Source organism: Lolium rigidum, chromosome 6, assembly GCF_022539505.1.
Source record: "Lolium rigidum isolate FL_2022 chromosome 6, APGP_CSIRO_Lrig_0.1, whole genome shotgun sequence".
In the NCBI taxonomy this organism is placed as follows: Eukaryota; Viridiplantae; Streptophyta; class Magnoliopsida; order Poales; family Poaceae; genus Lolium; species Lolium rigidum.
The window spans coordinates 44,992,233-45,049,896 of NC_061513.1; the positions used below are offsets into that span (position 1 = coordinate 44,992,233).

General features: G+C 44.6%; 2 protein-coding genes across 2 annotated transcripts; both read right to left on the reverse strand.

The window, feature by feature from the left end:
- Positions 1-29,062: 29,062 nt before the first annotated feature.
- On the reverse strand, positions 29,063-29,748 carry LOC124659127 (heart- and neural crest derivatives-expressed protein 1-like). Its single transcript, XM_047197063.1, has 2 exons — positions 29,355-29,748; positions 29,063-29,250 (listed from the first exon to the last, which is right to left on the reverse strand). The coding sequence occupies exons 1-2, from the start codon at positions 29,746-29,748 to the stop codon at positions 29,216-29,218; spliced, it is 429 nt and encodes a 142-aa protein (XP_047053019.1). The 3' UTR covers positions 29,063-29,215.
- Positions 29,749-36,135: 6,387 nt separating this feature from the next.
- Positions 36,136-38,191, reverse strand: LOC124660469 (glycine-rich RNA-binding protein 2, mitochondrial-like). Its single transcript, XM_047198284.1, has 5 exons — positions 38,124-38,191; positions 37,347-37,488; positions 37,148-37,216; positions 36,856-36,962; positions 36,136-36,561 (listed from the first exon to the last, which is right to left on the reverse strand). Exons 2-5 carry the CDS (start codon positions 37,471-37,473, stop codon positions 36,370-36,372), a joined length of 495 nt encoding a protein of 164 aa, XP_047054240.1. The 5' UTR covers positions 37,474-37,488; positions 38,124-38,191; the 3' UTR covers positions 36,136-36,369.
- Positions 38,192-57,664: the final 19,473 nt, after the last annotated feature.

Consider the following 57,664-nt stretch of genomic DNA (forward strand, 5'->3'; position numbering starts at 1 on the left):
TGGTAGGACAAAGATGTTGTGCAAGTTTCTCATTGCGAGCACGTACGACTATATATGGAAAACATGCCTACATGATTAATGATCTTGATGTTCTGTCTTAATGTTTTGATTCCTATCAATTGCCCAGCTGTAATTTGTTCACCCAACACTTGTTACTTGTTATTGGAGAGTTACCACTAGTGTAGATAGCTGGGAACCCCGGACCATCTTTCATCATCATATACTCGTTCTCTATGTCATTGGAAGTAGTATCAACTATTTTCTGGTGACATTGCTCTCATATTACTGTTACTGCTGCTGTGTTACTGTTACTACTGCTCTCATATTACTGCTGCTTTCACATCACCCCTGTTACTAGTGCTTTTCCAGGTGCAGCTGAATTGACAACTCAGTTGTTAAGGCTTATAAGTATTCTTTACCTCCCCTTGTGTCGAATCAATAAATTTGGGTTTTACTTCCCTCGAAGACTTGCTGATCCCCTATACTTGTGGGTTATCAAGACTGTTTTCACGGCGCCGTTGCCGGGGAGGCATAGCTCTACTCATAAGTTCACTCGGGGAGTACACTCTACCTCTCTCTCTGTTTTATTTTGTTTTACTTTGTTTTGCTTACTTTACTTTTGTCTAGTTTATTTGTGCTTAGTTTATTTACTGTCTTGTTTTATTTTTCTTAGTTTACTTTTGTCTAGTTTCTTTTTGTCTTGTTTTACTTTTCTCGTATACCCAAAAATCCATAAAAATTTGAAAAACCTAAAAATTAAAAACTGCTTGTTATGGGAGAACCCATAACCTACTTGGAGCTTATAGAATATTATAATAATTATAGAGAATCAAGAGCGGGAAAAGTGATGAGTGCTTGTGATAGAAAAATTGAATACAATTGTTAAAATCTTGCTTAAACGCCATGATATAAACTGTTGCTCTCAACAGGACACTAAACATCTTAAATTTCAATGTGGCTTTAGTGAGGAATTTTTAATTAAGAACTATAATCGGAATAGCTATATTCATTTTGGGTTTGAAGAGGTAGAACAATTTGTCATATTTATGGGAGCCTCTGAGATAGAATCCTTCATGGTTAAAAATTATGAAACTTGTGTTGTTTGTAAGGACCTTAAAGATTATGTCTCTTCTATCCTTAATTTTTCCAATGAAAGTTACACTGATAATCCTTATATCATTGATTATAAAGAGAGACTCATTAATGCACAAGAATGCACTCACAATTTGCGGGGACTCGTGGAAGAAGAAATTGATGAACCTGAAAGCTCATTGGATGAAAAAGAGGAGGAAATTGATGAACCCGAAAGCTCATTGGATGAAAAAGAAGAGGAGAGTGATGAATAAAAGGAGGAAGAATGGATTAGCTACCCATGCCAACCTTCTAATGAGAGTAACTCTTTATCTCTTACACTATTTGATTGTCCTCCATGCTTACCGAAAGAGGTTGAATGTTATGTTCCTGTGGATTCTCTTGAAATATTCCCTATGAGTAAAACTTGTGAGAATAATTATGCTACTGTTATTTATGATAATCCATGCTACTTTGATAAATCTTATGATAATGCTTTGTTTGTGCCCGATGTCGAAATGCATGGTACTAAAGAATTTTGCGTAGCAAATGTTTATGATAAAGCTCTTGATGATGGTCCTATGTTACTTGATAATATTAATTGTACTACTAATTAAAATGGGATTGGAGAGGTCTTGACATTATCTATGAGTCCCATATCTCTTGAGATTGATCAACCATCTTGTTATATTATTGATAAAAGTGTGTTTGAAAGTTTTAATCGCACTATTTTTGAGCTTGATAAAAATTATGTGTTTGTGGATCATGAAAAGCATGCTATATGTGATAGTTATATTATTGAGTTTGTTCATGAAAGCTACTGAAAATTATTATGAGAGAGGAAAATATAGTTGTAGAAATTTTCATGGTGCTAAAACACCTCTCTATATGCTTAAAATTTTGAAGTTACTCTTGTTTTATCTTCTTATGCTTATCACTTTGTTCTTCATGAATTTATTTGTGTACAAAATTCCTATGCATAGGAAGTGGGTTAGACTTAAATGTGTTTTGAATTTGCTTTTTGATGCTCTCTTTTGCTTCAACTCTTATTTCTTGCGAGTGCATCATTAAAGCTACTCGAGCCCATCTTAATGGCTATAAAGAAAGAACTTCTTGGGAGATAACCCATGTGTTTATTTTGCTACTGTTTTGTTGTGTCTTGGAAGTTGTTACTACTGTAGCAACCTCTTCTTATCTTTATTTTATTGCAATGTTGTGCCAAGTGAAGCCTCTAATCGAAGGTTGATACTAGATTTGGATTTCTGCGAGAAACAGATTTCTATCTGTCACGAATCTGGGCTGTTTTCTCTGTAGGTAACTCAGAAAATTATGCCAATTTACGTGCGTGTTCCTCAGATATGTACGCAACTTTTATTAGTTTTGAGTTTTCTGATTTGAGCAACGGAAGTACCTCTTTAAAATTCGTCTTTACTGGCTGTTCTGTTTTGGCAGATTCTGCCTCTGTTTTTTTGCATTGTCTCTTGCGGACTTTAAGTGAGGCTTTCTAGACGTGGAGAGCTGTAGCTAATGTTTTATTGAGTTCTTGCAATGTGTCACTACAGGGCCAAGGTGGATTAAAGTTTTTGAGTACTAACCCCTCTAATGAAGTTTATGAGAAGTTTGGTGTGAAGGAAGTTTTCAAGGGTCAAGAGAGGAGGATGATATATGATCAAGAAGAGTGAAAAGTCTAAGCTTGGGGATGCCCCGTGGTTCATCCCTGCATATTTCAAGAAGACTCAAGCGTCTAAGCTTGGGGATGCCCAAGGCATCCCCTTCTTCATCAACTTATCAGGTTTCTTCTATTGAAACTATATTTTTATTCGGTCACATCTTATGTTCTTTACTTGGAGCGTCTGTGTGCTTTTATTTTTGTTTTTGTTTGAATAAGATCGGATCCTAGAAATCCTTGTGTGGGAGAGATACACGCTCCGCTTTTTCATATGAACACTTGTGTTCTTCGTTTTACTTTTAATGTTCAATGATAAAAGTTGGAAGCTACATCACTTATGGTTATTTGGTTGGAAACGAGAAAATGCCTCATATTGTCTTGAATAATTTGACACTTGGCAATTGTTTTGAGCTCTCGAGTAGATCATGATTAAGTTTTTTCATGTAGTTTAAACCTATTAGTGGAGAACTACTGTAGAGCTTGTTGAAATTGGTTTGCATGATTGGTCTCTCTTAAGGTCTAGATATTTTCTGGTAAAAGTGTTTGAGCAACAAGGAAGACAGTGTAGAGTATTATAATGCTTGCAATATGTTCTTATGTAAGTTTTGATGTACCGGTTCATACTTGTGTTTGCTTCAAATAACCTTGCTAGCCCAAAGCCTTGTACTGAGAGGGAATGCTTCTCGTGCATCCAAAACCTTGAGCCAACCACTATGCCATTTGTGTCCACCATACCTACCTACTACATGGTATTTCTCCGCCATTCCAAAGTAAATTGCTTGAGTGCTACCTTTAAACAATTCAAAATTTATCACCTCTGATTTGTGTCAATGTTTAATAGCTCATGAGGAAGTATGTGGTGTTTATCTTTCAATCTTGTTGGGCAACTTTCACCAATGGACTGCTGGCTTCATCCGCTTATCCAATAACTTTGCAAAAAGAGATGGCAATGGGATTCCCAGTCCCAAATTAATTAACAAAAATAGACACTCCTCCATGGTATGTGATTGTTGGACGGCACCCGAAGGATTCGGTTAGCCATGGCTTGAGAAAGCAAAGGTGGGGAGGAGTGTCATCATAATAAAACTAAAATAAAAAGGCACTCCTTCATGGTATGAGATTGTTGGCAGGCACCCGAGGATTCGATTAGCCATGGTTTGTGAAAGAAAGGTTGGAAGGAGTGCCACACAAAAATAAAAATAAAATGGGCGCCGCTCTTTGAAGGTTTGTCTGGCAAGGGGGTTAGAGTGCCCACTACCATTCGTTGACAACAACAAACACCTCTCAAAACTTTACTTTTATGCTCTCTTTATGTTTTCAAAACCAAAGCTCTAGCACAAATATAGCAATCAATGCTTCCTCTCGCGAAGGGCCATTCTTTTACTTTATGTTGAGTCGGTTTACCTACTTCCTTCCATCTTAGAAGCAAACACTTGTGTCAACTCGTGCATTGATTCTTACATACTTGCTTATTTGCACTTATTATATTACTTTATGTTGACAATTATCCATGAGATATGCATGTTGAAAGTTGAAAGCAACTGCTGAAACTTAAATCTTCCTTTGTGTTGCTTCGATGCCTTCACTTTGAATCTATTGCTTTATGAGTTAACTCTTGTGCAAGGCTTTTGATGCTTGTCTTAAAGTACTCTTCATGAAAAGTTTTGCTATATGTTATCTATTTGTTAGCAACTATAGATCATTGCCTTGAGTCACTTCATTCATCTCATATGCTTTGTAATAGTATGATCAAGGTTATGTAAGTAGCATGTCACTACAGAAATTATTCCTTTTATCGTTTACCTACTCGAGGACGAGTAGGAACTAAGCTTGGGGATGCTGATACGTCTCCAATGTATCCATAATTTCTGATGTTCCATGCTTGTTTTATGATAATACTTACATGTTTTGCTTGCACTTTATGATGATTTTATGCGTTTTCCGGAACTAACCTATTAACAAGATGCCACAGTGCCAGTTCCTGTTTTCTGCTGTTTTTGGTTCCGGAAAGGCTGTTCGGGCAATATTCTCGGAATTCGACGAAACGAAGACCAAACATCATAATTCACCGAGATGGACCAGGACACCGAAGGGGAGTCGGAGGGAGGCCCGGGGCCCCCACACCATAGGGCCGCGCGGGCCAGCCCCTGGCCGCGCCGGCCTATGGGGAGGGCACCCTGTTGCCCCTCCTGCGCCGCCTCTTCGCCTATATAAGCCCTTTCGACCTAAAAACTCGAGACCTTTTGACGAAACTCCAGAAAGACTCCAGGGGCGCCGCCGCCATCGCGAAACTCCAATTCGGGGGACAGAAGTCTCTGTTCCGGCACCCTGCCGGGACGGGGAAGTGCCCCGGAAGCCATCTCCATCGACGCCATCGCCTCCATCATGCTCCGTGAGTAGTTCCCCCATGGACTACGGGTTCTAGCAGTAGCTAGTTGGTACTCTCTATCCCATGAACTTCAATACAATGGTCTCATGAGCTGCCTTACATGATTGAGATCCATCTGATGTAATCGGTGTTGTGTTTGTTGGGATCCGATGGATGATACATTATGATTAGTCTATCTATAAAGTTTGTGAAGTTATTGTTGCTGCAATCTTGTTATGCTTAATGCTTGTCACTAGGGCCCGAGTGGCATGATCTTAGATTTAAGCTCTATACTTATTGCTTAGATTGTATCTACAAGTTGTATGCACATGTCGTTGTCCGGAACCAAAGGCCCCGAAGTGACAGAAATCGGGACCACCGGAGGGGATGGTGGTGATGTGAAGATCACATGTTTTCACGGAGTGTTAATGCTTTGCTTCGGTACTCTATTAAAAGGAGTACCTTAATATCCAGTAGATTCCCTAGAGGCCCGGCTGCCACCGGCTGGTAGGACAAAAGATGTTGTGCAAGTTTCTCATTGCGAGCACGTACGACTATATATGGAAAACATGCCTACATGATTAATGATCTTGATGTTCTGTCTTAATGCTTTGATTCCTATCAATTGCCCAACTGTAGTTTGTTCACCCAACACTTGTTACTTGTTATTGGAGAGTTACCACTAGTGTAGATAGCTGGGAACCCCGGTCCATCTTTCATCATCATATACTCGTTCTCTATGTCATTGGAAGTAGTATCAACTATTTTCTGGTGCCATTGCTCTCATATTATCTATTATCGCTGCTGTGTTACTCGTCACTACCGCTCTCATATTACTGCTGCTTTCACATCACCCCTGTTACTAGTGCTTTTCCAGGTGCAACTGAATTGACAACTCAGTTGTTAAGGCTTATAAGTATTCTTTACCTCCCCTTGTGTCGAATCAATAAATTTGGGTTTTACTTCCCTCGAAGACTGTTGCGATCCCCTATACTTGTGGGTTATCAGACCCATTGAGAAATGGGTACCTAAATCCAAGAATTGATCTCATGTAGGACTATGCCGCCGGAGGTTCAAAATGGGTACTTGATAGTGGATGTACAAGTCATATGACCGGCGGCAAGAACCTCGTCAAGGAGTTGAGGCCTAACATAAATGATATCACCATCTCCTTTGGCGATAATTCTATATCCGAGGTATTGGGTTTTGGCAAGGTTGTGGTTGCACACAACATTACTCTTGTGGATGTCTTGCTTGTCAAAACCCTTGGTTACAATTTGCTTTCCGTTTCCGCCCTTGGCAAGATGGGTTTCGCTGTCTTTATTGATAATGATATTGTGGTCCTCTTGTGGAGCAAGACTCGAAAAGTCGCTTTCGTTGGGTATCGCGAACACAACTTGTATGTGGTGGACTTTTCGGGGACCACCACGACAAGTGCGGTGTGCCTATTCGGAAAGGCGGACGTGGGTTGGTTGTGGCATCGCCGCCTAGCCCATGTCAACATGAGAACTTTGCAAAGTCTTCACAGGGGGAACCATATTGTGGGACTAATGGAAAATGTGTCTTTTGCCAAAGATCGTGTTTGTAGGGCTTGTGTTGAAGGCAAAATGCATGACTCTCCGCATCCAAGCAAGACTATCATCTCTTCCAAGAGGATCTTGGAGCTCCTTCATGTGGATCTCTTTGGGCCCGTTACTCATGCAAGTCTTGGTGCGAAGAAACATTGCTTGGTGATTGTTGATGACTACTCAAGATACACTTGGGTCTACTTCCTCAAGACGAAGGATGAGACTCAACAAATATTCATTGACTTTGCTACCGAGGTGCAACGCCAACACAACCTCCTCATTATGGCAATAAGTGACAACGGCTCCGAGTTCAAGAACTATACACTCAATGATTTTCTTAGTGATGAGGGGATTCGACATCAATATTCCGCTGCTTACACCCCTCAACAAAATGGTGTAGCGGAGAGGAAGAACCGGACTCTTATGGATATGGCAAGATCTATGATGGCGGAGTATAAATCCCGCTATAACTTTTGGGCGGAAGCCATCTCCACCGCTTGCCACTCCTCTAACCGAGCTCTATCTCCGCAAGGGCTTGAACAAGACTCCATATGAAATACTCACCGGGAACAAGCCTAATATCTCATACTTCAAGGTGTTCGGGTGTAAGTGTTTCTACAAAATCAAAGGAGTTCGTTTGTCTAAATTTGCTCCTAAAGCTTTGGAGGGTATATTTGTTGGTTACGGTGCCGAATCTCACACTTATAGAATCTTTGATGTATCCTCCGGGATTATCATTGAATCTTGTAGTGTGAAGTTCGAAGAAAATGATGGCTCCCAAGTGGGGCGAGTTGATGTTTGTGCAGGTGATAAAATACCTCAAGATGCCATAGTAAGAATGGGTGTGGGATTTTTTCGCCCCATTGAGGGACACGGTGTGGCGTCTCGGGAAGAACTATGCTCTACCACGGTGGAGCCCTCATCTTCTCAACATCAACAAACCCTACATAGTGAAGCAAATGATGCACCAACCCAAGAACAAGAACAAGACCCTCCCTCTTGTGTGCAAGATCAAGGACAAGATCAAGGTCAAGATCAACCAAGCATTCATGATGGCTCCAATAAGGATCCAATCAACTCTTGCCCTTCTCCGAATATTGTTCAAGATCAAGCACATGAGAATGAGTAACCCCAAGCAAATGAGGAAGCTCAAGTTGAAGGTCAAGACGGGGACCCAAATGATCAAGTTGATCAAGTGACACCTCCAAGGCCAAGAAAGACCAAGGAGGAGATCGAGGCCCGTCGTCTAGCAAGAAGAGATAGGAACCTCGAACTTCGCGGACACACTCATGACAAGGTTCTTGGTGATGTAAGGGCAAAGGTTTCCACAAGAAGGCAATTGGCTAACTTTAGCCATCATCATGCTTATATCTCCTTAGTGGAACCCAAGAAAGTATTTGAAGCCCTTGAAGATTCGGATTGGTTGGAAGCTATGCATGAAGAACTCAACAACTTCAAGCGCAACAAAGTGTGGACCTTAGTAAAGAAGCCAAAGGAGTGCCGCAATGTTATAGGCACTAAATGGATTTTCAAGAACAAGCAAGATGAGTTTGGAAATGTTGTGAGGAACAAGGCAAGATTGGTGGCTCAAGGGTTCTCTCAAGTTGAGGGAATTGGCTTTGGATAAACCTATGCTCCCGTGGCTCGCCTTGAGTCCATATGTATCCTTCTTGCTTATGCTTCGCATCATAACTTTAAGTTACAACAAATGGATGTGAAAAGTGCATTTCTTAATGGTCCGTTGCATGAAGAGGTTTATGTTAAGCAACCCCCGGGGTTCGAGGATCTCAACTTTCCTAACCATGTCTACAAGCTTGATAAAGCACTTTATGGTCTCAAACAAGCTCCTAGAGCTTGGTACAAGCACCTTAAGAAATTGTTGGTAGACCGTGGGTTTGATGTTGGGCTAATTGACCCCACTCTTTTTACTAAGAGGGTCAATGGGGAGCTTTTCGTTTGCCAATTATATGTTGATGATATTATATTTGGCTCGACTAACAAAGCTTTCAATGATGAATTCTCAAAGCTTATGACCGATAGGTTTGAGATGTCTATGATGGGAGAGATGAAGTTCTTCCTTGGTTTTGAGATCAAGCAATTGAGGGAAGTGTAGGGATTCGTTGCATAGAAAACAAAAATTTTCCTACCGCGAACACACAATCCAAGCCAAGATGCAATCTAGAAGACGGTAGCAACGAGGGGATTATCGAGTCTCACCCTTGAAGAGATTCCAAAGCCTACAAGATGAGGCTCTTGTTGCTGCGGTAGACGTTCACTTGCCGCTTGCAAAAGCGCGTAGAAGATCTTGATCACGGCGCCACGAACGGGCGGCACCTCCGTACTCGGTCACACGGTCGGTTGTTGATGAAGACGACGTCCACCTCCCCGTTCCGGCGGGCAGCGGAAGTAGTAGCTCCTCTTGAATCCGACAGCACGACGGCGTGGTGTCGGTGGTGGTGGAGAAACCCGGCGGAGCTTCGCTAAGCGTGCGGGATGTGGTGGAGGAGAGAGGGCCGCTAGGGTTTGGGAGAGGGGGCGCCGGCCACTAGGGGGTGCGGCCACCTTGTGGTCTTGGGGTGGCCGGCCCCCTCCCCTTGGCCCCTCATTATATAGGTGGAAGCCCCAAGTGTTGGACTACAAGTCTCCGAATAAGACCCGAACCCAACACCTTCCATGTGATAGGGAAACCTACCCAAGGTGGGAATCCCACTTGGGGTGGGATTCCCCCTTCCATGTGGGGGTGGCCGGCCCCTTAGGGAGTCCACTTGGGACTCCTCCCCCTTAGGGTTGGCCGGCCATGGGAGGTGGACTCCCTCCGGACTCCGCCTTCCTTAGTGGTTTCTTCCGGACTTTTCTAGAACCTTCTAGAACCTTCCATAGAACCTTCCGGATCATTTTAAATCTTATAAAATGACTTCCTATATATGAATCTTATTCTCCGGACCATTCCGGAACTCCTCGTGATGTCCAGGATCTCATCCGGGACTCCGAACAAATATTCGAACTCCATTCCATATTCAAGTTCTACCATTTCAACATCCAACTTTAAGTGTGTCACCCTACGGTTCGCGAACTATGCGGACATGGTTGAGTACTCACTCCGACCAATAACCAATAGCGGGATCTGGAGATCCATAATGGCTCCCACATATTCATCGATGACTTTAGTGATCGAATGAACCATTCACATACGATACCAATTCCCTTTTTCACGCGATATTTTACTTGTCCAAGGTTTGATCATCGGTATCACTCTATACCTTGTTCAACCTCGTCTCCTGACAAGTACTCTTTACTCGTACCGTGGTATGTGGTCTCTTATGAACTTATTCATATGCTTGCAAGACATTAGACGACATTCCATCGAGAGGGCCCAGAGTATATCTATCCGTCATCGGGATGGACAAATCCCACTGTTGATCCATATGCCTCAACTCATACTTTCCGGATACTTAATCCCACCTTTATAACCACCCATTTACGCAGTGGTGTTTGATGTAATCAAATTACCTTTCCGGTATAAGTGATTTATATGATCTCATGGTCATAAGGACTAGGTAATTATGTATCAAAAGCTTATAGCAAATAACTTAATGACGTGATCTTATGCTACGCTTAATTGGGTGTGTCCATTACATCATTCATATAATGACATAACCTTGTTATTAATAACATCCAATGTTCATGATCATGAAACCATGATCATCTATTAATCAACAAGCTAGTTATACAAGAGGCTTACTAGGGACTCCTTGTTGTTCACATAACACACATGTATCAATGTTTCGGTTAATACAATTATAGCATGGTATGTAAACATTATCATAAACACAAAGATATATTATAATAACCATTTTATTATTTCCTCTTGGGCATATCTCCAACAGGAAGGAACCTTCATCAATCAAGCAAAATATCTCCAAGACATGCTCAAGAGGTTCAAGATGACCGAGATGAAGGGTGTGGCCACTCCTATGGTCACCAAATGTCATCTTGCACTAGATCCCAATGGTAAAGAGGTGGATCAAAAGGTATATCGCTCCATGATTGGATCCTTGCTTTACCTTTGTGCATCTAGACCGGACATAGTGTTGAGTGTTGGTGTGTGTGCAAGGTATCAAGCTTCTCCTAAGGAGAGCCACATGATGGCTCTCAAAAGAATCTTTCGATATTTGGTTGATACCCCAAGATATGGGGTATTTGGTACCCCAAAGGCTCAAGTTTTATTCTCAATGGTTATACCGATGCGGATTGGGCGGGTGACAAGGATGATAGGAAATCAACTTCCGGGGCTTGCCAATTCCTTGGTAGGTCCTTGATGTGTTGGTCTTCTAAGAAGCAAAATTGTATATCTCTCTTCACCGCCGAAGCCGAATATGTTGCCGCCGCAAGTGGATGCACTCAATTGTTATGGATGAGGCAAACTTTAAAGGAATACGGTGTCATTTGTGACGAAGTGCCTCTATTGTGTGACAATGAAAGTGCCATCAAGATTGCCTATAATCCGGTGCAACATTCAAGAACGAAGCATATTGAGATCCGGAATCAATTCATTAGGGATCATGTTGCCCGTGGTGATATTGAGCTTATCTATGTTCCTACCAAAGATCAACTTGCCGATATATTCACGAAGCCTCTTGATGAAGCAAGGTTCTCTTATTTGAGGAATGAGCTAAATATCATTGATTCAAGGAGTATAGCTTGACCATCTTGCAAACAAACATTTGTCTCAAAACTTTATTTGGTTTAGATGTGGGCATGGAAATAGGGGGAGTGCGGTTTAAATTATTGAGCTATCCCTCCCCCATAATGCCAACATTAAGAAATCATTCTCTTTATATCATATGTTGATATGTGAGCTTCAATGATGAGTAGTGGCTTGGACCCAAGATATATCTTCGCGGTGCCTTGCCCCAACACTCATATATGGTGGCCTAGGCCACCACACTCTTCTTTGTGAAGAGTTGGAGTTATTTGGATCTTATCGCTTTTTATTTGACAACTCCATGTTCTTATGGGAAATCACTCTAGTTTGGCCTTATTTGCTCATATCTTGCAAACTTGAGTGATCATGTACCATTTACAGTTTGAACCATCTAAACCTAAGCCTACACTCTCCTATAAGCCACTTCCATCTTGCTCATTTGTCATGACTTGGTAAAAACTTGGAGTTTGAGGAGTTTCGGTCGGATGATCTAGGTCGCCCAATCTTATTGGTAAATGTGCTTCTTATATGTGACGTGATACATTATTGCATCACATATGGGTCTATGCAAATAACCAACTAAAGATAGGCAGGATTTCCGGTGCTCGGAATTTCCGAAAACCGGATAATCCGGCCCCGTGGCGCCCGGAAAATCCGGCCCGGCCGGATTATCCGCCCTTACTTAGGGCCGGATTATCCGGCCTCGGCGCACCCTGAAAGGGTTGAGGACGAGGCCGCGGGGGGGGGCAAACGGTTCACACCACCCCCCACGCGCCTCTCTCTCCTCTCTCTCCTCTCAAGGTCGCCGGAGCTCTTCCTCCTCGCCGGAGCCGCCCCGTCCACTCCCTCCCGGAGTTTTTGGGTGGATCGGGTGCTCCTCCTCCCTAGCTAGCTTCTCCTCCAAGCGGCTTTCGCAATGGATGCGGGTATGACTCACAATCCCTAACCCTAGGTGTTGTGATTTGTATGTGCTATTTTCTTGGTGGATTTGGTGTCTAGTTGTTCCAAATCGTTTGTAGTATACTCCTCTTGAATGCTATGAGGCCGATCTGGTCATAGACAAGTTTTGATTGGAAGAACCGCAAGATTCAGCAGGCCGGATTATCCGGCCCACGCAAAGACCGGATTATCCGGCCCGGCCGGATTATCCGCCCCTGTGGGACACCGGATTATCCGGCCCGGAGCTTCATCGCCGCTGCAGCTTCCGTTTTAATCTATCATGTCTAGACTTGTACCGACTTACGTATGTTTCTAGAGTACATTATCGTATCATACATGACTTATGAGCATTATCTTCTCTTTGCTATCCATCTTTGCTATTCACAGGTCGTACTTCTCGGGGTGCTCGGAGACGCCCAAGGGCTGACCGGTCAAGTGATGAGTTCGCATCCAACGCTCCTCGCAAGTCAACCTCATCTAGGCACAAGAACAAGGCTTCAAGGGAAAACTACAAGACCATGGATCCTGTCTCTTATTCTGCTATCCGCATGAAGAACTGGTATGAAGACCTCCCAAGGGATGAAGAGACAGAGGGCAGAAAATACTGGTGCATGGAGCAGGAGTTCATCTACAAGGATATCTATGAGCCCATGAAGAAAGTGCGACCCATGCAAGCTATCGATGTGGATCTTCTGGCTGTTAACAATCATTTTGAGGATGCCATCTGGGTGACTGGTAAGATGGGCCTGCAGGATCTCATGAAGATTCAATGTGACTATAGTCCATAGTTGGTGAAGCAGTTCTTTGCTACTTTGGCTATCCAGAAAGATGAGGACCGCACTATGGAATGGATGTCTGGCTCCACTCACTGTAGGGCCACCTTGCGCCGTTTTGCTGGTATTCTTGGAGTTCCTGCAGAAGGAGGTCGTCGTCTCCATGGACCTTAGAGGGCAGATAAGAATGCACTGTTTGATCTCTATACATCTGCTGGAAAAGTGGGAGAGACCAAGGGGCTGCTTACCATCTATGGTCAGTTACTCAGGTTCTTTCGGTCCACCATCGCTCCTAGTGGTGGTAAAAATGATGCAATCCGGGGAACTCTTGTGGATCTCATGTACCTCAGCTTTCGATGTGCTCGTGATGAGAATGAGGAACGCAACTACACTATTGATGTCATGGACTTCATCTTCCATGAGATTCGTGATGCCATGATCTCTCGGACCACTATACCTTACGCACCATATATCCAGCTCCTCATCAACAACACTGCGGCGTGAGTGGTGAAGACTTGAGTGGGTACCCTTTGATGAAGCACTCTGTCAAGAAGGCTTACAAGCTTAAGCCTGTCTCCTCTACCGTACCTCCACCCGACTCCTTCATGGGTGATGCTCGTTCTAGTGGATTTGCTCCTCGCCGCCATCCCGACCTCCCCGCTATGAAGAAACAAGTGAACAGGCTCAGCTTGGTTTCAGCGTTACATCCTTTGCATGAACATTGAGATCCATAAGGAGAACTATGCGGCCAGCCGAGAGCGTTCGAGATTAAGCATACTCGAGCAGTTATTCCGCACAAGCTCGGTGGTGAGCAAGGACCCCCTCCTCAGCCTCCGGCTCACCCAGGTTACAGTGGGTGGCATTCTCGCACGTGTTCCGTGGAGTGATCTTGATGATTGCATTCAAAGGTCCAGCCTCACTCGCCGCTCTCCGGATGCCCCTGACACTGATGAGGAAGAAGAAGAAGAAGCGGCGTACGAGTCCGATGATGAAGATGCCTCCGAGTGATCCCCATGGGGCGAGTAGCATCGCGCTTGTCCCCTTTTTGGCGTCTCGATGCCAAAGGGGGAGAAGTGTTCTATTAGGAACTCTCTCGGGGATTTGCATGGTTTGGGCACAAGCATATGCGTTTATCATTCCTTTATTGCTTGTGCTCCCTCTTATTTGAACTATTTGCTTTGGTTGTGTTCCGTTTAAGACTATGTGCTATGTGGTGTGAGACATTGTTATGGTTTTTGGATTTCTATATGTTGAGATCAAGGCTATTATATTATGTGTGATGACTATATCTCCGTATCATATATCTACACATGGGTATGATTTCTAGCATCCTATCTCAACTTCATATATGTTTATGTCTCTTGTTAGAGCTCATGATGGATACCTTCTTGTGTTGAGGCACCTCGCTCCTATGTGTTGTGTATTTGTATTCAAATGCAAATTACTTATATGCACAGATGTAGGGGGAGTGCCTCTATGTTTTGCCATCATGCTTGTCTCTATAGCGATTCTCTTGCAAATCCGTATATTTTCATCAAACACCAAAAAGGGGGAGATTGAAAGAACATCTCTCATATTATGTTTTGAGTGTTTGATGTCAATGTATGTGATACACTAATGTTTGTTTAAGTGGTACAGGGATTATATAGATATATGTGTATGTGTGTTGGATGTGGTCAGAGCTGTCAAAAAGAATCAGCAAAAAGTTCATCAGGCCGGATAATCCGGGCCTGATATATCCAAAATATCCGGCCCCCAGTTTTTCGGCTAAGGACTTGAGGAAAAGCAGCTCAGTATAGGGGCCGGACAATTGCCCGGATATTGTCCCGGTTTTGTCCCAGGGCCGGATTATCCGGGCCGGACATTTCAGGAATATCCGGCCCCTCGAAAACGGCTAAGGACCTGAAGAAAAGCAACTCTGGATAGGGGCCGGACAATTGCCCGGACATTGTCCTGGTTTTGTACCAGGAGGCCGGATTATCCGGGGGGGCGGATTATCCGGCCCTAACTTGGGCCGGATTATCCGGCCCCCGAAGGCTCAACGGCTGGATTTTGGGGAGGGGTATTTATACCCCTCTTCTTCTTCCTTCCCCCTTTGCTCAATCATTGCACAAGAAATCTGCCAAGCTTCACCTCCATTAGAGCCACCTCAAGAAACACAAGATTTGCAAGATCTCCTTCCCCCCCCCCCCCAACCAAATCTCTTGATCTTTGGAGATTCGAAGGAGAAGCCACCGATCTACATCCTCACCGAAGCGTTTTTCATTTCCCCCTCATTTGTTTGAGGGATCTCATGCTAGTGTTCCTATTTGGTTCCCTAGTTGATTTGTGTTGATGTGTTGTTGTTGATTGTTGTATTGTTACAGCATTTGGGAGCCTCCAATTCAGTTGTGGATGTGTGCCCCAAGAACCTTGTAAAGGCCCGGTTTCCGCCTCGAGGAAATCCCTTAGTGGAAGTGGGCTAGGCCTTCGTGGCGTTGCTCACGGGAGATCCGAGTGAAGCCTTCGTGGCTGTTGGTTTGGCTTTCGTAGCAACCACACTCCTCCAAATGTAGACGTACCTTCTTGCAAAGGAAGGGAACTACGGGAATCATCTATGTGTCATCGCGTGCTCCACTCTCGGTTACCTCTATCCTATTCTATCTCTTATATTGTGTAGCTGTATCGTGCTTAGTTGCTTATCTTGTCATATAGGTAAATTCACTTAGTTGCATATCTAGAGAATTTACCTTTGTGTCAAGCCTAAATTGAAAAAGAACTAAAAATTGCTTAGCACCTATTCACCCCCCCCCCCTCTAGGTGCGGCATACGATCCTTTCAGCCACCACCTCCACCCGGATGAGGACGAGGAGGTAGCCGACCCCAGCGTTGAGGCCGAGCAGCTGGACCGGGAGGCGGCGGAGGCGGAGGCGGCAGCGCGCGCAGAAGGGCGCCTCGCGGCGACCAGGGCGGAGATCGCCAACGCCATGGTCGTTCTCGCCGACGCCAGGGCGGAGCTCACGGGGGCCATGGCGGCCCTGATGTCTACGGGAGCTTCTATTCTTGTAGACAGTGTTGGGCCTCCAAGAGCAGAGGTTTGTAGAACAGCAGCAAGTTTCCCTTAAGTGGATCACCCAAGGTTTATCGAATCTCGTGGAGGAAGAGGTCAAAGATATCCCTCTCATGCAACCCCGCAACCACAAAGCAAGAAGTCTATTGTGTCCCCAACACACCTAATAGGTGCACTAGTTCGACGAAGAGATAGTGAAATACGAGTGGTATGAATAAGTAGTAGCAACGGCACCAGAAAAGTGCTTTGCCCAGGACAAGAAACAAGCAGTAGTAACGCAGCAAGTAGTAACGCAAAGAAACAAGAAACAAGCAACGATAGCAATATTTAGGAACAAGGCCTAGGGATTAGACTTTCACTAGTGGACACTCTCAACATTGATCACATAACGTAACGTATAAATGCATACTCTACACTCTTGTTGGATGATGAACACATTGCGTAGGATTACACGAACCCTCAATGCCGGAGTTAACAAGCTCCACAATAATGCTCATATTTTAGTAACCTTTAGTGTAAGATAGATCAAAAGACTAAACCAAGTACTAACATAGCATGCACACTCGTCACCTTCATGCATATGTAGGAGGAATAGATCACATCAATATTATCATAGCAATAGTTAACTTCGCAATCTACAAGAGATCATGATCATAGCATAAACCAAGTACTAACACGGTGCACACATCGTCACCTTTGCACACGTGCGGGAGGAATAAAACTACTTTAATAACATTGCTAGAGTAGCACATAGATAAATTGTGATACAAACACATTGCAATCATAAAGAGATATAAATAAGCACCTCACTATGCCATTCAACAGATGAATAAGTATTCTGTGAAATATAGCCTAAGAGACCCACACGGTGCACACACCGTCACCTTTACACTCGTGGGACAAGGAGTCTCCTGGAGATCACATAAGTAAAACTCACTTGACTAGCATAGTGACATCTAGATTACAAGCATCATCATATGAATCTCAATCATGTAAGGCAGCTCATGAGATTATTGTATTGAAGTACATAGGAGAGAGATGAACCACATAGCTACCGGTACAGCCCCGAGCCTCGATGGAGAACTACTCCCTCCTCATGGGAGCAAGCAGCGGTGATGAAGATGGCGGTGGAGATGGCAGCGGTGTCGATGGAGAAGCCTTCCGGGCACTTCCCCGCTCCGGCAGGTGCCGGAACAGAGACTCCCGTCCCCTGCATCTTGGCTTCGCGATGGCGGCGGCTCCGCAAGGTTTTTCGTATCGTGGTTCTTCGCCTCGGGGTTTTCGCGACGGAGGCTTTATATAGGCGAAGAGGCGGCGCAGAGGGTCGAAGGGGTGGCCACACCATATGGCGGCGCGGCCGGGGCCCGGGCCGCGCCGGCCTATGGTCCGGGGGCCCGCATGCCCCCTCGGTCCTTCCCGGTGTTCCGGATGCTTCCGGTGAAAATAGGAACCCGGGTCTTCGTTTCGTCCAATTCCGAGAATATTTCGTTACTAGGATTTCTGAAACCAAAAACAGCAGAAAACAGAACCGGCACTTCGGCATCTTGTTAATAGGTTAGTTCCGTAAAATGCACGAATATGACATAAAGTGTGCATAAAACATGTAGGTATCATCAATAATATGGCATAGAACATAAGAAATTATCGATACGTCGGAGACGTATCAAGCATCCCTAAGCTTAGTTCTGCTCGTCCCGAGCAGGTAAAACGATAACAAAGATAATTTCTGAAGTGATATGCCATCATAACCTTGATCATACTATTTGTAAACATATGTAGTGGATGCAGCGATCAAAACAATGGTAATGTCATGAGTAAACAAGTGAATCATAAAGCAAAGACTTTTCATGAACAGTACTTCAAGACAAGTATTAATAAGTCTTGCATAAGAGTTAACTCATAAAGCAATAAATCAAAGTAAAGGCATTGAAGCAACACAAAGGAAGATTAAGTTTCAGCGGTTGCTTTCAACTTGTAACATGTATATCTCATGGATAATTGTCAACATAGAGTAATATAACAAGTACAATATGCAAGTATGTAGGAATCAATGCACGGTTCACACAAGTGTTTGCTTCTTGAGGTGGAGAGAGATAGGTGAACTGACTCAACATAAAAAGTAAAAGAAAGGTCCTTCAAAGAGGAAAAGCATCGATTGCTATATTTGTGCTAGAGCTTTGGTTTTTGAAAACATAAAGAGAGCATAAAAGTAAAGTTTTGAGAGGTGTTTGTTGTTGTCAACGAATGGTAGTGGGCACTCTAACTACCTCATCAACCAGACTTTCAAGAGCGGCTCCCATGAAGGACGTTATCTCTACCAAGCAAGGTAGATCATCCCTCTTCTCTTTTGTTTACACATGTACTTTAGTTTAGTTTTTCTTTATTTATGGATGACACTCCTCCCAACCTTTTGCTTACACAAGCCATGGCTAACCGAATCCTCGGGTGCCTTCCAACAATCACATACCATGAAGGAGTGTCTATTTGCAAAATTAAGTTGCTTACCGATGAATCGGAGCAAAACATGTGAAGAGAATTATTAATGCAAGTTAATTAACCTGGGCCGGGAACCCCATTGCCAGCTCTTTTTGCAAAATTATTGGATAAGCGGATGTGCCACTAGTCCATTGTGAAAGTCCGTCGAAGTAAATGACAAGATCGAAAGATAAAACACCACATACTTCCTCATGAGCTATAAAACATTGACACAAATCAGAGGTGATAAATTTTGAATTATTTAAAGGTAGCACTCAAGCAATTTACTTTGGAATGGCGGAGAAATACCATGTAGTAGGTAGGTATGGTGGACACAAATGGCATAGTTATTGGCTCAAGGATTTTGGATGCATGAGAAGTATTCCCTCTCGATACAAGGTTTAGGCTAGCAAGGTTATTTGAAACAAACACAAGGATGAACCGGTGCAGCAAAACTCACATAAAAGACATATTGTAAACATTATAAGACTCTGCACCGTCTTCCTTGTTGTTCAAACTCAATACTAGAAATTATCTAGACTTTAGAGAGACCAATTATGCAAACCAAATTTTAGCATGCTCTATGTATTTCTTCATTAATAGGTACAAAGTATATGATGCAAGAGCTTAAACATGAGCACAACAATTGCCAAGTATCACATTATCCAAGACATCATACCAATTACTACATGTAGCATTTTCCGTATCCAACCATATAAAAATGAACGAAGCAGTTTTAACCTTCGCCATGAACACTAAAAGATAAAGCGAAGAACACATGTGTTCATATGAACCAGCGGAGCGTGTCTCTCTCCCACACAAGCATGAATTTATTCAGAGAATGAAAATAACAAAACGAAAATAAAAGCACACGGACGCTCCAAGTAAAGTACATAAGATGTGACCGAATAAAAATATAGTTTCAAGAGAAGGAACCCGATAATTTGTCGATGAAGAAGGGGATGCCTTGGGCATCCCCAAGCTTAGATGCTTGAGTCTTCTTGAAATATGCAGGGGTGAACCACCGGGGCATCCCCAAGCTTAGAGCTTTCACTCTTCTTGATCATAGTATATCATCCTCCTCTCTTGACCCTTGAAAACTTCCTCCACACCAAACTCGAAACAACTCATTAGAGGGTTAGTGGACAATAAAAATTAACATGTTCAGAGGTGACACAATCATTCTTAACACTTCTGGACATTGCATAAAGCTACTGGACATTAATGGATCAAAGAAATTCATCCAACATAGCAAAAGAGGCAATGCGAAATAAAAGGCAGAATCTGTCAAAACAGAACAGTCCGTAAAGATGGATTTTATTAGGCCACCAGACTTGCTCAAATGAAAATGCTCAAATTGAATGAAAGTTGCGTACATATCTGAGGATCATGCACGTAAATTGGCTTAATTTTCTGAGCTACCTACAGGGAGGTAGACCCAGATTCGTGACAGCAAAGAAATCTGGAACTGCGCAGTAATCCAAATCTAGTACTTACTTTACTATCAAAGACTTTACTTGGCACAACAAAACTCAAAAGTAAGATAAGGAGAGGTTGCTACAGTAGTAAACAACTTCCAAGACACAAATATAAAACAAAGTACTGTAGCAAAATAACACATGGGTTATCTCCCAAGAAGTTCTTTCTTTTTAGCCATTAAGATGGGCTCAGCAGCTTTAATGATGCACTCGCAAAAGATAGTATGTGAAGCAAAAGAGAGCATCAAGAGGCAAATTCAAAACATATTTAAGTCTAACATGCTTCCTATGCATAGGAATCTTGTAAATAAACAAGTTCATGAAGAGCAAAGTAACAAGCATAGGAAGATAAAACAAGTATAGCTTCAAAAATTTCAGCACATAGAGAGGTGTTTTAGTAACATGAAGATTTCTACAACCATATTTTCCTCTCTCATAATAACTTTCAGTAGTATCATGAGCAAACTCAACAATATAACTATCACATAAAGCATTCTTATCATGAGTCTCATGCATAAAATTAGTACTACTCCCAACATAAGCATAGTTATTCTTATTAATTGTAGTAGGAGCAAATTCAACAAAGTAGCTATCATTATTATTCTCATCATCAAATATAGGAGGCATATTGTAATCATAATCAAATTTATCCTCCATAGTAGGTTGTACCAAAAGACCACTATTATAATCATCATAAATAGGAGGCAAAGTATCATCAAAGAAAATTTTCTCCTCAATGCTTGGGGGACTAAAAAGATCATGAAAACCAGCTTCCCCAAGCTTAGAACTTTCTACATTATTATCAACAATGGTGTTCAAAGCGTTCATACTAATATTACTACCAGCATGCAAATAAGATTCCATAGGTTTTTTAATTTTCGCATCAAACAATCCAAGTTTTAAATCAGGAAATTGAATAAGAAGCTCATTGTTGTCCATTATGCCCAACTAGTGTAAACAAGAAACAAAAAGATGCAATTGCAGGATCTAAAGGAAATAGCTTCGAGCACACACACGACGGCGCCAGAAAAGTACTCTTACCTGGGACCGGAGTATGAGAGCCTTTTACCTTTCCTCCCCGGCAACGGCGCCAGAAAAGTGGCTAGTTGCCGGGGTTGCCGTGTGTGAGTGCCGTTTACCTTTCCTCCCGGCAACGGCGCCGGAAAAGTGCTTGATGTCTACGGGAGCTTCTATTCTTGTAGACAGTGTTGGGCCTCCAAGAGCAGAGGTTTGTAGAACAGCAAGCAAGTTTCCCTTAAGTGGATCACCCAAGGTTTATCGAATCTCGGGGAGGAAGAGGTCAAAGATATCCCTCTCATGCAACCCCGCAACCACAAAGCAAGAAGTCTCTTGTGTCCCCAACACACCTAATAGGTGCACTAGTTCGGCGAAGAGATAGTGAAATACAGGTGGTATGAATAAGTAGTAGCAACGGCACCAGAAAAGTGCTTTGCCCAGGACAAGAAACAAGCAGTAGTAACGCAGCAAGTAGTAACGCAAGAAAACAAGTAAACAAGCAGCGATAGCGATATTTAGGAACAAGGCCTAGGGATTAGACTTTCACTAGTGGACACTCTCAACATTGATCACATAACAGTAACAGTATAAATGCATACTCTACACTCTTGTTGGATGATGAACACATTGCGTAGGATTACACGAACCCTCAATGCCGGAGTTAACAAGCTCCACAATAATGCTCATATTTTAGTAACCTTTAGTGTAAGATAGATCAAAAGACTAAACCAAGTACTAACATAGCATGCACACTGTCACCTTCATGCATATGTAGGAGGAATAGATCACATCAATATTATCATAGCAATAGTTAACTTCGCAATCTACAAGAGATCATGATCATAGCATAAACCAAGTACTAACACGGTGCACACATCTGTCACCTTTGCACACGTGCAGGAGGAATAAAACTACTTTAATAACATTGCTAGAGTAGCACATAGATAAATTGTGATACAAACACATTGCAATCATAAAGAGATATAAATAAGCACCTCACTATGCCATTCAACAAGTGAATAAGTATTCTGTGAAATATAGCCTAAGAGACCCACACGGTGCACACACTGTCACCTTTACACTCGTGGGACAAGGAGTCTCCGGAGATCACATAAGTAAAACTCACTTGACTAGCATAGTGACATCTAGATTACAAGCATCATCATATGAATATCAATCATGTAAGGCAGCTCATGAGATTATTGTATTGAAGTACATAGGAGAGAGATGAACCACATAGCTACCGGTACAGCCCCGAGCCTCGATGGAGAACTACTCCCTCCTCACGGGAGCAGCAGCGGTGATGAAGATGGCGGTGGAGATGGCAGCGGTGTCGATGGAGAAGCCTTCCGGGGCACTTCCCCGCTCCGGCAGGTGCCGGAACAGAGACTCCTGTCCCCCGCATCTTGGCTTCGCGATGGCGGCGGCTCTGGAAGGTTTTTCGTATCGTGGTTCTTCGCCTCGTGGTTTTCGCGACGGAGGCTTTATATAGGCGAAGAGGCGGCGCAGAGGGTCGAAGGGGTGGCCACACCATATGGCGGCGCGGCCAGGGCCCGGGCCGCGCCGGCCTATGGTCCGGGGCCCGATGCCCCCCTCCGGTCCTTCCCGGGTGTTCTGGATGCTTCCGGTGAAAATAGGAACCCGGGTCTTCGTTTCGTCCAATTCCGAGAATATTTCGTTACTAGGATTTCTGAAACCAAAAACAGCAGAAAACGTGAACCGGCACTTCGGCATCTTGTTAATAGGTTAGTTCCAGAAAATGCACGAATATGACATAAAGTGTGCATAAAACATGTAGGTATCATGCATAATATGGCATAGAACATAAGAAATTATCGATACGTCGGAGACGTATCAGGCCCCTCCAGCGGACGCCGTCATCCATGACATCGCGGACGACGCCCCCCCCCCCCCGTGCCCGGCCGCTTCGAGTGCGCCGGCGACCAGTTCATTCTGGTCGCGTCCTTTGAGTCCCTGGCTGGGGACGCCCATCGCCGTCAGGCTTGGTTGGCGGAGGAGGAAGCTCACAGCTATGTGATCGCCATGGCTGGGGGGTTAATGTGCTCCGACCTGGACTCGCTCCAGCGTAGGGGCCCTTCTCCCGCGCGGGTCGAGCAGGAGAACCGGGAGCTAGCGGCCGCCATCACCGTCAGGGACGAAGCGGTGGAAGAGGCGGCTAGGGACAGGGCCCGCTTCCTCGCCCAGCTGGCGGGGTTGCATGCGGCGGCCCAGGCGAAGGAGGAAGCGGCGGCGGCGGCCCAGGCGGCGGCGGAGGCGGAGGCCAGCTCTATCGCCAGGGCAGTTGTGTGGGACTCCAACCTGGCCGAGGCCCTCGAAAGCTGCAGCCGCCAGGAGGAGATGTCCGTTCGCCACCGTGCGCGGCGCGCGGAGTGTGCGAAGCGCTCCCGCTTCGACGACGGCGCCGGCCCTTCCGACGGCCAGTAGTAGGCCGCGCGGCGGCGAGTAGGTACGGCCGTCGTAGTTTTAGGTTAACTCGACTAACCATCTCTGTAAAGATGGTCCTTTTGGCTAATCAATAGTAATGAACAAATATTATGGTTACCTAGTCACTACCGACGGGGCCCGGATGCAACGAACGCGGACACTTTCCGCGACCGCACATTGTCCGCGGAGACGCAAACCTGGCGCATATTTGGGTCAGGTTTGCGTCGCCGCGGATGGCCCGGTCACTATGCGTCGCCAAGCTGGAGGAGGGCCCATACGCATTTTCGGTCAGAGCGGTCGCAAATGGACGCTGAGCGTCCGTTTGCGTCGCGCCGCTGGAGATGCCCTTATATTAATATCCAAACAGTGCAGGTGTACATTATAACAGAGGATCCCAAAAGAAAGAGAAAATAAAACATGAGTCCCTAGTATATGTGGAGGAGACCTCACTGAAAGATGTAGAAAGCAATCAGGTCCCTCACTATCTCCTTTGCCAAGCCAGAGGTCAGCTGCACCGCCGTCGAGCACCACCGCGAGGAGAAAACCACTTGCTACATTGTCGACGTTGGGCGCGGCCGCTGACCTAAAAGAAGGCCTCCGAGGAGGTTCAAAGGATGACGGAGCTCACCGGCGTTAACAAACAACATGCAGCCGTCAAGATGATGCTCGCCGAAAATGCTTCCAAGCTTCGGAAAGCCCAGATACAGGAATTCTCACAAGCTCCTTCAATGTCGAGTGACCCGCCATCCATCACAACACTCCTGCCACAGGTGGGAAAAGGTAGGCAGAGATGGTCGAAGTTGTGAGGATTCGGCATAAATTGGTCGTGGAAGTCAACACCGTCAACGCCATCTTCATCTTCCTCCTCGCCGCCACTGCTGGCCAGGTCGATGTTGAGGATGTCGAGGACGCTGCTTTGCGGCCAACAGTTCTTATTGCGGAGGGCCTCGGCAAGAGGAGCAAACGAATTTCATCAGCATCAGCAAGTGCATGATCTTAACCATGAAGGACATCAAAAGCACTAGTTCAACATCTTCAAAAGGAGCATTTCATCAGCAATAACTAGCTAACAATGTAGCACCAGTTAATGAAGCAACACGTGGTGACACATCGGTGGAGGGGTTTGTTGCACATAAGCCCAAGAGGCAATAATAAATTGGTTATTATTATATCTTTGTGTTTATGATAAATGTTTGCATCCCATGTTATGATTGTATTAACAGGAAACATTAATACTTGTGCGTTTGTAAACATAACAGAGTCCCTAGTAAGCCTCTTGTTAAACTAGCTTGTTGATTAATAGATGATCATGGTTTCCTGATCATGAACATTGGATGTTATTAATAACAAGATCATATCATTAGAAGAATGATGTGATGGATACACACCCATAGTAAGCATAGCATAAGATCAAGTCATTAAGTTCGTTTTGCTACAAGCTTTCAGATAAATAGTAACCTAATCCTTCGACCATGAGATCATGTTAATCACCAGCACCGAATGGATGCTTTGATGACATCAAACGCCACTTCGTAATTGGATGGTTATAAAGGTGGCATTGGGTATTCTGAAAATATGATTTGAAGCGCATGGATCAAGAGTGGGATTTGTACATCCAAATGACGGATAGATATACTCTAGGCCCTCTCGGTGGAATGACATCCAATTAGCTTGCAAACATGTGACTAGGTCACAAGCGATGACATATCACTGTGCGATAAAAGAGAGCTTATCAGTAACGAGGTTGAACTAGGTATGGAGATGTCGATGATCGAACCTCGGATAAGTGAAGTATCGCGCGACAAAGGGAATCGGTAGTGTATGTTAATGGTTCTTTCGATCACGAAGTCATCGTTGAATATGTGTGAGCCATTATGGATCTCCAGGTCCCGCTATTGGTTATTGATCAGAGAGGTGTCTCGATCATGTCTGCATAGTTCGCGAACCGTAGGGTGGCACACTTAAGGTTCGATGTTGTTTAAGTAGATATGGAATATGAGTTGGAGACCGAATGTTGTTCAGAGTCTCGGATGGTTTCAAGGACGTCACGAGGAGGTCCGGAGAATAAGATTCATATAATGAAAGTCATCTCCCGAGGTTCGGGAAAAGTTTCGGTGTTTTGACCGGAGTTTCTAAAAGATTCTAGCGGGCCGCCGTGGACCCACCACCCTAGGAGGGGCCACATGGGCTAAGGGAATGCTGCGGGGGCCTCATGGGCTAGCTGCACCAGGCCCAAGAAGCCCAGCAGGCTAGCCCCCTAGAGATAAGATTGAATCCAGAAGGGATAAGATCAAATCCCTAAAAATTAGGGTGGGAGACTTGGGGGAAGATTTCTTCCCCCTCCCAGCCAGCACTAGGAGGAGGTGGGCCAAGGGGGCAACCCTAGCCGCACCCTCCCTCTATAAATAGAGGTGAGGGGGTGGACATTCACTTGCCCCTCCCCAACCCTAGCCACCACCTCTCCTCCCTCCTCCGTCTTCATGCGCTGGCTTAGGCGAAGCCCTGCAGGAATTTTTCTCCACCACCAACACCACGCTGTCGTGCTGCTGGGATTTCGAGGGGGTCTAATACCTCCGCAACATGTTGGAACGGGGAGAGGGACGTCTTCATCGACTCCGTACGTGTGATCGAGTACACAAGTGTTGCCGGATCGCAGCACCGGAAGGAGCTTCTTCATTAACCACGAGATTGGATCTCGTTAAGTCTTTGAATCTTAGAGGGTTAGTTTCTCATCTATCTCGTTGCTCATATCTCATAGATTAGATCTTGGCTTTTCCATAGATTGGATCTTGGTTTTATTCGTTCTTGCGGTAGAATTTTTTTGTTTTCTATGCTACGAACCCTTCAGTGGTATCAGAGTCGTACCTATACGTAGATCTGTTGCACGAGTAGAACAAAATGCCTAAAGCAATACAATAATCACTAAATGTGTGTGAAACTGGATTCAGCTGCATTATCCATTCTTATTATTTTAATCCTGTCTTTGGGGTGATTTCCTCTTATTTTGATAATTTGAGCGGTTAATTATTCAATGGCATGATTACATGTAGATAATAAACATGCATGTGACCATCTAGTAGATGCATCAATTAGCACCATAAAGTACCTAAATGGTCCAGATAAAGGTTGTATTGGACCACATATATCTCCTTGAATTCTTTCTAGAAAATTAAGTGACACATTTTTAACTTTGAGGTGGGATAGCTTATGATCAACATAATTGCCTATATTTTTTCTCATCATACCAAGGTGATTGTGCCTAGTCTTGAATTTATCAAGATTTTGAAGAACTATTTTGTGCGCAACATAAGATGCGGGTTTGATGTATGTATAGTATAATCCGGATGAAAATGAGGGGAATTTTCAAGAGTTTGTTCCTCATATCCGTTGTTTTTTTTTTTGCTAAAAGCAAATCTTTTTTATCCATTCGGTCACCAAGTCCACTCAGTTTTTGGAATGAAGCTCGTTGATCACGTGTATAGGTGAGCACGCGATTGCCTAGTCAACACGTGTCTATCCATCTTACAGTTTTAAGAACGAAATCATTTGATCAGATATCTTTGAACTTATGAGAGTGCATGTAGATTCAGGATACAAGAGTGCATTTTTTATTACAATAGTACTCCCTCCATCCGAGGAAGTTGTCTGATATTTGTTAAAATTTAGATATATCTAGACTAGGAGGAGAGAGTAGTAGCCATAGGGAGTGTGAATGTGGATCTTCCTAAACCAATTATTGATTTTTTACCACCCATTATAGTCATAACATCTTTATTTCTCTTAGTAAGAGTTTGGAAGTATTTTGTTTCCCTTAAAATTATGTTAGTAGTAGCACTATCCACTAAACACAATTCTTCTTCCATCTAATTGTTTTCTACAAATTTTCTTTTTCTATCTTCTCTCCTTGGCATATTTGCTTATGACTAGAGTGAGAAGAAACAGAGAGATTGAAAGTCAACGAGTGATATCATTGATTGTAATCGTAGGTATTTATAGTCCCTGAACAGTCGGATGTACAATGTGTTTACAGTGTTTGTGTCTCTTTGAAAAAGGACACGATAGTTCGCTTTGCACAACGATTGGACAAAACTCAAATATTCTAACTGCTACTTGAACATACTAGGGAATTTACTAACTGCTTTATTAGCCTAAAACCAACTCTAATTGATTCCTAACAATTATAAGAAAAGGGTTTGAACGAAAATTTGCTCATTTAGTATATAGTGTATGCGTTTATGTGATATAAATAATATGAGCAACACATTCTCATCGGCCAGATCGTTGTATAGGACTGGCCCCCGGTCGGCAACACATTCTCATCCTCAGCCCACAAAAGCATTGTTGCCACAAATGGTCCACAGCGCGCACTCGCTCGCCAGACGAGGCAAGTCCAGCTAAAAATTCTAGTGTCAGTCCAGCTAAAAAATATAAAAAGCACGTTGTGAATTTTTCCACAAGAACCGCTAGATGTAGCCGGGATAAATTTTATTTTCGGACTGGCAAGATCTTTGCCTTTTCATCGATCAACAGAAGAATGTCCAGGGCCAATATTTTGCATAAGCACATCATCTCCTCGGAGGAACGTCCAAGATGCCACGCGCCATCAGAGGACCAGAGACACCTATTCTTCACCTATCCGGCCTCAGCAGCAGTTTGCAGCCAAACTCCACATCGATCCAAACCCTCATAGTCTCTCTCGGATATCTGGGCCACAACACTGCCTAATAACCTCCCACGATCGGTTTGGAACTCTGTTGCTCTTGTCATCCTTTGGAAAATCTTGGATGCTCGCAATGCAAAGGTTTTCAGAGACATAGACCAATCTCAGGCAACAACAATTAGGAACGTTGTCTCTGATTTCACTCTATGGTCCTACCGTTTTAAGCAAATGGAAATGAAGGTGGACGCCAACCTGTGGCGTGACCACCTATCTCATACCAGGTGGGGATCCTCCCACCCCCCCCCCCCTCCCCCCGCGCGCGAAAGAGAGCGCAGGACATGAAGTACAACGATTACATGGACTCATGGAGAACCAGGATGAAAATGGTTGTGTGCAAAAAAACAGCATGAAACTGAACTCAGTCTGTGCTTAGTTCTATCCGTATAACTTTTGTGTATCTAAAGCATGTTAATTCTCCTGCAAAAGATCTTACCACTAGTCTCCAGTCTCTTGTTTTGCTGGTCGCTGACTGGCGGGACGTTTAGAACCTGGAGACATCCTGATTCCTGGTTCCTGTTAAGCGACTTAGCTTGTTACTAGCTGTTGGCTTGCTGATTTGCGTACTACTATATTTTGCCATTTTGGTGAACTTGCCATTACTTGGTTTTGTTGCCGTTGCAGAGCTTGTGGTGATGGCAGAGTATCGATCAATGAAAAGAACTTGTTCAGTAACAGTTGCCGAGAAGTACGTGTCTGCTTGAATGAATTAGCAGAGCGCAGTACAGCAATAACAAAACGAGATCCCTCCACCATAGCAATGATGATCGGTGAAGTTCTTAAGTGTTGTAAATTGCTGCTACTACACGCTGGATAAAAAAGCATTGGGAATACTGTAATTCTTCTGGTAAAAAAGTATGAAGTGCTATAAGCTGTGGTAAAGCCAGCCCCTGTGCGGCCTCCTTGTCCATTGTTTGAGCCAATGACACTGACGCGCCTGGCTACTTCTTCCGATCCTTCTTCTTCTGCTGCTTGGCTGCAGAAGTTCACCATTAGTCAAGATTGAGCTTTGGGCAGACGATGTGGAAGAAGCCATCGCTGATTGGGGAAATTGGTGTGGAGAGAAAGAGATTTATTTACCCAGCTTCCTCTTGGCGTCGGCCTTGGCGAAGAACTCCGCCCACTCGTCCGTCAGCACGAACACCGGCTCCTCATCCTCCTCCTCTTCCCCTTCCAGATAAACGTCTTCTTGTCCCACCTGCAGGGCCGGCTCCTCCGACTCCCTCGCCGCCTCTACCTGCGGTCCGGCCATTGGTCCTCCTTCCGGGTGCCAAGGCGCCGCGCTCGGCGGGTAGGGGAACAGCGACTGCGGGTACTGCTGCTGGAAGTGGGCACAAGAGGCGGCGGCGGGAAGGAGGTGGGCGGTGTGGTGGCAGAGTTGGATGTGGATGTGGTGGTGGTGGCCGGGATCGAGACGGAGGTGGAGCCGGTGGTGGTGGTGCTGGTGGTGTGAAGGCTGCGGCGGCGGATCCATGGTCTCGAGCCTGAGTGTTTGTGACGGCGACGCTGCTGCCGAGGATTTGTAGGGTTCAGGACTCATTAACCGGGTACTCCCTGTTCCCTGATAATAAGACAAGGGTTTGAAAGACATATTGTACGAGTTTAGCAAACACTTCAATTTTTATTTTAAAGTCTTAAAATATCCGAAACAAAATTCTGGAAGGAGCCAATGATGTATGCTACAATGGTGTTAAATCTCAATGCGAATTAATTTGTATTCTAGGCTACACGAAATTAACAAAATCTGAAAAAAAAAATTATAGTCTTAAAATGTGCATTATTCACTACAAAAAATATCAGAATTTGTTATTTTTGTGTAGTCTAAAATATAAAATAGTTTGTATTGAGATTTTATACATCATTAGCTATATGTAGAATTTTGATTCAGTTTTTTTTAAATCTTTGAAATATGAATTCTGAGTGTTTGCAAATAAAGGGCTACATGTAGCTCGGCCTCCGTTTGAAGTTTCCACGAGTTTGTCAGCGGTGTGTAAATGTGTCGTATCTAGAGTGTTCGCTCGTGTGGCTCTGTTCTTCGGGTGTCCGTGTCTTCTGCTAGGTTTGGCCGTTGGTGAGAGTGTGTGGACGGTGATTGGGTGGGCGTGCCCTGTTGTTTATGTTTTCGTCCGATTTTCTCTTAAAATTTGGGCAGTTTCTTCTTCATAAATAAGGCAAAGCTTATTAATTAGCTCTATTTCAAAAAAAAACCATATAAGCATTTTTAAATATTAAATCCAATGACATGCCTGATTTTTATGTACTGTAAATAAAGTGCGTATTAAGAGAGTTATTGAGGTGGATTGCTTGGAGCTTGTCAAACATCTACAAGCTGAAGACATGGATCGTTCTATCCATATGGCCATGATTGAGGAGATAAAAACCTTGCTGAAGTCTCCACAAACTTATATTATTCATGTTAAGAGTTGTCAGCATAGTAGTAGCTATTTTATGACAAATTTTGCTAGAACAAACACTAGTACGGCAGTGTGGTTTTTCTCGGGTCCGGAGGGTTTAGCAGACACTTGTGAAAACATTGTAATTCCTGATGCCTTTTGAGTAATGCAAGTGTTTATCGCAAAAAGAAAACAGAGTAGCTGTTGATCGGACCTTGTCTTACAAGTCCTAATATGCCTTGCATTATGAAACAAAGAGAATACCAAGATTAGCTGTATAATATGCGACACTCTATGAAGTGATATTTTCACAAGAAAATGGTAAATAAGGGCACCCATGGTGTTCCTGTTGGTGCCTCCCGTTTCTCATTCTCCATTTTCTGAAGCTATTGTGGCGAATTGCAACCATGGTGCCTAGGTGCATTGAGAAAGCCTCAGTTAAGAGAAGATGACGGAGTTCATGTACAAATGAAGACATCGATCAATTGGACCATACAGGCATGTTCAGTTAATTTTCATTTCAGTGTCTTCTTCTAAGATAGAAATTCAGCTACGTGGCAAACAGAAACATTTTTTCTTCTAGGGGTAGTAACAGAAGCTACTTCTCCTTTTCCATTTCAAATATGAAATACCCTCCAATTGTTTCATCCAACATTAAACTCAGCTATACAGGTGGAGTACGCGGTTAGCAACCCAAAGGGGATGTGCTTGATGAAAACAACTAGAACATACCTATATTTGGAAACTTAAACTTGGCCAAGACATTTCCCTTATTCTTCTAGTTCAGGGCATACAGATTTTGCATCCCAAAAAAGAAAAACTAGAGATATTACATTTACTACCAGGTATATTGGAGAAATGTATGCAGTTCCTTGTCCCTAGGCATCGACAATCCCTGATTTAACAACGGTTGTTGCACCTCAACAAGCTTAGGGCAGTCAGATATGTCAACATGCTGTATGGATGAAAGAGCAGCTTCTGATCCTCCAATGGATGCTAACTCGGAACAGTGACGAAGAACCAGGCATCTTACGCTTGTGCTGATGCAGTTCAGTGCAACGACCTCCACGTTGTGACAGCCTTCCAATTGCACAAGGATTAGAGAGGCAAGGTTCTCTAAGCAGGCCGGTCGAAATGACTTGTCAAGTTCGCCGCAGTAGCAAATGGAAAGTCGTTGGAGTGAAGGAGGCAAAACAATTGCTTCGCTTGGGCACACCAACTTCCTGCAGGAATGGATCTTGAGATCTTGTAAACAAACAAAACCCTCAAAACTAGAGACTGGCATCGACAGTAGACTTGTACACCACACAATCTCGATCGATTTGATGAATGGCAGATACTGCGGGCGCAAGAAGTGGTCAAGATTTGTCAGCTTACGACAGCTAAAAAGTCTCAAGCTAGCTAGGCTTGGAAGTGGGGAATGGCCACGATTGCTGCTTGCCTCCGTGGCAACACCGTCGGCAAGAGCTGTGAGTTCTTCGATGCCAACCTCCCATAGCACCAGCTGATCAAGGGAGGGAAAGCGGATCAACAAATACCTGAGTGAGCGACACCGTGAAAGATGCAGATTTCTCACATTTGGTAGGCTTTCAGGTTTAAACCAGCTTGGCGCAACATCGCCCCCAAAGCATTCGACTCTAAGTCGCTCAATTCTTGAAGGAGGATGCAGGCCTTCAAAAACTTCGCTTTCAACCATCCTCCAGCCGCATGTCTGCACTCGCCACTCCAGTACCAACTCCTCGAGGTATTGCTTGTCAACAAGGCTAGCCTCCGTAGCTTCTGCAATACTCTGAACTCTACCAATATTTCTGATAGATAGCATCCCACTGAGCTGGTTCATGCCCTTCAGCTCACCGATTTTGCGGCCACTCACCTTTCCGACCCTAAAATAGCTCAAGTTCCTCAGACAAGACAGACTCCCAATTCCACTTATCTTAGATAACTCATGGGAGGACTTCACTGGCAGTGCCAGACGGCGCAAGTTGACTAGCTTTGTTACTCCCTCATGAATTGTTTGCAACCTTGTACGACTGGCATCAACTACTTGTAGGTTGTAAAGGCACCAGAACTTTTCAGGGAATTCTTGAATGCTACTATGAGATATATCAAGGTAGCGAAGACGATTCAGGACACAAAGGCTCTCAGGTAGCTTTACCAGCTTGCAGCCTTTCAGGCTCAAAAAGAGGATGTTAGAGAGCTGACTAAACCATGAGATCTCAACCTCAAATTTGGTTCCGAACCTAAGAAAACGCAATTTGTTCAAATTTTCGTGGCTTGTTGGCATTTTACTTAGAGCTGCATCACCCACGTCAACTGACAGATGTCGAACTGTTTGTGGCATTCTTCTCAGGGTCTGATAGCTACTAGGATCTTGCAGCAAGAAGCACTCACCCACTGAAACAGACTGTGCCATGTCATGGATCAAGTCATGCATTACATATCTACTTAGCCCAGGGAACCTGTGATCAGCTTGAAGTTGAAACTAGCTACTTAGATCATCCAAATATTTACTCCCAACATCTTCAAGGCGCATGCTACCTGCTGGTGCAACAAAGCCGTGTGATGCCCGAAGGTCAATTATCTCATCTCTTTCGAAGCTATAATCCTTGGGAAACATACAGCATAATGCAAAGCATCTTTTAAGTTTCTGCGGGAGGTACAAGTAGCTCAGACGAAGGGCCGGTAATATCTCATTATCTTGATGTGCTAGCTCCCACAGTTCGCTGTTCTGGATACTCCTCGAATGTCGCTCTGACAGCTCTGCATTCAACAAACGCCCAAGAGTTTTGGCAGCTAGAGGAGACCCGCACAACCTAGAGACAATGGAACGGCCAATTTCTTGCAGCTGAGGATACATCTGAGGACACTCTTTACCGAATGAGCACTTGATGAAGAAGTCCCAGTATATATCAGTAGGCAGGCCTTGCAGTTCAACAACAGCTGCGGGCTCAGTGGTGGCAACAAGGTCGGCAACCGTTAGAGATCTAGTTGTCACTAGGACCATGCTGCCTTGACGTCCATGCCTCAGCGGCGCTGAGAATCTTGGCCATTCCTCATTGGCACTGGGCCATACATCATCGAGAACAAGAAGAAATTTCTCCTCTGTCAGCTGTTTGCTGAGTTCGACCTGAAGAGTATTCAAGCTTGCTAGTGAATACAGTGCTTCAGCAGAGGTGTGCTCCAGAATTTCTTTGGTGACCCTTTTTATGTCGAAGAGGTCTGATACACAAACCCACATTCTCAGGTCAAAGTGAGCTTTCACTCTTGGGTTATTGTAGACTAACTGAGCAAGCGTAGTTTTACCGACCCCGCCTATGCCAACTATTGGCAACACAGTAGGGGTAACAACTTGCTCCACCATCGCAGGAGGTTTGGCTCTCCTACTCTCTCCTCTCAATCTCTTCGCAGATGATCTCAGGATGGTGGGTGGTACGCCCAGCAAACTGATCACCTGGCAGGCTGGCACTGTTCTTCTTCACGTCCAAACACCAGGTGATCGCTGAGCACTGAACTTGTCTCCGGCATGCGTGGCGCCTTGCCCAGCTGCATCGGCTCGACATTAAGACCCATAAAATTGAGTGCTCCCTCCATCTCACCAACGACCTTGTCGAGATTACTTTGGGCATCCTCTACCCTTGCTTTGCTGCGGCTGATCAAAACTCTTAGAGCAGGTCTAACAGACCCCTTAAAACGCCCAAACCCGTAAAATAACCGCCGATATACGGGGTAGAGCTCTACCCGGCCGTCTAACAGACCCCTTAAAACGCCCAACCCCGTAAAAAATTTACAGTTTTGGCTACGGGGCGGCTCCTCGCCCCTTACAAGTACAGGGCGGGAGGCTGAATACGGGGCCAACCCCCACTCGTGGCGCGCTGAACTTTCGAGAAAATTGCAAGCGCTTCCGCCTCGCACGCATCCAATCGCGCCAAATCGAGACCCAATCGCGCCAAATCGAGATACTTCGCCGGGACTATGGGCATCGTCCGTTGGCTGGTGTGCGCGCTTGGCTCGGGAGGCGCTCGTGCGGCCTGCCGACCGGCCGGGCGGGCTGCGGGACGAGGCGAGCGCGCGGGCGCGCGAGGCGAGGCGAGCACGCGCGGGGCAGGGCGAGCACGCCGGCGCGTTGAGGCGAGGGCGCGCGCGAGGCAGGGCGAGCACGCCGGCGCGTCGACGCAGCGCGCGGTCCGGCGCGGGGAGGCGAGGGTGCGGCGGGGGCGGCGGCCACGGCGGGGCGGGGCGGGGGCGGAGGGCGGCGGCCGCGGCGGGGCGGGGGCGGTGGCGGAGGCGGCGGCCGCGGCGGGGCAGCGCGCAGGAGCGGCGGTGCGGGGCGGCGCGCAGGCAGGGCTTGGGGCAGGGGTGGTTGGAGGAGGAAGAAGGAGAGGAGGAAGAAAAGAGAAAAAAAAATTGATTTGGCATATTTTAGGAATATGCCTTTTTACAGTTTAGGGATACGGGGTCTGCTAGCTCGGACGAGTTTTCGGCCGATCGAAATCGATCGAAATCGAATACAGGGCCCTCTACTCGCGTTTTAAGGGGCGAAAAAATACGGGGTCTGTTAGACATGCTCTTATACTGTTGAATAGGAAAGCAAAGAGTTGACCTGTGCTGCTTCTGTTGGTGTCGTCCCTCTTGTGCTGCAGCAGGTGGTCATCCAGCTCAAACAGAAGATCTTCAGCGTCGGAGGTGGCGTCCTTGAGCTGCGAGAGCAGCACCGCCAGGTTCACATCTCTGAACCTGCCCCACTCAGCGCGATCGATGAGGTCATGAGGATGTGAGCCTTTGGAAAGCTGGCCCGGAGCCGTGACAGGTTGCTGCTCAGATCCGCTGCCTCCACGATGTTAGCGCCGGCAGAGATGATCTGCTGCACAGTTTCCATCAAGTCTTCTCCCTCCTCGCTCCCTCGTGGATATTGGAATCAGTACAGCTGCAATGATAGATGCTCTTGTCCTCCTGAGTGTGAGTGGGTCATCTAAGGTTTAAAAACCTTACAGCATACATTGGTTCATAACACCAAACCAGTCTATTGTAATGCTACAAAGAACCATTCCAAGGTAGCTCAACAAACCCATGTGATGTCTCCTATCAGTAGCACTGTAGCACCTGCTTATCTTGAAGCAAGATGAAATACACCAACAGCATACATTGGTTTTGCCTGCGATTGCATTTCCGAAGTCAGTAGCCACCTATGCTTTTGACAGAAATCAAATTTTGGGATACATATCGTACTATTATCTGTGGCTAGTAGTTGTGGGAAAAAGTTTTTTGAAAACTATCTCTTCGGCAAAACAGAGTGTAGGATAAAAGATACAACAGTAGGTAACCTGTGAGCACCATTCTTCCTGTAATGTGTAACAACTAGAAGAGACAAAAAAATATTGAACATTAGCGATTCTAAAAAAATCTCAATATTTGACTCTGAACATAATACTGGAGAATTTATGATAACTCTAACATACGCAATCGTTCTCTACAAGTACATATGGCAATAGACAGGCATTGCCACAAACTTCATATGCTTCATCAGTCTCGCAAGCATACTCTTGCACCATCAGAAACAAACCAAAAATGAAAATACGGTAGAACCAGATCTGCCCCTCTAAGAGTTCCACGCAGATAACAGAGAGGCATAACACAGGTTCCACATAATCGACAGAGTGTCCTAAAAAGCTCATTATTGTAACTTCAGATAGTCGGTGATCTTCTCAGTAGGATTCCTGGCCTCCACCGAAGCCACGGTCACCACCACCACCTCCGTAGCCTCCTCCGCCATAGCCACCACCACCGCCTCCACGACCTCCACCATAACCACCGCCACCGCCGCCATATCCGCCACCACCTGCAGGTCTCTCTCTCTCATTGGCAAAATTCACACGGACACTCCGACCTTCAAGTTCCTGCAAGTATTGGGAAGGCAATTAGATCCTTGTGTCTAGTAAGAAACTAACATATATATCAGGCATAGGAAATTGGCTAAAGGCAGGCACAATACATTTAGAACATCCAAAACAAGGTAAAATACTATAATATTGTTTACTAGATAGTCTAATTTTCAAGTTGGCAGCACCTAAATGCCAGAGAAATGAGACACAGGCCTTAACACCATAAGTTCACAATTAGATTCTACAACAAACCTAACCTCCATCAACTCTACTGTAAAGCAGAACAGCAGATATCAGATTCCTACTCACCTGACCATCCATGCCAGTTACAGCAGCCTTGGCTGCCTCCTCTTCTGCGAAGTTGACAAAGCCAAACCCTCTAGACCTTCCTGTCTCTCTGTCAGTGATCACACGAGCTGCAATATGAAAAACGTCAAGATCATGAAGCAATTGCAAACTGAAGAGCATCAGATCAATTTTAGTCATTCTGTCTATTGTTTGGCTATTATCCCAATGTGTGACAATGCATAGTACTGTATTTACATTGCATCAAGATCTGAATGGTAATTTTGCTTGATAGTGAGATTTGATATACACTGACCTTCAGTTACCTCACCGAAGCCGCTGAACGCGTCTCTCAGCTTGCAATCATCGGTACCCCACGACAGACCTGTAAAGAGGAAGACATAATAAGTCCCAATGACCTAGCCATGGTGGTGTAGAGAGGAAGACGTAGTAAGCCCCAATGACCTAGCCAAGGTTGTGTAGATAAACATGAGAAAGTCGGCAAGGAAACTCACCCCCGACGAAAAGCTTGGAGGACATGTAGCGGGCAGCATTGAACAGGGCAGGAGCTGAGGCAGTTGAGGCCCTGCTCGTCAAAGCACTCTGCCTCAGAAGGCTTCCGAGCTTGTTGAAAGCCGCCATGGAGGAAGACAGAACCTGCGCCGGCACATAAATCGTAGGTTATGAACAAACAAAAGGGACAAACAGGGTAACCACTAGCAATCTTTTTCATTAATCTTAAACAAATGGCAAAAATTCCAAATTCTACGATTCAACAGAAGACATCTATCTAAGCTTCCGTGAGTCAATGCATACAACACTCATACAGCCTCCATAGCAGAGCAAGGGCCAACACACTAACGCACAGGACTAATAATCCGGACCGAACCAAAACTAGATGTTACAAATATCAAGAGATAAGAGAACTTCGCCTATTTTGACCAGAGATCCTAACCAAATAACAAGTTTGAATCACAGGCTTCCACTCCGAAACTTGCAAATCAACTAAGATCACAAAGATCACAAAAAATAGTCCAACGAAACATACCGAAATCGACAACCCTCGCCCCTCCCTGCTACCCAGACTGCACGAATCGAAGACCAACAACACGCCTGCGAAACCCTAGCACCTCCTCGAACCAACGATCAAGCGAACGACAACCAACGATTATACTCTTCCCAAGACTACTAACAGCGGCCAACGATCAATCTAGAGCAATAGAAGGACGGATCAAGACCAGATCCGGCGAGATCAGGCTAGGAGAGGATCAGGGGAAGAGATGGGGCCGTACCTGATGGCGGCGGAGAGGAGATGGGAGGAGACGGCGGGTGGGGGGGAATGAGACGGGGGGAGTGGGGGCTGGGGTTTAAGAGGGGAGAGGCGGCGGCGGCTAGGGTTTTGCGGTAGTTGTGCGCAGCACGTACCAGGCTTCCAAAATATCTGGTGGCGTCGAATGGGAAATATCTGGTGGGCTCGTGGTGGGCTTGGATAACGGTGGTGGATAGGAATGAGCAGGCTACGCGCATTCCGCTTCTGGGCACAAACAAGATAAACGAGACCCCCTCCTTGCCCTGCTCTCCAAGAAAGCGCATTAATTAGCATTCACTCCTCCCTCAAATAATTTCACACTTTCCTGGGTTTTTTTTACTCCCTCCGTCTAGTTTTTAAGTCATATTCTCAAAAACTATTTGTTCCATAATCCCCACCTTCTAGGCATAATTTTATTTAATGTGGGAGAGAAAGAGGTTGCATGCACCAATGAGGGAGAGAGAGAGAATGCATGGACCAATAAGGGAGAGAAAGGGGCTGCATGCACCAATGAGAGAGAGAAAATGAGACGCAATCAGCTAGTACCTTGGGGCAAGATATTCAAAAATTGTGACTTATAAACTAGGACGGAGGGAGTACAACAAAGATCATCTAATTAATATCGTGAAGATATCAACTACATCGAGTCTTTGCAACAACGTATTATCCTAGAGATATTACCGATGCACACAGCCCAAAAAAATTACTCCATCCGTGTAAAAATAAGTGTCTCACTTTCGTCTAAATACATCTGTATCGAGATGCATTTTAGATAGAAATACATATGTATCTAGATAAATTTGAGACACCTATTTTTAAACGGAGGGGTACAATAAAAAGAAATTTTCACTAGAGTGATCTATTCCTTTTAACAACTGTACTAACACCATCAAGACAGCACCAGAAATTAACCTTCTCCAAAAGCGACGCAGCCAAGGAAGAAAACGGTTCACAAGCGTCATCGCCGCCCGATCATAGATCTTAGGTTTTCGCCTGGAGAAAGTCATCCTCAAAAAACATTCATTCATCAAGGTCAACCAATTAAGGTCAGACCTTGGATATTTACCATGAAAGGTGAGACTTTGAACTCTCCTCTATTGCCGCAACTGAAAGTGCATACAGCCCCCCATGTGTGGCTTTGGTAATTAATGGCAATCCCTATGGACTAATGGTTGCATTGAGTTATAGGCGTAGGAGTTGTCCATAGGCAATGTTTGAACGATTAGTTGGTGTCAAGGTTGCAATACAAAGAAATGAGGTGCAAGTTCAAGATGAGTCCACTCGAAGCGCTCACATGCTTGAAGCTTGCCATTCATATGTGCCCATGGATATGTGAAGATGCAGCGAATAAGAAGCTCTCCTATAGTGGATTATGGGGGAGCACTCCGCAAGACATCAAGCAACACAATCAAGAACGGCGTTCCATCCTTGTTGCTGTCAAGATCATCATCATCGAGCTCAAGTGGAATGCGCAAGGTTAAGGTTTGCTCTCAATAGGGTTTCTTTCTCACCGGTCTCGTGGTTTAGTTGAGAGACCGGTTTATAGGCTAAGTGTCGTACTATCGAGGGGCTCTCAAGTAAGTAACTCGATCGTATCGTTCGGAGTGCGGTCAAACCTTTGCAGCCTTGCATCATATCTCTTGGTTGTTATTTGGATCTTATCCATGTGGTGTATTATATCTTGTGGTTATTTCCATGACAACCTCTAGTTCATCGAAAACGGATTTCGCATATATCATTTGTTGCGTTTTCGATTTTGGAGTTTTTCTCGATTCTCCGGGTTTAGAGGGTTCACTCTAAAAATTATAGAAAATCATCCCACACTAGTTTCCATATTTTCACTCTTTGTGGGGGTAGCTCTTGTTGTCCTCTTTCCAACCAAATTGGTTTCATGCCGAACGGAGTTTCCAAACTCTAGATTTTTTGTTTTAAGTTTGTCTCTTTTTTGGATAAAGAAGAAGGAAAATGAGAAGGGCACGGCCGGTACCTCCACCGGAGCACGGCCGGAGGTACCACCCTTGGTACCGCCCCTGGTACCGCTAAAGAGGTTTGTTTACAGTATAAATTCCAGGGTGTTGGGCGCGCGGTCGGTACCGCGATCGGTACCGAGGCCGGAGGTACCGGTCCCCTCCTCCCGCGCGCTGCTCGCTCCCTCCGCTGCTTGCTGCACACCAGCGGTACTACCGCCCCTAGCTGGCCGGTACTACCGGCCATGAAGCCCCCAACGGGCAGATTTTTTAGGCCACCTATTTAAGCCTTCTTCTCTCTCTTTTTGGGTTGCTTCTTCTTCCTCCTCTCTCTCTCAAGCTTCTCTCTCCACCATTGTTGTTCATATTTGAGCTTGAGATCTTTCTCCCCTTCCAATGATTCTTGCATCTATTTGAGAGAAATATTGAGGAGATCTAGATCCATAATTTGACCAATCCAAATCATCTCTTTGTGAGTGAATCTTTGGGATCTAGATATTGGGGAACTTTATGTTCTTATCTTGTTCTTCCTCCCTTATTCCCCCAATAGTTTTAGTAGCTTTGTTGGAATTTGAGAGTGAAGGATTTGGGTATCTTTGTGGTGTTCTAGCCATTGCATTTGGTGCATCGGTTTGACTTCTCCGCGGTGATACGTGGAGGTGAAAGTTCGTGAGATATTCGCTTCGGGAGCATGTTCCCGGAGCTTGTTCATCTTGGGTCTTTGGACCCTAGACGACTCAGTGGTCTTTGTGGTCTCTGTGGTGTCCTTGGGGACTTCGATTAAGTTGTGGAGATTCTTCAAGGGCAAGGCCTTTGTGGCGATTTATCGGGAGCCTACAATTAAGTTGTGGAGATAGCCTCAAGCTTTGTGCGCGTTGGGTGACCACCCTAAGGTTCCATAGTGGATCGAGGACATCCCTTTTGGTGGGAATTATCGAGGAGAATAAGGTGGCCTCGTGCGTTTGGAGTGACTTGTCCTCCACACCGCTCCAACGGAGAGTAGCACTCGCAAGAGTGTGAACTTCGGGATACATCGTTGTCTCCGCGTCACTTCGGTTATTCCTATACCTGAGCTCTTACTTATGCACTTTATTTTGTGATAACCTTCGTGCTTTAAGTTATATATATTGCTATCACATAGTTGCTTGAATTGCTTAGCATAAGTCGTTGGTGCACATAGGTGAACCCTAGTTATATAAGTTTTGTGCTTGACAAATTAAACGCTAGTTTTATTCCGCATTTGTTAAGCCATATTCGTAAAAGTTTTAAACCGCCTATTCACCCCCCCCGCTCTAGGCGGCATCCGTGTTCTTTCAACCACCTCTTACGACACCGTTGCTCCAAGACACGAATCACCAAGTCAATCCCTCGTCGCTGCAAATACTCAAATCACCATTGCTAGTCCTAAGATTTCTGCTTCCATGTCATTCTCACTATACCATGGAACGAGAAAGCGTACCCCACCATGATAACAGCTAGCAGAGCTTCGCAGTGCTCCCTTTGAAACCAAGCGGTCAAAGAAAAACATGGGTGCGCACAAACTAATCCCACCCGATCCAGAAATATCCAAGCATGAATCGCCTAGTGGAGTTCGCAGGTGGAGCCTTTCGGAACACAACACTCCAGCCAGGTCGTGGGGACATGCATCCCACAGATCATCATGTTGGTGTGAGTTGAAACATTAGAACCGCCACCTTTATTTAAGCCGAGCTAGTAGCCCCCACGCTAGCCACCGACACCATGTTAGATCTACCGATCCGAACCTAACCGGCCATGCCAATTGACAAGGGATTAACTTGTCAATGCCTACGGATTGTAGACTAGGGTTTAGTTAGATGTAGAGGGCAAGTAGATCTCGAAGGTTTCAGCCGAAAAGTACTCGACGAATATAAAACTAGGGTTGTGTTGACAGTAAATTCGATCCTCTCTTTGTCCCTCGACTCCCCCTTATATAGGAGGCGGAGCCGAGGGATTCGTAATACACAAGTTTACAGAGTCCGGGAGGGTTTCCAACCCATCCCGCAAGATTACAAACGACGACTCCTATTACAACTCTAGCTTTCCTTAATAGTATCTTGAGCTTCTGAATCTTCTTATTCTTCGGCTAATGGGCCTTCAGTAAACCCCGGGTACCATATTCGGCAGGCCCATTGGGTATGCCTATGTCAGTAGCCCCCGAGATTTTGCTTGAATCGCGAGTCGGGGAAAATCTCCATTGTTTATATTTACTCGACAACTTTAAACTTCTCTATATTTCTTCATATGAATTTCTATATTGTACGGGGATAATGGTAATTGGGGCTAGTTCATCCGACGGATCGGGTACTAGTTAACTGCTCTAGTGGCAATCCGCAAAAACCTACTTCAAGATCAGGTCCCCGGACATGATCTCGGGATACTGGTGTAAACTTCGACAGGTGCCGCTTAAGGTCTTACCATTCTGTCGAGTCCCAGTTATATTTTTCGGGTACCTAATGTTGAAATATTGGGCCCACTTTTAGTGGCCCAAATTAGATTTCAGTTTTTCCTATAAATCTCAAAGCCCACATAGTGGCAGCCTTGTGAGTTTGAGCCCAAGTTGGTGGCAGCTCACTAGGGAGTGGCAAGAGGTGGGAAGTTTAGTCCCACATGGAAAGTTGGGAGGAAGTTAGACCACCTTATAAGGTGGGTTGTTCCACCACTAGTAAGTGAGTGAGAAAAGGAGTGCTACACGCGCGCGCTCCTCCTCCTCCTCGCTCGCTCGTCTCGACTCGACTCGACTCGACACGACACGACACGTCACGACGCGCGCCGCGCTCGTGGTGAGTGGATTGAGCCTCGAGCCGAGACTTTCCTTACTTTTTGCAGCTCAGGAGAAAACGAACGAGTCCTAGACCGGACGCGTCGCGGTTAGTCGGTTCGGGTCGCTCCCGGATCGTGGGCTATCTCGTAACCGACTCAAAACGTTCGTGCGACGTGGGCGTGGCCCACGTTGCCTAGGGTTTCCCGAGCCTATATAATCTCCTCGCCCGGCTACCGCGGAAACACATCCAATACACGAGTTAGGGTTTCCACCTCTCTCGCTTGCGCCGCCATCGTAGCCTACTCCATCCCGCGCGCCGACGTGCATCGGCGAACGGGAGAGCGAGTCTCCGGAACCGCTCGTCCTTGCGATCCCGTACGGGAGAGGGCGAATTAGGTTTTTGGGAAGCGCTACGCGCGGCTCGCTCAAGCTCTTCATCACGGGTCGTCTTCCGTCCAAGTCGGGCGGTGCTGCCTACCGTCGTCTACAACGCCATCTACTTCGACCTGTCGTCCCAGTTGTCATCAACAACGTTACTGCTGCGACATCGTCTGCTACACCTCCACCGCCAACTCCACCAGATCGGTACGTGCGACATATCTCGATCTGTTTAGCGATGGATGCTTTACTGTTTGCGCTGCTGCTGCTCATGTTGATTAATGCATCTAGTATGTTCGAGTTTCACATGTTAGTAGTTGCTTGTCGTCATGCTTAATATTCTGGAATTAATCATGGAAATTGTGCCTAATTATCCAACAATCCAAAAACCTAATTGTAGGCAATTTCCTGAGTTAACAATGGCTGGTTTTTCCGATGCATCGAGGCCGGATAAGTTTACCGGTGTGCACTTTAAGAGGTGGCGATATAAGGCCATGCTCTGGCTTACTCATCCGAAAGTGTTCGAAGTTACCGATGGTTTACCCGAAGGAACTATATCTGACCAAGATCGGAACAAGTTCAAGGAAAACAATACTCTCTTCGTCGGATGCGTTCTAAGTATTCTTGCCGATCGTACGTGTGATGTGTACATGCACTTAACGGATGGTAAAGAGCTCCGGGATGCACCGAATGCTAAGTTCGGTGCAACCGATGCGAGCGATGAACTGTACATCATGGAGAGCTTCCATGACATCGGGATGGTTAACAACCGTTACGTAGTCGAACAAGCTCATGAGATACGGTGCATTGCGAAAGAGCTTGAACTCCTTAAGTGTGCCTTACCCGACAAGTTTGTGAGCTGGATGCATCATCGCTAAGTTGCCCCCTTCATGGAGGAACTTTGCCACAACTCTCAAACACAAGAGACAGGAGATATCGGTTGAAAATCCGATAGCGTCTCTTGATGTTGAGGAGAAAGCTCGGGCTAAGGATAATACCGAGAAAGGAGAGGGTCGATCTAGCGCCAACATGGTGCGGAAGAAACCCTACGAGCAAGAACAAAGGGAATAACAAGCCCTCCTTCAATAAGCCTATGAAGACTACAACCTTCAAGAAGAAGAAGATGATAAACAAAGCGGATCCGAGTCTGCTTTACACCGTGGAGAGGCTGGCCACTTTTCTAAGGACTGTCCGGAGAGGGCGGACCGCAAGAAAAAGGGGAGGCAAGTCAACACGGTGACCGCTAGCAATGCCGATGGGTACGGTAATCTCTTTACTCGTTCTTTCGGTATTTCAATCTCCATGTTGGTGGATTGATACGGGTGCTAATGTTCATGTGTGTCCGACATATCCATGTTCACTTCTTACCGAGTCGCCGGGATTCTTCCGTCTTGATGGGGAATGGGTCACATGCTTCGTTCGTGGTGTTGGCACGGTAGATCCGAAGTTCACTTCGGGAAGATCGTGCAGGCGAGGAACGTGCAGCATGTCCCTACTATGAACAAGAATCTCGTTAGCGGCTCCCTTCTATGCGAGAGATGGGTTTAAGGTTGTTTTAGAGTCGAATAAAGTAGTTGTTTCCAAGTTTGGACAATTTATTGGTAAAGGCTATGAGTGCGGAGGCTTGTTCCGCTTTTCGCTTTCGGATTTCAGTAATAAGTCTGTGAACCATATTTGTGGCAATGTTAGTGATGATACCAGGTGTTTGGCATTCTCGTTTATGTCACATTAATTTTGGTTTAATGTCTCGGCTATCCGAGTTTAAGTTTAATTCCGAATTTCACCATTGCCAAAGGTTCTAAGTGCCATAGTTGTGTGCAATCAAAGCAACCTCGGAAGCCTCACAAGGCGGCCGAGGAGAGAAACTTGGCACCTCTAGAACTCATACATTCCGATCTATGCGAGATGAATGGTGTGTTGACAAAAGGTGGAAAGAGATATTTCATGACATTGATTGATGATGCGACTAGATTTTGCTATGTTTATTTGTTGCGAACTAAAGATGAAGCTTTAGACTACTTTAAAATTTATAAGGCCGAAGTTGAAAATCAACTAGAGAGAAAGATCAAGCGTCTTAGGTCGGATCGTGGTGGCGAGTATTTTCCTAAAATCTTTGATGAATTACTCGTGAGGAACATGGTATTATTCATGAGAGGACGCCTCCCTATTCGCCCCAATCAAACGGGGTTGCCGAGAGGAAAAACCGCACGCTGACCGACTTGGTGAATTCCATGTTAGCCACTTGCTGGTTTATCAAAGGCATGGTGGGGGAGGCTTTGTTGACTTCATGTCATGTCCTAAATAGAGTTCCTAACAAGAATAAAGATAAAACCCCTTACGAGGAGTGGTGCGGGAGAAAACCATCACTTTCGTATTTGCGCACATGGGGATGTTTGGCGAAAGTCAATATTCCAATTACTAAGAAGCGCAAACTCGGACCAAAGACAAGTGGATTGTATCTTTCTAGGTTATGCTCCGCGGAGTGTAGGCTATAGATTTTTAGTAGTTCAATCTGAAGTACCCGATATGCATGTTGATACTATTATGGAATCTCGTGATGCAACATTCTTTGAGAATATGTTTCCTATGAAAGACATGCATAGCATTGCTAGAATTTCTACGAGATAGTTCCCGAATCTAGTACATCTAATGAGTATCTTGAACAATCACATGAGATTGTTATTGAGAAGGATGACAATGAAGCTCCTAAACGGAGCAAGAGACGGAGGATTGAAAAATCCTTTGGTGATGATTTCATTGTGTACCTTGTGGATGATACTCCCACGTCCATTGCGGAGGCATATGCATCTCCAGATGCAGAATGAGCTGGAAAGAAGCTGTCCATAATGAGATGGACTCGATTCTTTCTAATGGAACTTGGGAGTTGTCGAACGACCTCACGGATGCAAGCCCGTAGGGCGCAAATGGGTGTTCAAGAAGAAGCTAAGACCTGATGGTACTATTGAAAAGTACAAGGCGCGGCTTGTAGCGAAAGGCTACACACAGAGAGAAGGCGAAGATTACTTCGACACCTATTCACCTGTCGCTAGACTTACCACCATTCGAGTACTACTATCCATGGCTGCCTCCTATGGTCTTATCGTTCATCAAATGGACGTAAAGACAGACTTTCCTTAATGGAGAGTTGGAAGAGGAAATCTATATGGATCGGCTCGATGGGTTTGTAGTAAAAGGTGCGAGAGAGAAAGGTGTGCAAGTTGCTGAAATCTTTATATGGCTCGAAACAAGCACCTAAGCAATGGCATGAGAAGTTTGACGGAGAACTTTGACTTCGTGAGGCTTTGTTGTCAATGAGGCCGACAAGTGCGTTTACTATCGCCATGGTGGGGGCGAAGGTGTTATACTATGTTTGTATGTGGATGATATTCTGATCTTTGGTACAAACATGAAAGTAATACACGAGGTCAAGTCTTTCTTGTCAAAGAGCTTTGATATGAAAGATGCAGGAGAAGGCCGATGTGATTCGAACATCAAGGCGATTAAGAACGAGAGTGGGATTACTCTAACGCAATCCCATTATGTTGAGAAGATCTTGAGCCGGTTCGAGCTATATTGATAGCAAGCCTTCTTCAACACCTTATGATCCCAGAGTGTGACACTACGCAAGAACCGGAGGATTGCCATAGATCAATTGAGATATTCTCGGATCGTTGGCTCACTCATGTACTTAGCGAGCGGACTAGACCCAGACATCTCTTTTCGTCGTTAGCAAGTTGAGTAGGTTCATGTCAAACCCAGGTACTCGATCATTGGCATGCACTTGATAGGGTCATGCGCTACCTATGTGGTACAATGAGTTATGGGATTCACTATTCGGGGCACCTGACTGTAGCTTGAAGGATATAGTGATTCGAATTGGATCTCGAGATGTGGCCGATCACGTACGCCACAAGTGGGTATGTATTTACCTTTGGAGGTGGCGCGATATCATGGAGATCTTGCAAGCAAACCATATTGACGAGGTCAACTATGGAAGCAGAACTATCTGCTTTGGATACAACCACCGTTGAATCGAGATGGTTGCGTGAGCTCTTGATGGACTTGCTCGTGGTTGAAAAACTCTGTTCCGGCAATCCTTTGAATTGTGACAATCAAAGCTGTAATTGTCAAAGTGAACAATTCTAAGGATAACGCGAAGTCATCAAGACACGTCAAGAGACGTTTGAAGTCCGTCAGGGAAATTGCGAAACTCCGGAGTAATAAGCGTTGCATATATTCAAACGGACAAAAACTCGGCGAGATCCCTTTACAAAGGGACTATCACGTAATGTGATAGAAAGTGCATCGAGGGAGATGGGTTTGAGACCCGTTGATGTTACACCATAGTGGTAACCCAACCTTTGTGATCGGAGATCCCGTGAATTAGGACACCAGGAAGAACAAACTAGTGGTTTAATTGAGGAGAGTATTATGTAACCCTCTCTATGTGAAGATGCACAACTCTCGTTGTCAGTAAGGCAGGTTGGCAACAAGCCTTAATGTGTTTATGTTGGCTATTTTAGCAAAGATGCTGTCCTACGGAGCATTCTTGAAATAACACACCTATATGAGTCCGATTGTTAAACGTCGCAATCTATGAGATTTGGGTGATCTCTAGTAAACTCATGAAGAGACCATGAAGTATGACGCATATGCTTCACCCGCGGGGTAGGCTACCGGCAGCCATGTACTGGTCATGACTTTGAGTGAAACCTTGTTCACGCAAAACTTGCAATTCAAGAGCTTAGTCCATTGTTCAAGTGTGAATGGATGTAGCTTAAGGTTCTAGGCGGAAGTTCAACTTAGCAGTCTCCAGCTGAAACACTGGTATATAAACAAGCAGCGAGTATTGGTAAATCTCTAAATGGGGATTTGAGATCTGGTGAGGGATTGTTGAAATATTGGGCCCACTTTTAGTGGCCCAAATTAGATTCAGATTTTTCCTATAAATCTCAAAGCCCACATAGTGGCGGAGCCTTGTGAGTTTGAGCCCAAGTTGGTGGCAGCTCACTAGGGAGTGGCAAGAGGTGGGAAGTTTAGTCCCACATGGAAAGTTGGGAGGAAGTTAGACCACCTTATAAGGTGGGTTGTTCCACCACTAGTAAGTGAGTGAGAAAAGGAGTGCTACACGCGCGCGCTCCTCCTCCTCGCTCGCTCGCTCGTCTCGACTCAACTCGACTCGACACGACACGACACGTCACGACGCGCGCCGCGCTCGTGGTGAGTGGATTGAGCCTCGAGCCGAGACTTTCCTTACTTTTTGCAGCTCGAGGAAAGCGAACGCAGTCCTAGACGGACGCGTCGCGTTGAGTCGGTTCGGGTCGCTCCGGATCGTGGGCTGTCCGTAACCGACTCAAAACGTTCGTGCGACGTGGGCGTGGCCCACGTTGCCTAGGGTTCCCGAGCCTATATAATCTCCCGCCCGGCTACCGCAGAAACACATCCAATACACGAGTTAGGGTTTCCACCTCTCTCTGCGCTCGCGCCGCGATCGTAGCCTACTCCATCCCGCGCGCGCAGACGTGCATCGGCGACCGGGAGAGCAGTAGTCTCCGGAACCGCTCGTCCTTGCGATCCCGTACGGGAGAGGGCGAATTAGGTTTTTGGGAAGCGCTCTGCGCGACTGCTCAAGCTCTTCATCACGGGTCGTCTTCCGTCCAAGTCGGGCGGTGCTGCCTACCGTCGTCTACAACGCCATCTACTTCGACCTGTCGTCCCAGTTGTCATCAACAACGTTACTGCTGCGACATCGTCTGCTACACCTCCACCGCCAACTCCGTCTGGTCGGTACGTGCGACATATCTCGATCCGTTTAGCGATGGATGCTACTTGTTACATTGCGCTAGCCGTGCTCATGTTGATTAATGCATCTAGTATGTTCGAGTTTCACATGTTCAGTAGTTGCTGTCGTCATGCTTAATATTCTGGAATTAATCATGGAAATTGTGCCTAATTATCCAACAATCCAAAAACCTAATTGTAGGCAATTTCCGAGTTAACAATGGCTGGTTTTTCCGATGCACCGAGGCCGGATAAGTTTACCAGTGTGCACTTTAAGAGGTGGCAGTATAAGGCCATGCTACTGGCTTACTCATACGAAAGTGTTCGAGATTCTCGATGGTTTACACGAAGGAACTATATCCGACCAAGATCGAACAAGTTCAAGGAAAACAATACTCTCTTCAGATCGGATGCGTTCTAAGTATTCTTGCTTGATCGTACGTGTGATGTGTACATGCACTTAACAGATGGTAAAGAGCTCGCAGGATGCACTTCGAATGCTAAGTTCGGTGCAACCGATGCGAGCGATGAAGCTGTACATCATGGAGAGCTTCCATGACATCAGGGATGGTTAACAACCGTTACGTAGTCGAACAAGCTCATGAGATACGGTTGCATTGCGAAAGAGCTTGAACTCCTTAAGTGTGCCTTACCACGACAAGTTTGTGGCTGGATGCATCATCGCTAAGTTGCCCCCTTCATGGAGGAACTTTTCCACAACTCTCAAACACAAGAGACAAGGAGATATCGAGTTGAAAATCCGATAGCGTCTCTTGATGTTGAGAGAAAGCTCGAGCTAAGGATAATGCGAGAAAGGAGAGGGTCGGATCTAGCGCCAACATGGTGCGAGAAGAAACCCTACGAGCAAGAACAAAGGGAATAACAAGCCCTCCTTCAATAAGCCTATGAAGACTACAACCTTCAAGAAGAAGAAGATGATAAACAAAGCAGTATCCGAGCTGCTTTACGTGGAGAGGCTGGCCACTTTTCTAAGGAGCGTCGAGAGAGGCAGGACCGCAAGAAAAAGGGGAGGCAAGTCAACACGGTGACCGCTAGCAATGCCGATGGGTACGGTAATCTCTTTCTGTTCTTTCGGTATTTCAATCTCCATGTTGGTGGATTGATACGGGTGCTAATGTTCATGTGTGTCTTTGACATATCCATGTTCACTTCTTACCGGAGTCGCCGGGATTCTTCCGTCTTGATGGGGAATGGGTCACATGCTTCGTTCGTGGTGTTGGCACGGTAGATCTGAAGTTCACTTCGGGGAAGATCGTGCGGTCGAGGAACGTGCAGCATGTCCCTACTATGAACAAGAATCTCGTTAGCGGCTCCCTTCTATGCGAGAGATGGGTTTAAGGTTGTTTTAGAGTCGAATAAAGTAGTTGTTTCCAAGTTTGGACAATTTATTGGTAAAGGCTATGAGTGCGGAGGCTTGTTCCAGCTTTTCGCTTTACGATTTAAGTAATAAGTACGTCAGAACCATATTTGTGGCAATGTTAGTGATGATACCGGTGTTTGGCATTCTCGTTTATGTCACATTAATTTTGGTTTAATGTCTCGGCTATCCGAGTTTAAGTTTAATTCGAATTTCACCATTGCCAAAGGTTCTAAGTGCCATAGTTGTGTGCAATCAAAGCAACCTCGGAAGCCTCACAAGGCGGCCGAGGAGAGAAGCTTGGCACCTCTAGAACTCATACATTCGATCTATGCGAGATGAATGGTGTGTTGACAAAAGGTGGAAAGAGATATTTCATGACATTGATTGATGATGCGACTAGATTTTGCTATGTTTATTTGTTGCGAACTAAAGATGAAGCTTTAGACTACTTTAAAATTTATAAGGCCGAAGTTGAAAATCAACTAGAGAGAAAGATCAAGCGTCTTAGGTCGGATCAGTGGTGGCGAGTATTTTCCTAAAATCTTTGATGAATTCTGTGAGGAACATGGTATTATTCATGAGAGGACGCCTCCCTATTCGCCCCAATCAAGCGGGGGTTGCCGAGAGGAAAAACCGCCGCATGCCGACCGACTTGGTGAATTCCATGTTAGCCACTTGCTTGGTTTATCAAAGGCATGGTGAGGGGAGGAAACTTTGTTGACTTCATGTCATGTCCTAAATAGAGTTCCTAACAAGAATAAAGATAAAACCCCTTACGAGGAGTGATGCAGGAGAAAACCATCACTTTCGTATTTGCGCACATGGGGATGTTTGGCGAAAGTCAATATTCCAATTACTAAGAAAGCGCAAACTCGGACCAAAAACGATGGATTGTATCTTTCTAGGTTATGCTCCCGCGGAGTGTAGGCTATAGATTTTTAGTAGTTCAATCTGAAGTACCTGATATGCATGTTGATACTATTATGGAATCTCGTGATGCAACATTCTTTGAGAATATGTTTCCTATGAAAGACATGCATAGCATTGCTAGAATTTCTACTGAGATAGTTGATGGCGTGTATTTCACACGTTCGTTGGGCAACCCCAAGAGGAAGGTATGATGCGCACAGCAGCAAGTTTTCCCTCAGAAAGAAACCAAGGTTTATCGAACCAGGAGGAGCCAAGAAGCACGTTGAAGGTTGATGGCGGCGGGATGTAGTGCGGCGCAACACCGGAAGATTCCGGCGCCAACGTGGAGCTTGCACAACACAACCAAGCTACTTTGCCCCAGCGAAACGTTGAGGTTGTCAATCTCACTAGACTTCTTTGTAACAAAGGATTAACCGTATTGTGTGGAAGATGATTGTTTGCGAGAAAACAGGTAGAAACAAGTATTGCGATGGATTGTATTTCGGTAAGAGAATTGGACCGGGGTCACGGTTCACTAGAGGTGTCTCTCCCATAAGACGAACGACATGTTGGGTGAACAAATTACAGTTGGGCAATTGACAAATAAAGAGAGCATGACAATGCACATACATATCATGATGAGTATAGTGAGATTTAATTGGGCATTACGACAAAGTACATAGACCGCCATCCAGCTGCATCTATGCCTAAAAGTCCACCTTCGAGGTTATCATCCGAACCCCCTCCGGTATTAAGTTGCAAACAGCGAGACAATTGCATTAAGTATGGTGCGTAATGTAATCAACAACTACATCCTTAGACATAGCATCAATGTTTTATCCCTAGTGGCAACGACACAACACAACCTTAGAACTTTCGTCAGCTGTCCCGAGTGTCAATGCGAGGCATGAACCCACTATCGAGCATAAGTACTCCCTCTTGGAGTTAAAAGCATCTACTTGGCGAGAGCATCTACTAATAACGGAGAGCATGCAAGATCATAAACAACACATAAGCATAACTTTGATAATCAACATAACAAGTATTCTCTATTCATCGGATCCCAACAAACGCAACATATAGAATTACATATAGATGATCTTGATCATGATAGGCAGCTCACAAGATCCGGCAATGATAGCACAATGGGGAGAAGACAACCATCTAGCTACTGCTATGGACCCATAGTCCAGGGGTAGACTACTCACTCATCACTCCGGAGGCGACCATGGCGGTGTAGAGTCCTCCAGGAGATGAATCCCCTCTCCGGCGAGGGTGCGGAGAGCGATCTCCAGGATCCCCCGAGATGGGATCGGCGGCGACGGCGTCTCGGTAGTGTTTTCCGTATCGTGGCTCTCGATGCTGGGGGGTTTCGTCACGGAGGCTATTTGTAGAGCGGAAGGGCAGGTCAAGAGGCGGCACGGGGGCCCAAACCACAGGCCGGCGCGGCCGGGGAGGGCCGCGCCGCCCTAGGGTTTGGCCACCCGTGGCCCCTCTTCGTCTCTCCTTCGGACTTCCGGAAGCTTCGTGAGAAAATAGGCCTCACGGGCTTTTATTTACGTCCAATTCAGAGAATATTTCTTTACTAGGATTTACGAAACCAAAAACGATAGAAAACGACAGCGGCACTCGGCATCTTGTTAATAGGTTAGTTCCGGAAAATGCACGAATATGACATAAAGTGTGCATAAAACATGTAGATAACATCAATAATGTGGCATGGAACACAAGAAATTATCGATACGTTGGAGACGTATCGGCATCCCTAAGCTTAGTTACGCTCGTCCCGAGCGAGGTAAAGCGATAACAAAGATAATTTCTGGAGTGACATGCCATCATAAACTTGATCATACTATTTGTAAAGCATATGTAGAGAATGCGGCGATCAAAACAATGTGTATGACATGAGTAAACAAGTGAATCATAAAGCAAAGACTTTTCATGAATAGCACTTCAAGACAAGCATCAATAAGTCTTGCATAAGAGTTAACTCATAAAGCAATAATTCAAAGTAAAGGTATTGAAGCAACACAAAAGAAGATTAAGTTTCAGCGGTTGCTTTCAACTTGTAACATGTATATCTCATGGATATTGTCAACATAGAGTAATATAATAAGTGCAATAAGCAAGTATGTAAGAATCAATGCACGATTCACGCAAGTGTTTGCTTCTTGAGGTGGAGAGAAATAGGTGAGCTGACTCAACATTAAAAGTAAAAGAATGGTCCTCATAGAGAAAAGCATCGATTGCTATATTTGTGCTAGAAGCTTTGATTTTGAAAACATGAAACAATTTTGTCAGCGGTAGTAATAAAGCATATGCATCATGTAAATTATATCTTATAAGTTGCAAGCCTCATGCATAGTGTACTAATAGTGCTCGCACCTTGTCCTAATTAGCTTGGACTACCTGATTATCACCGCAATACATATGCTTTAACCAAGTATCACAAAGGGGTACCTCTATGCCGCTTGTACAAAGGTCTAAGAGAAAGCTCGCATTTGGATTTCTCGCTTTTGATTATTCTCAACTTAGACATCCATGCTAGGGACAACATGAGACAACAGATAATGGACTCCTCTTTTAATGCTTTAAGCATTTGACAACAATTAATTCTTTTCTCATTAGAGATTTGAGGATGTTTGTCCAAAGCTGAAACTTCCGCCATGGAATCATGGCTTTAGTTAGCGGCCCAATGTTCTTCTCTCACAATATGCATGCTCAAACCATTCAACTCGGTGTAGATCGCCCTTACTTAGGACAAGACGAACATGCATAGCAACTCGCATGAAATTCAACAATGAGTTGATGGCGTTCCCCGATAAACATGGTTATCGCGCAACAAGCAACTTAATAAGAGATAAAGTGCATAATTACATATTCAATACCACAATAGTTTAAAGCTATTTGTCCCATGAGCTATATATTGCAAAGGTGAATGATGGAATTTTAAAGGTAGCACTCAAGCAATTTACTTTGGAATGGCGGAAAATACCATGTAGTATAGGTAGGTATGGTGGACACAAATGGCATAGTGGTTGGCTCAAGTATTTTGGATGCATGAGAAGTATTCCCTCTCGATACAAGGTTTAGGCTAGCAAGGCTTATTTGAAACAAACACAAGGATGAACTAGTACAACAAAACTCACATAAAAGACATATTGAAAACATTATAAGACTCTACACCAGTCTTCCTTGTTGTTCAAACTCAAATACTAGAAATTATCTGAGACCTTAGAGAAACCAAATATGCAAACCAAATTTAGCATGCTCTATGTATTTCTTCATTAATGGGTGCAAAGCATATGATGCAAAGCTTAAACATGAGCACAACAATTGCCAAGTATCACATTACCCAAGACATTTATAGCAATTACTACATGTATCATTTTCCAATTCCAACCATATAACAATTTAGCGAAGAGAAACTTAGCCATGAATACTATGAGTAGAAACCAAGGACATATTTGTCCATATGCTACGCATGAGTGTGTATCTCTCCCATAAAGTGAATGCTAGGATCCATTTATTCAAACAAAACAAAAACAAAAACAAATGAGCGCTCCAAGAAAAGCACATAAGATGTGGCCGAATAAAAATGTAGTTTCAGAGGAGGACCGATAGTATTGTTGATGAGAGAGGATGCCTTAGGCATCCCCAAGCTCAAGCAGCTGAGTCTTCTTGATATATGCGAGGTGAACCACCGGGTGCATCCCCAAGCTTAGAGCTTTCACTCTCCTTGATCATGTTGCATCATACTCCTCTCTTGATCCATGAAAACTTCCTCCACGCCACGCTCGAAACAACTCATTAGAGGGTTAGTGCACAATATAAATTGACATATTCAGAGGTGACACAATCATTCTTAACACTTCTGGACATTGCATAATGCTACTGGACATTAGTGGAAATTCATCCAACATAGCGAAAGAGGCAATGCGAAATAAAAGGCAGAATCTGTCAAAACAGAACAGTTCGTATTGACGAATTTTAAAATGGCACCAGACTTGCTCAAATGAAAATGCTCAAATTGAATGAAAGTTGCGTACATATCTGAGGATCATGCACGTAAATTGGCATAATTTTCTGAGCTTCCTGCAGGAGCAGATGGGCTCAGATTCGTGACAACAAAGAAATCTGGAACTGCGCGATAATCCAAATCTAGTACTTGCTTTTCTATCAAGCGGCTTAGCTTGGCACAACAAAACTCAAAGCTAGAGATGAGGAGAGTTGCTACAGTAGTAAACAACTTCCAGACACAAAATAAAAACAAAAGTGCTGTAGAGTAAAAACATGGGTTGTCTCCCATAAGCGCTTTTCTTTAGCGCTGCTCAGTAGGTGAGAAAGTGTGTATCAAGTAACATCGAGAGATGAAGCATCAACATCATAATTTGTTCTAATGATGAGAATCATAAGGTACCTTCATTCTCTTTCTAGGGAAGTGTTCCATGCCTTTCTTGAGAGAAATTGATATTTTATATTGCCTTCCTTCATATCAATAATAGCACTAGCGATTCGAAGAAGGTCTTCAATATAATTGGACAAGATGCATTGCATTCAATATCCGAAGACAACAAAATCAGCGGGAACAAGGTTATTGTTAGCGGTAATACGAACATTATCAACTTTGCCCAAAGGTTTCTTTGTAGAATGATCAGCAAGATTATCATCCAAATAACAATTTTCAGTGGTGGCAAGTCAAGCATATTATAAATTTTCTTTGGCATGACGAATACTTGCACCAGAGATCGCATAAAGCATTACAATCAAAATCTTTGACCTCTCATCTTAATGATGGGCTCCCAACCATCTTCTAGCTTTTTAGAATAGAGGCTTCGAGCTCTAGTTTCTCTTCTCTAGCTTTTATGAAAGCATTTGTAATATGATGCGTGAAAGCCAAGTTTATAGCACTAGCATTAGGACTTTTAGCAAGTTTTGCAGAGAACTTTATAACTTCGAAGATGTGGCAATCATCAAAATTCAAACCATTATAATCTAAAGCAATGGGATCATCATCCCCAATGATTGGAAAAATTTCAGCGATTTATCGCAACGAGTTTCGGCAGTTTAGCGATTTCGAGGTAGTTTTCGCGCTTTGCATTAGAGTGGAAACATTGCTAACACCAATTATTTTATTAGTATAGTAGAGGTGCAGCAACATGTGAGATCATTAGCATTACTAGTGGTGGTAATAGTCAAACTTTAGCTACATTTTCTCTTTAGCTAATTTTTCATTTTCTTCTCTATCCCACATACGCGTGATTCGACCATTAATCTTATATTCTCATTAATTCTAACTTGGATGGCATTTGCTTTGTAGTAACAATTTTATTTCAATGTCCCTGTTAGGCATAACTTTAGATTTCAAAGATCAACATCGAGACAAGAGCTATCGACTCTAAAGCAAAATATCAATTTTATTGAGCTTTTCCTCATCAGATTTGTTAAAGGCAGTTTGTGTACTAATAAATTCTTTAAGCATGGCTTCAGGTCAGGGTGAATTCTATGTATTGTTGTAAGAATTTCCATGAGAATTACCATAGCAGTTGCCATTATTATAAGGATGTGGCCTATAGTTATTACTAAATTGATTCGATAAACATTGTTGTTAGAAATTATTATTTTTAATGAAGTTATGCATCAACATGTTCTTCTTGAGCAGACCAATGAAGCTAATGCGGAGCATTATTAGGATCAGCTTATTAGATCCTATCATTACGCTAAGCATGAGACATAATAGCATCAACCTTATCATTCAGAGAGAGAGATTCTGACAATTGCCTTCTTACCTTAGTGGAGCTCTTTCGGTGTTAGCATTCGAGTAATTTATCATCATATTATCAAAGAAGCTTTGTTTAGCCTCGCCCGAGTAGTGATGGACATAAAGGTGCCTCCGAGCTGACTCAAATCAGTAAATTCCGCGAAGAAAATTTGATCCTGCATAGAAAGTTTGAGATGATCATCCAAGTCAGTCGATCCATAGGTTGGGCAATTTTTAACCAAGATTTCATTCTTTCCCGAAGCTTGAGCAACATGTTTCATTATCTAATTGTTTAAAATTCATTATGCTACTCCTCAAAGGAATATAATTTTAGCGGAGGATAATATCTGCCAATAAAAGCATCCTTGCATTTAGTCATGAAATCAATACTATTCTTAGGCGAGAAATAGTAGACCAATCTTTAGGCTCTTCCTCTTAATGAGAGAGAACAATTTTAGTTTAATAATGTCACCATCTACATCTTTATATTTTTGCATTTCACATAGTTCAGCAAAATTATTGGAGATGGGCGACGACATCATCAGAACTAACACCGGAAAATTGA

Bases quoted from the DNA above. Each gene is read 5' to 3' on its own strand.
- LOC124659127 (XM_047197063.1), bottom strand. From the start codon at position 29,748: ATGGATCCGCCGCCGCAGCCTTCACACCACCAGCACCACCACCACCGG. The intron at 29,251-29,354 runs GTAAATAAATCT...GAACTTCTGCAG, and splicing joins CGACGCCAAGAGGAAGCTGG to CCAAGCAGCAGAAGAAGAAG.
- LOC124660469 (XM_047198284.1), bottom strand. From the start codon at position 37,473: ATGGCGGCTTTCAACAAGCTCGGAAGCCTTCTGAGGCAGAGTGCTTTG. The intron at 37,217-37,346 runs GTGAGTTTCCTT...TCCTCTTTACAG, and splicing joins CTCCAAGCTTTTCGTCGGGG to GTCTGTCGTGGGGTACCGAT. The intron at 36,963-37,147 runs GTCAGTGTATAT...TTCATATTGCAG, and splicing joins CTTCGGTGAGGTAACTGAAG to CTCGTGTGATCACTGACAGA.